Source organism: Gossypium arboreum, chromosome 6, assembly GCF_025698485.1.
Source record: "Gossypium arboreum isolate Shixiya-1 chromosome 6, ASM2569848v2, whole genome shotgun sequence".
In the NCBI taxonomy this organism is placed as follows: Eukaryota; Viridiplantae; Streptophyta; class Magnoliopsida; order Malvales; family Malvaceae; genus Gossypium; species Gossypium arboreum.
The window spans coordinates 109330745-109402833 of record NC_069075.1 but is presented as its reverse complement, the minus strand read 5'-3'; the positions used below and the strand labels follow the sequence as shown (position 1 = coordinate 109402833).

The following is a 72089-nucleotide window of genomic DNA, read 5'->3' as shown; positions in this document are numbered from 1 at the left end:
AGCTTGATGATGATGCATGCAATGATGGATTGTCTACTCTTGAGTAAGATTTTGAGTTTTCTTTTGTTTAACCATGATTGAAGTTGAAAAGGGCATGATTGTCATATTCGGCCATGATGCATTCATGAGCATGGTTCATGCTTCTTGCATGTTAGTTAAAATTTGTGTTTTGGATGGCTATGGACACCTTGAAATTCGCCATGCTCATATATGTATATATATGTTTGCACATGATGCTTTGGTTATGAAGTAAGTGATGAATATGTTTGTTTAAAGAAGAAGATGTTGAAGAATAATTGTGAAATTGTAAGCACATTCTACCTAGCACACATATGAGTGCTTGATGCTATATTGTAAGTTTTGAGCTACAATATGCAAAGCATTAACTAGTAAAATGCATGCTGTTTTGTGTGGTATTAAGTGCATAATTGGCCTCAACATGGACAAGTATATTCGGCCTTGGGTAGCCTATTGAAGGCCTTAGCTTTTCCTTGATGCTCGAATAAATTGTATTGAATTGCTTGATGTAGTATAAAATGTGCATGACCATTGTGTATTCAAGCTAAAGGGTGGCCATATGACCATTTAAATTCCTTGTCATATTCGCCATAAGCTAGCACAATGAGGTTTTGATAAATTGAATTTGTTTGAATTAGCTCAAGAGCTAAGAGGGCCACAATTGGACAAGGGAAGGAAAAAGTAATCGAATAGCCGTAAAAGCCGTTCGACAACATCCGAGGTAAGTCCTCAAGAAGTGACCTTACTTGAATTATGTGGAATGAAATATGGATGTATTGATTATTGATTTATGTGTGTATGAGTATTCGAATGATACCGGCTAAGTCCCGGCGATTATGCTAGTGATTATAATTGTGTTTGAGCCTTAGTAACGAAAATAAATATGTATGTCCAATGATTATTGATGTATGTGCATGAGAAATTGAATGATATCCGGGCTAAGCCCAAGACAATTATCTTGGAAATTATAACCGGTTAAGACCAAGGCAATTGTGCTAGTGGCTACATCCGGCTAAGACCAAGGCATTCGTATGAAGTCATTCTATCCGGCTAAGACCAAGGCATTTGTGCAAATCGTGATATCCGGGTTAAGTCCCGTGAGGCCTTGGTGCGGGTTACCAAAACGGGCTATGTCCCAAGGCGATTGAACGAGTAGCGACATCCGGTTAAACTCCGAAGGTATGTGATTTGAAAATTATAAGCTTGCTGGAAAATTTCAGCTAATGCACTTGTGAAATTTCCCAATGACAAGGTAAGTGCGGTGCGTGCTTTGCGCGCTAGGAGTAAGAGCGTATGAATATCCGCTCCTATGATGGAACGAGTTATCGGCCTTAATGAAGCCGTTATTTGTGTATGAACATAAGAGTTAGGATGGTGAAGTAAGTATGATTATGTGAATGTGCATTAATGAAATGATGCATTTGGTTATGTGAATGTATTGCTTTAATTAAAGCTGATTTTATTCCTTGAGACTTACTAAGCATAAAAATGCTTACCCCGTTGCTTTGGCTCTCTGTCTTATAGATTTTGCTCGATAGCAATCGGATTCGGGATCATTAAAGTCGAAGTCATCCACACTATCAACGCCTCTATTTTGGTATAAATTTTGGTTGAACTTTGAAATGGCATGTATAGGACTACTCCTTGTTGGTTTAAATATGTTATGATGTATATGTGTACGGCCATGCGAAAATGGCTCGTAAAAGTGAAGTATCAACTTCAACTATTTGCGGTTTGTATATATATATATGGTGTCATGATGTGACTATGAATTGGAAATGGGAATGTTGGTCACATGATCAGCCATTGGCATGGTTAAAATGATCATATGTGGACCTATGTATGGCAAGACTAGTTGGTTCATGGAGACTACAAAATAGGTAAGACCTACCTTAAAAACAGATGCTGCCAGCTGCAGTAACGTGAATGTGAAAAATCACCAAAATTTGTAGGAATGGTATTAAATAGTGAATCAGCTATGTAAATGAACATTGATGAGTCTATTTTCATATGGAAGAAACGAAATGGTCATAGGAGTTACATGTTAAGAGATATTAAAGCTATTGTGAGACAGGGCCAGAACGGTTTCTGGGTCCCCTGTCGTAACTTCAAAAATTTACTATAAATTATCCAGAAAGAATTAGGAGTCATGCTTTATATGTACAGATTCCATTTTGAGTTTAGTTTCATTAGAAACAAACGACACCAGTATTAAAGCCCTGTACAGAGAGATATTCAAGTTGTAACTCGCGAAGGTCAGAGTAGTCGATCCCTGTAACATGGGTGACTTTAACTAATAAACTGTACCAATTGGCCTGACCAAAAATTCTAGAAATAAATCCATGGATGGATATATGAGTCTAAATTCAGGGAAAATTTACGAAACCGGTTTCCGAGTTTTGAAACTCGAGATATGATTTTTAAGGCGACGGTGACGCAGTTTTCCAGCCTGACTGGAAATGCCAAATTGGTGGGCAAAAATATGTGGACTTGGCTTGTTAACCCCTCGTGTCCGACACCGGCGATGGTCTCGGGTTCGGGGTGTTACATAATAAATATTATAAATTATATTATCGATGCATTTTAAGGATATTTTTTTTTGTCGAACTTTGCAAAAGGTCTCTTTGCTATGCCTTTCTACTATAATATAATATTTTTAGTCCATCTAACAGTTTTTTATAAATGTGATGTTTGAAGCGGAAGTGATGTTGATAAAAGGCGAAAAGTTTGGTAGACTATTGAAGGAGAAATGGGAGTTTGATGCAAATTAGGAGGGAGTGTTGGAACTTAAACTCAACGTCTATCCTATGAACTTATAATGCGACTTGTTCTTGAGGAAGAAATCAAAGAATAAGAGGTGATAGATGCTCTATGTTCATGGTTTTTAGTTTATTTATATGTGGTGTAGGTCAAACTTCTTTTGTTTCTATTGCTTTATTTGAGATCCTACATCGTCAACTTTATTTTGTATTAGGTGTGTGGTGTTCTTTTAAAAGCTCTACGTCCAAGTCAACTTTAGGTCCTACCCAACTGTTTTCTTATGTTTTGCCTTTGGGAACCTAATCTTACTCTTCTTTCCAACTCTAATTTTGATTCACCTTCTTACTTTAAGCCCAACATTAAGCAAGAGGCAAGTTCACCATTAATTTATTCTTCAGCTTTTAACTTTGTAGTTTTGTTGGTTTAAGGAGAAGGAAACTGTATTCTAATCTTATGTTAGTGAAAACAAATTTAATACTATAATTGGTGGGGTAGAAGATTATTTGTTGAAATCATCATATTGTGGGGATGAGAATGGTATTGAACTATTATGTACCTTCTCTTTTGCGAAAGAAGTGATTGTATGCCTCCAAGGAGTACAAATGAAGTTGGATCTTGACTTCTAAAGGGTGATTTGGAAGGGGTAGTCTCACAGTGGTGAAGAAACTACAAAATAAAAAGGAAGATATATCAGAGATCAGCCCTATTATCAAATATGTGAAAAGAGCTCGTCGGGCCTTCGTGGAGTGTAGATTTAATTTTGTGGGGAGAAATGCAAATGAGACAGCACACCGGTAAGCAAAAGAATGATTATTCAATGGTGAAACTTACTTACCTGATGATGATTATTCAATGGTGAAACTTACTTACCTGATGGAGGGAACTCTTGAGGCAGTATAGAAAGCAACGGAGGAAGATAATTGCTGGGCTAAGTTAGGACATTTGCATCGTTCTAGTTTCCTTAAGAGGGATCCTTGATAGGACTGAAAGGAAATGAAAGGTTTCTGTGTGTGAAGTCTCTATCTACTTTTCTAGATTCAAGAGTATAGTAATTGTCATAACTGAGTTGATTCCTCATTTTAATTATGCCTTTAGTGCTGAGGCTCTTTTAAGTTTGGGCTTTAGGCTTGTCATTTTTTACTGTTGGTATTTGCTTGTTTTATTTCTTTTTCTAATAAATAAAAGTATGGCCCGACCTATTTATTTCAAAAAAGAAAAAGACTGAAAATATACATTTTAAAGAGTGGAGGAGTAGAAATTATCAAATTATAATAAAAAGGCTAAATATACTACTAAGAAATTTTATGAAATTGAACCTTTAATTCCAAAAATAAGAAAGTTGAGAAACTAAATGCTCTATCTAGTTTTTAAAATTATTTTTATTTTCTTTTTTTATTTTTGACACAATGGCTAAAATTAAGTATAGTTCCTCCTCAACCCATAAATAGGAAGATAAGGTGCTTTAACGTACTTGAATCCATGTCCTCTTGTATTAGCAATAATACCCATGACAATTGAGTTAATACTCAATCAACAATGATTTTCATTTTTTAATTGAAAAACATGTTTAATAAATATAAATAAAAATTTGTTTTCAACAGTGAAAGCATGAAATTGTGTTTGTTAACTTTTTTTTTTTTTTTACAATAAAAACCGTTAGGATTGATAATATTATATATATGATTCTATTGGATTTTTTACAACAGTAAATTACTGGTACCGCCAGATTAATCGACGACACATGTATTTAAAATTCAAAATATGAGTTTTTTTTTAATAGTGTATGCATAAAAAAAAATAATTGGTATCGCTAATATGTTAGGCAATACCCTATTATTTTTAATAAAATATTGGTCACGGTTCAGATTTCAATATCCGATAAATTTATTACATCAGCTTTTTTTAGCTTTAAGTTTAAAAAATATATAATATAAATATTATATTTATTATTATTATAAAAGAGGGTTGGTCTGGTCCCCAACCCCCACGTATCTAAGGGGAAAAAAAGAGTTTCAAGCTACCGCTAAAGTCCCTCCTCTCTCCACCGAAGGTAAGGTTTGTTTTAATTTTTAGTATAATTAGTATTTTAATAATAGTTCAGTATTATTAAAGCATATGATTTTATTAAAAGTTAGTACTTGCTTATTATCCTCCAAAAATCAAAACAAAAGTATGTTATAATTTTTTTAGTATAATTAATTATATTAGTAGATATTTAGTATTAAGGTATGATATTTGTGTTAAAAGGTTAGTACTAATTTTTTGTATCTTTGATTTTTTTTATATATTACAAACACTTGGATGGTCCTCTCTTCCTCGGCATAGATTAAGGTGTCTCCAAAAATAGGTATGTATTTTTTCTACTAGTATAATTATTATTAATAGTTTAGAATTGTGTTAAAAGTTTAATTTTTCTATAATAATATGTTAACTTTGAAAAATATTTATAGTTGTGTTAATTTAGATATTTGTAATAGTACTATATATTTTTATTTGTTAGTACTGTTAGTTTTGTATTGGTTGTAAAAGTGTATTATATTTCACATTTTATTAGTTGTAAAAGTGTACTATATATTGTTTACTTGTTAGTACTGTTAAAATTGTATTAGTTTAGATATTTGTAAAAGTGTACTATATTTCACATTTTCATTGGTTGATATTATTTTTTAAGGTAAAAGTAATTGTGTTAGTTTAGATATTTGTAATCGTGCCATTTATTGTGTTAAGTCGAATATTAAAGAAAATTTTAATTGTTTTTACAGATATTGATATGAGTTCTTTAATTACTGTAGAAGACCACACAGTTAAGATGATTCATTTACCAGTAAGAGAATGTTATAATATTGTACGTATTTTTTGGCATAGTTGCACGTAATTTTTTATTTAATTGTGAGACCTTAACCAATTTTGTAATATGACTAGGGTCCGTACCGCATGTTGAGGCCGCGTAGCCGTGGTCAAGCTACTGGCCGAACGCACAGATTATGCCCTACTTATATGCCGTAGGATTTGGATCAACGGCATTAATCTGTGTGTTTGAGCTGAGAGGTGACTTAATATCGACACTAGTTGAGCGGTGGCACCCCAAAGATACACATTTCATTTACTGTGTAGGGAATGCACCATCACACTGGATGATGTCGCACTGCAATCTCCGTGGACGGTGATGTGGTAACTAATTCAAGCGGCATAGCAGATCCTGCGACTCTCTACTATAACTTGCTTGGACACTCCCTTGGTGATGGTACCGATAAATTTACGAGTTTAAAACTTTCGTGGCTAAAAGAAAGTTTTGAAACATTATCAGATTATGTAACTGAGATAGAGAAGATACAGGCTACTCGGGCCTATATACTATAGCTTATAGGGGGTTCTTATGCTGGATTCCAATAATAATAGAGTCACTTGATGTACCTACCCTTAGTAATTTGCAAGGTGTCCGTTCATACAGTTGGGGTTCGGCAGTACTAGCTACGCTATATAGTGAGCTTTGTCAAGTGACAAAGCATAGAACTGTCGATATAGGTGGTTATCTGATACTGCTACAATCTTGGGCGTTATGCAGGATGTCATTTCTAGCATCAGTGGATCACCAAGTACATGTGTTCCCACTTGTGAATAGTTAAAAAAATTTAAACTTGGATTAAGATTTTTTTCATGAAAATATTTTCTAACGAGTTTGGTTTATATTTTTAGATGGTATATTTGTTTGAACATCGAAAAGTCAAAAACACTCATTGTATACAAACAGATGGTCGAGGCATATGCCGAGGATGGGGTAATTTAATTTCAAATCCTTATGTTACTTCCGTCATTCCTCCATCGGCTAGAGCACATGCAATCGTGTGGTGTGTTAAGTACCCATTATGATTTTTCAAATGGAGTGTTATGTTGGGGATCGGGTGCTTCATCAATTCGAGTGTCGTTTACATATCCCGGATGTTCCTATACAAAAGAGAAAGAAGTCTACAAAATTGATGTAACACCCCGAACCCGAGACCGTTGCCGGTGTCGGACACGAGGGGTTAACAAGCCAAAACCACTTATGGCACCAACCAATTTGACATTTCCAGGCAAGCTGGAAAACTGCGTCGCTGTCGCCTTAAAAAGCGTATCTCGAGTTTCACAACTCGGAAACTGATTCTGTAAATTTTCTCTAAATTTAGACTCATATATCCATCCATGAATTTATTTCTAGAATTTTTGGTCAGGCCAATTGGTACAGTTTATTAGTTAAAGTCACCCATGTTACAGGGGTCGACTACACTGACCTTCGCGCGTTACAACTTGAATATCTCTTTGTACAGGGTTTCAATACTGATGCCGTTTGTTTCTAATGAAACTAGACTCAAAAAGGAATCTGCACATATAAGGCATGACTTCTAATTCATTCTGGATAATTTATGGTAAATTTTCAAAGTCACGACAGGGGACCCAGAAACCGTTCTGGCCCTGTCTCACGAGAACTTTAATATCTATCGGTATACTGTTCATATGATCATTTCGTTACTTTCATATGAAAATAGACTCGTCAAGGTTCGATTTCATAATTTATTCACTAATTACACCATTCCTACAAATTTTGGTGATTTTCCACATCCACGTCACTGCAGCTGGCAGCATCTGTTTTTAAGGTAGGCTTTACCTATATTGTAGTTCCCAAGGACCAACTATAGTCTAGTCATACTTAGGTCCAACATATGATCATATTTAGCCATTCCAATGCCTGATCATGTGACCAACTCTCTCATTCCAAACCATAATCACATCATGAAACCAAATATAATTACAAACCACATATGGTCAAATTCCATACTCCACTTTTACGAACCATTTTCACATGGCACACATATACATCACAAGTACTTAAAACAACCGAGAGTAGTCCTATACATGCCATATCCAAAACTCAACTAAAGGAGTACCAAAAAGGGCTTTGATAGTGTGGTTGACTTCAACTTCTATGATCCCGAATTCGATCGCTAACGAGCAAAATCTATAAACAGAGAAACAAAGAAACGGAGTAAGCAATTTATGCTTAGTAAGTTTCGAGCCATAATATACACACAACTAAAGCATAGCATTCAAGTAGCTAAACAATAATTCATATGCACAATTTCTCAAAGACATGCTTACTTCACAATCCCAACTCTTATATTCATACACTAATAACGGCTTAGTCAAGGCCGATAACTCATTTATCATCGGAGCGAATACGCACATACACTTACTTATAGTGTGCAAAGCACACACGAAACGTACCTTGTTGTTGGGAATTTCACAAGCGTATTAACTGAAAATTTTTACAGCAAGTTCAAAGATCTCGAATCACATACCTTCGGAGTTTATCCGGATATAGCTACTCGTTCAAACGCCTTCGGGACATAGCCCGGTTATGGTAACCCGCACAAAGGCCTTCGGACTTAACCGGATATCACAATTTGCACAATTGCCTTGAACTTAGCCCGGATATCATAACTCGCACAATTGCCTTCGGTCTTAGCCGGATATCACAATTTGCACAATTGCCTTCGGCTTAGCCCGGATATCACTCGAACATTCATACACATCTTTGTTTCAATTTCATAACACAACTTTTATGCACAATTCACTTAGCAAAAATATCATTTCGGCTCAATGGCCACATACAAAGGCACAAATTCGATTGCTTATTACTTCATTCAATCGAATCAAAATCTAAGTTTCGATACTCGAAAACTTACCTCGGACGTGGTCGAACGATTTAACGGCTATTCGACGACTTTTTCCTTCCCTTATCGGATTTAGCTCCCTTTGCTCTTGAGCTTAATTTAACAAATAAATTGGTTTTATCATTTGAGCATCAAAAGAGAATTCAAGATACCTAGCCAATATATATGCTCATTAGGCATCAAAGTCACATATGTACGAAATCACGAATCGAACTCAACACATTAGTTAATATTCCTCTTAGCCAATTTTCTAAGCCAAGAATAGGCATCAATATGCTTGCCTCTAACCGAATGCATGCACACCAATTTCCCCTCATGTGGCGAATATGCATGTCCATGTTGAGGCCAATTATGCACTTAATACCACACAAAACAGCATGCATTTTACTAACTAACGATTACATATTGTAGCTCAATACACATCTCTCATGTACTTCATAACCAAACATCATCACAAGCAAATATATACCTTGAAATAGTATATATGTCATGCCAATACATCATGTGCAAACATGTATACACATATAGGTGCAAGGTCAATCTCAAGGGGTTCATACCCATCCAAACACAAATTTTACCAATCAAGTAACAAGCATAAATCATGCTCATGAATGCACCATGGTGAATACATCACAACCATACTCTTTCAACTTCGGTCATGGTTAAACAAAGAATTCAATGTCTTACTCAAGATTGCTACAAAGAAATTTCAAGAGTAGTCAATCCATCATTGCATGCATCATTAGCAAGCTTCACATTTAGCATGCAATGGCTTCAACACAATAACAACTTTGGCCAAATACCATTTCCATGGCATAACAAGGATTTGAACCATGGCTAACATGAACATCAAGTTAGCAACTAAAATATGCATGAATCTCATGACACAACCTCATACATACCTTAATCTTGATGCAAGTATAGCCAAAATCTCCTTCTAGATCTCTTCCAAACAAAAAAATGGAGCAAAAATCCTCCTTCTTCCTTAGTTTTGGCTCAAAGAAAGGATGAACAAAATTTTTCTTTCTTTCTCTACAACTCACGGCAATGGAGGGGAATACCACACTCACACACATTTTTTTTCATTCTTTTCTTACCCATACACCTTTGTTTATTATTTCTCCCTAATGCACCAACAAAACATGTTTCATGACATGTTTTGCCCATCCTCTCTGCCATGGCCGGCCACTTCATGTTGGGGGAAATTTGACATGCAAATCCTTATTTTTGCATGCATGAGCAACTAGTCATCACACATTTCCCCATCATACTTTCAAAGTTCACTACTAGGTCCTTTCTAGTGAAATTCACATTACTAAATCGAAACATCAAAAATGTCACACACAAATTAACACATATCATAGGCATCAAAATAAATTTTAAATTATTTTTATGCCTCGGTTTTGTGGTCCCAAAACCACATCCCGACTAGGGTCAATTTTGGGCTGTCACAATTGACAAGAATGGGAAACATGCAAATAATTGGGTATATATTGTGTTATGGAGCGCTCGGTTGGAAAGAAGGCCTTATTTGGAATCATTTTCCTGATTTCACTCCCTCGAGGGACTACCAGCAGTGGTATGTGCAGAATGAGTTGCCCTACTTATATGGTGATAGATTGATGTTAGTCCTTACACATATAGAACGACAAGGTCCCCTACAAAGCCGTCCCTATTAGCAATATATGTAAATAATTGAAGTTGATACAAGAATGAAAATTCAATACATAATACATTCAATTCGATCGAGACAACTCATCCGGGTGGTAGTTTCGATGCGGGTATTTCTTTTGATTATGACTCGTTAACTTGCACACGCCACAATGTTTAATGTCGACCGTTTCCCTTATGTCCATGTCATTTCTTATGCGAATGACATGCGAGTGACCTTTGGGCTTCCTATTGAGATTGCGGTCTAGGACCAACTCGAAAGTCGATGGGGAACTTCCCAAGTTGACACATCCCACATTGTTGGGAAATTTTTTCCCCAAATACGCAACATGCATTCCAGTGTGTATATATAATCGCTATATTATTCGACATTGATAGAGGCATCAGCGCATGCTGCAATGATGTCCGCACACGGGTAATGAAGTGTCTAGAATTTCCCATAGTCGCATCACATATTTAGGAGATCAACTCTGTATGACCTAGGCGGGATACCCGATCAACAATCGACAGCCTCTGTCACCTGAAACGTTTCATAGTGTTGAGAATATAATTGAACGTTCATGGTCCTCGCTTTTTGGCTATTGGTTGCCATTGCCTTCCTAACAACCTTGACGTGTACGAACCCTGCATTCATTTGATTTACTTGTCTGATACCCATTCTCGACATCAGTGTAGCCATCTAGTAGAAAATAGTTGAGAATACAAATGCAATTGGGAGATGTTGTGTATGCCTTAATACCATGTTAACGGCCTCTGCTAGATTTGTGGTCATATGATCATATTTCGAACCATTATTGAAACTTTGAGCCCATTACCAGGGCTCTATACTCCTGAACCGCTTTTGTAATGTAGTAGTCTTTTGACCATACATATCAGCTTTGAGGTTAGCCCATCTCCTTATGGACCGATGTGGCTCTACCTCATACCCTGAACTTTTACAACATGTTACGTGTCGTTTGGCAAACTCTAAACATATAGAAAAAAATGAAACAAATAATTACCCATCTTCACAACTTTCTTCGCTAATCTGCATTTTTAATTCATTGTGGAAGTTCATTACAATGTGCCTGATGTAGTAGAAGAATCTCCACGGAACACCTGAACGCCTAATTGCAACAACTAGCCTCTTTGATCTATCGAAAATGATGCAAACGTTGTCTTGAGTGACGACATATATCCGTAAATTCTCCACGAAGAATTCCTACGACTCTGAGTTTTTTCCTTCAATAATGGCAAAGGCTATCGGTAGAAGTTTTCGTTCTCGTTTTATACAACTGTAATGAGAAGGATCTATATATATTTCCTATATAGCTAGGTCTCATCTACTTGCATAAGCAGATTACAATGGGGAAAAGCCCGAATGCATGAATTGAATGTCCAAAACATACGGTGAAAATTTCTTTTCCTCGATATAGTTGGTTGCCCTGGTCATGATAAGGTAACGTCTCTAACTCAATGGCAGCCCCTGAAACGTACTCCTGCATTGCAGTAATCCACCATTGGAGTTCGTTATACGAGCATCCCAATTTCAGTACAATTGATCCATGGCCATCGATTTAGCCAACCATACCTTCCGGTATGAAACTCAATAGTGGAACCATTCTTACATTTTGGCAATCAACATCGATACAACAATGGTGGGGTCATCTTTAACCTTTGCTAATATACAGTTGCAGATGGTTTTTGAATCAAGCTTACGATGGCCCTGCATCATATGAGCAGAAATGCATGTATGAGGCCCAACATATTTCCGTATCTCCCACTGTTGGAACCTCTGGATAAATGTAACTCGTACCCACCATTTGTACCCCTCTATCAACTTCCAACACTCACCAGCATAGATCGTCGATTTAGAGTCAGCCACCCTGTAGTCAACAAACATCTTCAAACTATAGCGCTTGATGGTATCGACACACTCGTCTTTGCTCGCGAATATTTGACCAACGAACAACTCTTCCGATTCAGGATCTTCTAACATCAGGTAAGCAGGTATGATGTCCAAGTACTTGGGGAACTCAAAAGCATGCGTCGCATCGGGACCAACGATCAATATATGGGCCTCGGGATCATTACGTATGACAATGTCACAACTCGAGTTTCCAACCGAAAGGGCGTGATCATTTCCATTATCGGATCCATCTTCACTAAATGCATTGGTTTCAATAATGATTGGATGTATTTGTAATCCACCATCGTTCTGATTTGAACATCCAACGTTGAGATCGATGTCAAAACTGTGCACAGACGACCTGGGAACCTCTGTACGCAGGTCTTCAACTCCATATTATTGACTTAACTGTTTTACATTTTCAACGAGCTTTGCATCTGCTAACTCAGCAAATAACTGAATCGGTTCATTGTTCAACCTCCTTGGCAAGCAATACAATGCGACAATTGTCTCGGCGTCGTCATCGTCTAGATGTTTCATCTTGGTAAATTTGATAAGATTTGACGAAACTGAAAATTTGTAGAATAGTTTCGTCATCCTCTTTCCACAATGCCGGGAAATTTTTCACTGACCTTCTCTTTCATATCACCGACGGACACATCCCTATCGAATCTCATTCCGTTTTTTTGACGAGTTTCAAAAATATAACCAATAGTTGCTTCTAAAATAACACCATCGAAATGAATTGCTGCAAAAAATTAATTCTCCATTTTTTTGAAACTACAAAAATAGAACAAAAAAAATTTAATAAAATAACAATAAAAATAAACATAAACAATTATAATAAAATAACTAACTTAAAAAAAAAGGAACATATGACTATTCTTTAAACCATAGCAAACAAACAAATTGTAATATAAAAAAATTAAAATACCTAAACAATTAGTATTAACCTTCTAAAATATCAGTGAAAAACTTAACTGCAATTTTTGGATGGAGGAAGGAAGGAGCTTCAAAACTTTTTTTCTCATTTCAACTTAAGAACTGATGTGTTATGGTTGGGAGACCAAACCAACCCCCTTATATAATAAAAAATAATAAAATGCTTTTCTTAAAGCTAAAAAGAAAAAAATCACCGGTATTTTAATTTTTAGGTATTGAAACTTGGACTCGTGATCGACGGGTCACATCCACGGTAGATCATTAGGCTGATGCTGTCGGGTTGTCAGGCGGCACCAGCCTGACGGCTTGTCGCGGATTGTGACCCGTCGGTCATGATTCGAGTTCCAATACCCAATAAATTTTATTATATCAAATTTTTTTGTTTAAAAAATATTTTATTAAAATAATAGGGTGCCGTCTGACACATCGTTGATACCAATAAAAAATAAATGTTTTTCCACTTTTATGCGTATAATATTAAAAAAACTCGTATTTTAAATTTTAAATACGAGTGTCACCGATTGGTTAGAGCGTACCCAAAAAATTAATTTTTTTAAGAGGAAAGCAATGCCGCCGATTGGTCAGGCGGCATCAATTATTTACTATTTTCTTTGTTTAGTTTCATGAATATTAATCCCGTATCCTATTTTGATATTTATCTATTTATTTTATATTATTGATGTAAAAAAACTGATTCTATCAAATTATTTTATTTATTAAATTCATATAAAAATTAAATGATTGAAGATATTATTTTTTAGTTGATTTAATTTCTTTTCAAACGTTGGGGACGAGTGGTTGGCAAGTGTGGCTGAGAGTCAATTTCGTATATTGACAAGGCTGGAAAATCATTGCATCTTAAATTTTAATTTTTTTAAAATATGGGAATAAATTTCTCAAAATCCTTATTGAAAAAAAAATAAAAATTTGGTTTTTCTACGTGACGCATCTTGAAATAACGCTTCAACTTTAAAGCTTCCGTATTTATTGAAACTTCCTACTTTAGAATCAAAGCGAAAGCCTCCAAAGCCAACCAGACAGATTAAAGCTAAAACAGCACTACATTTGATTCATAACAGAAAACTTTAGCTTTTAAATACATAATTTAGGAAAAGGGTGAAGCAAAGACGGCGCACTGTTTCTAATGTGGTGTTGTTGGAAGCCATGGATTCAACCAACAGAAATGCGCGCTTTGTATATTCTTAAATACCCATCTTTTCTTCTTTGTGTAATTCATGAAAATAACATCTAAAAGTTGCCTCTTTTTTTGCTTTGTTCCGACTTTGAAAGTGTTCTTTATCTTGATCTTTTTCTTTTTTAATGTTTAGTGGGGTCTGAAGATTTCTAGTTATAGATGCGTATTTATTAGCATTGTGTTGAACAGGGATCGAGCTCCCTGACGTTGGGAGAGAGGATCTGTGCGGCGTTCATCCCATTAGTTGCAGTGGTCGATTTCTTTATCTTCGTGGTGGCTAATTGTTTCTACTGTCAGCCTCGTCGAGAGAAATGCCGCTATGGGCCCTCAGATTTTACCCGTCTTGCCAATGAATCCCGATGTACTTATGCCTCTCCTTTATATATACTTGTTTCTCTGTGTGTGTTCTTGCAATTTTGTCACTTTGGGGGCAAGGTTAAATTGTTTTCTTACTGGTTATGAGCTTATACTTCTTGTTTATGTATGTATTATTTTCCTTGCAATTTTGTTACTTTGGGGGCAGGGTTGAATGTTTTTCTTACTGGTTATGAACTCATGCCTCCGGCTCATATATGTTTGTGGGTGTATATACATATCTTTCCGATTTACAATTTTGTCACTTTCGAGGCTAGCTTGAATGGTTTTTCTTACTGGTTATGAGCTTATGCTTCTTGTTTATGTGTGCGTGTGTGTGTCTGTTTTCCTTTCAACTTTGTTACTCTGGGAGGCAGGCAGAGGCGTTTTTCTTACTGGTATTGAATTTATACCTCTCCTTTATGTGCGTGTGCGTGCGTGTGTGGGGTAAGGTTCAATGGTTTTTCTTTCTAGTTATGAACTTATACCTCTTGTTTATGTGCGTGTATGCATACATATATATGTTTTTTTTTCCTTGCAATTTTATGACTTTGGGGGCAAGGTTGAATGGTTTTATTATCGGCTATGCATTATGAATGCAGTTACTGTGAATGAAGTGGAGGCATTGTACCAACTGTTCAAGAAGTTGAGTAGCTCACTCATTGATGATGGGCTGATTCACAAGGTAAATTGAGATTTGGAGCCAAATTGGTATTTTTGCCGTGAATTTTCTTTTTCCACGTGCTATTTTATATGAATGCTTTTGCTTCAAATTGAAGTCTCGGAATTTGTTTATAAATTCATTAAATGTGTAGGTGTTTACCTTTTTGTTGATCAAAGTAGTCTTACTGATTATCTTAACTCTTTTTTTTTTTGTGTGTGTCTGTGTTGCAGGAAGAGCTTCAACTAGCATTGTTCCAAACTCCATACGGCGAGAATCTTTTTCTTGACAGGGTAAAGTAAACCATTTGCAACATATGCTCCCTTGATTGATCATAAATGGTAGTTGAGCACATCGGATGAATTATTCTAATGTATTTAACATAATAAGTTAGTAATTAGTTTAGCAGTTATGGAGGCTGCAGTGTAGACCTATTATATGGCACTTCTAAATAGTGACTGCATGAATCAAGGAGATGAAGTAATAGGGTTCAATTTAGCAGTTCCATGAATTTTTGTTATAATTTCTATATCTAATAACCTTTTTTCTATGTGTAGGTTTTTGATCTTTTTGATGAAAAGAAAAATGGTGTGATTGAATTCGAGGAATTCATCCATGCTCTTGACATATTTCATCCATCTGCCCCTATAGAAGATAAAATTGATTGTAAGGGTTGAAGAGAAAAAGACCATTTGCTTTTGGACCAAAAAGAGCATAGTTTATATTATAACCATGTCTTATGTGGGTTCTTGATACTGCTAATTTCTTGCAGTTGCATTTAGGTTGTATGATCTACGACAAACCGGCTTTATCGAGCGGGAAGAAGTGCGTCAACTCCAATTTTTTTAATTTAGTATTTTGTAAATGTTTTATGCACTTAGCTTCTGATTGAATGCAGGTTAAGCAAATGGTGGTTGCCATTTTGATGGAATCCGAGATGAAACTGTCAGATGACCTTATCGAGTCTATCATCGATCAAGTGAGCTTTTCCCAAGTTTATTTGTTTGCTAGTTACTGGTGTAGATGTCTAGAACATTTGCTGTTATCGTCCTTTGTCCAGACATTTGCCGATGCCGATGCCGACAAAGATGGAAGAATTGGCAAAGAAGAATGGAAAACATTTGTCCTTCGACATCCTAGCCTCTTAAAGACCATGACTCTTCCTCATTTAAAGTTGGTGAACTATCTCCTGTTCCCTTTTCTTTACTGGTTTCTTTTGCAATTACCTCATTCAGTCATCGTTGTTTGATATTGTTTTCTGGTTGTTCAGGGACATTACTACCTTGTTTCCCAGTTTTGTTTATTACACTGAAGTTGAAGAGTTGTAACACAGAATATTTTACACTGAAATGCGATATATGGAAGCACCAACAGCAAGGGCTTTCGATTATAGCTGTTGGTGTGGCATCTAATATATATATGTATGTATGTGTGTATATATAGGTGTGTATTTAGCAACTATGTTGTCCAGTAGAAAGATTTTCAAGTTGAGTGCATTTTGAAAGTAGCTTGTGAAGGATAATTCTCTTTTTTTCTTTGATAAAGAAAATGGCTACTCCATTCGTTGATTTGTTTTTGTTGAATATCTTCTCCTTTCAAAAGTATTTGCATATATCCAACCAACTCTTCATTTTTGTTGAAATACCATGTTTGGGTCAAATTATGGTTTTAAACCTTATACTATATTCGACTTGAGGATTTAATCCCTATGGTTTGGTTTAGCATAATTTGGCCTTCCTATTATTAATGTTCTGTCTTAGTTCAAATCATAAACACGGTTAAATAGCTTCATTAGTTGGCCAATGTGTATTTTTTTTGAAAACCCAAAACCCAAAATTTCCTATATCAAGTTCTGGTTAGGTTTTTTAAATTTCGCATCAGTTAACAGATTTTTTTTTTCTTAAAAAAGTCCAACCTAGAAGGGCCAGCAAGGTGGGACTAACCCTAAGAAAAAGCAGCACCGTGAAAGGGAGGAAAGATCTTATTAAAGACATGCTATCAATCCAATGCCCCTTAAAAACTATTAGAGCTGCCACAGTTGGCTAATGTGTATTTTTTTGAAAACCCAAAACCCAAAATTTCCTATATCAAGTTCTGGTTAGGTTTTTTAAATTTCGCATCGATTATGATTTTTTTTCTTAAAAAAGTCCAACCTAGAAGGGCCAGCAAGGTGGGACTAACCCTAAGAAAAAGCAGCACGGTGAAAGGGAGGAAAGATCTTATTAAAGACATGCTATCAACCCAATGCCCCTTAAAAATTATTAGAGCTGCCACAGTTATCATGTGATGTGATAAGCTGATGGCCCTTGTGCTCGACAGCAAGGCATCATCCCATGGTTCTCGGTGTGCCGATAACCATGCTTGCATGTGTGCTCGACGAGGTTTGGTGGAAAACATTGATTCCGTAATATAAATAGATAATGATAGGCAATGTGTGCGTGTTGAGACGTAAAAAGGTTTCAATTCCGAGCATCTTGCTCGATGAAATTCTAGGTGGTGTGAATCATCACCATTTCAAACAACATCCTCATATATAATAATTGACAATGCAATTTTCCCAAACCATAAAGATGATAGGCTCATTCTTTATTAAAATACATAAATAGTATTGTTTCACAAAAAGATACATATAATATTTCTTCTATGTTAGTTGAGAATTTAAACTTCATGCCCAAGTCAAATCAATAATTTAAAAATTCTAAACCCCATAAACACATAGTTGACACGATATCAAAATTCAATAACTAATACTTGATTACAATAAGATGAGAGAGCCAACAAAAAGGCTATAGGTTTACTTCTATAGAACTAAAGACACATGACTCAAGCAACCATGTGTTAGTCTCCACAGACTCTAAAGGGAAATGACCTCAAAAATAGCTAAGAACTCAAGCATAAGACCCAATTATATTTATCTACATAGGTATTTCACTACGACAACTACTATGACTCTACTAAACTTTGCTCTCATCACCTTCTCCTTCTTGACTTAAGCATTGGAAAATGCCCCCTAGCATAAGTAGTCATCTGTATAGTATTTCCTCTATCTTGCAAACCCTAAAATCTTCACGAGTCCAAAAATAACTTCGAAATCTTCTCCAAAACAGACATTAACAATATCAACCAACAAGTGGCATACAAAATAACATATGAATATGAGGACATGAACTTTGAAAATCTTATAAATACGCAAAAAAAAAAACCTTTAAAAAAAATTCTAATAATTTTTAGGGTAAATTACACCAACAGTCACCCAACTTTGGGGTAGCTGACAAAACAGTCACCTAGGTTTCATTTCAGTCACTCAACTTTCAAAAAGTTACAAAACAGTCACCAACGTTATAAAAAAGTGACAAAATAGTCACTGATTAACGATTACCGTTAGGGTGTTAACGGGATTGCTGACGTGGCAAGTTAACCAACTAACGTGGCAAGTTAACTTGCCACGTTGGTGACGGTTGATGGGTGCTTGGTTTGGGACGGGTTTAGGGAAAAAAATTGAAAGGTTATGAGTTAATGTTTTAGGGTTAGAAATAGATTAGGTTTAAGGGGGAAAAGAAAATCGAATTGGGAAATTTTAATCGTGATTTGGGGGGTTTTAGGGTTTAAACTGAATTGAGAATTGATTAAGAAGGGTTTAGGGTTAGAAATCGATTCAATAATCGATTAACAGGGTATAAGGTTTAGGGTACGATTGTCTATTTTGTTTGGGGAGAAAAAAAGACGAACCAGAAACCATTCAGTGTTTTTGATTGTTAGCGACAATGGGCAATAGAAGAAAAGCTACCAGTGTTGTTACATCCACTTTAACGGGTATATTGTTGCATTTAGTTTTAAATTTTTTGGATTTCAATGCTGTTATTTTGATTTAGAGTTAATTAGGGTTATTTCGGTTTCAATTTTAATTTCGATTTTGATTTTGATTTCGATTTCTATTTCGATTTTGATTACAATTTTGAAACACTCACTGATTCTGATTTAGATTTTGATTTCAATTTCGATCTCGATTTAGAATTAGAATTAGATTTTGATTTTAATTTAGGGTTACTTCGATTTTGATTGTATTTATTATTAATGTGCATGACAGATTAGGGTTTGGTTTTTAAAGTGTATGACATGTAATGTGTATTGTATGCCATGTGCGTGATGTTTATTGTTTGTATCTGCCATTGTACGAATGCCATTATCAAACTGATGTTTATTGTGTATATCTGCCATTGTATGAATGCCATTATCAAACTGATGTTTATTGTGTATATCTGCCATTGTATGAATGCCATTATCAAACTGATGTTTATTGTGTATATCTGTCATTGTTTGTATCCAAGCTCTTATTGTATGTGGCAAAATAAAAATTTGTTATTTACCTTCTTTATTGTATTGGTTATTGCCTATTATTATCTGCCATGTGCATGAGAAAAATAGTTGTGTTTGATTAAATTAGTTTTTTTATTAGTTGTTGTCTGCCATGTGCATGACAAAAGTGTTTGTATTAAATTATTGGGTATTTTGTATTTGTTATTGTCTGACAGAAATGGTTAAAGAGTTTGCCTATGTTGTCTGCCTTTATTGATGAGTACTTTGTTTGGCAGGTTTAATTGATGACAATTTTAACGAGAATGAAGAAAACATGTCTGGTAGTGATGTGTCTGGTAGTGATAATGATGCATCTAAAAGAGTTAGTTTAGATGGTTTAAACATGGATGGTATAGAAGTAGATGGACTGTGTGATAGTGATGATTCTGGGAGGTTAGATAGTGCACATGGGTCTGACTCAGATGGCCAAAATTGGCCTGAGTTCAACTTAGAGAATGACATGAGTAATCCTAGACTGAAGGTTTGAATGTTATTTAAGTCTAAAGACAATCTAAAAGAAGCTGCCAAGCAGTATGGTAGGTTGAATAGTTATTTTATTAAGTTTCCCAAAAATGATTTAAAAAGGTTAAAGGCAGTCTACAGTGAAAAATGTTCTTGGTTCATATGGCTTTCTAAGCTAAACCCTAATGACCCTACTAACTAGACTTGGAAAATTAGGAGTTCAAACCCTAACCATACTTGTTCTAAAGTCTATAAAAACAGGAATGTAACCTCAGCTTGGATAGGTGAACATTATAAAGAAAAATTCATTGCTAATCCTGATTATTCTCTGAAATCATTACAACAAGATGTGAAAAGAGATTTTTGTTGCTTAGTCTCACTAACCAAATGTAGGAGGGCTGAACTTAAGGGATTCGAATTAATTAAAGGAGCTCATAAGGCTCAATATGAGAAGATTTATGAGTATTTGTTGGAGGATAGGACCCAAAATGAGGGAATAACAACAATCTGTTATGTGGATAACAGGTTGTTTCAAAGGATCTATATCTGTCTGCAGGCATGCAAAGATGGCTATAAGGCTGGTTGTAGGAGGATAGTAGGTTTAGATGGATGTTTCTTGAAGGGATACTATGGTGGCTACTTGCTTGCAGCTGTTGGGATAGATACAAATAATGGCATCTATCCTCTTGCATATGCTGTTGTCGAAAGTGAAAACTAAGCATCATGGCTTTGGTTATTAGAGTTGCTTGCAATAGACTTGAAAATTGTGAGCTCATACCAGATATCTTCAATGTTTGACAAACAAAAGGTAAAACTCCATTTATTTATTCTTTTATGTTGTTTTTATTAGGGTTTTTCAAAGAATTAAACTATTTTTTTTCTAATTGCAGGGACTTGTAGAAGCAATATGTATATTGTTTCCTAATGCAGAAACAAGACACTGTGTTAGGCACCTACATGCCAATTTCAAGAAGGCTGGTTTTTGAAAAAAAGAATTGAAAGATTTGCTTTGGAAAGCTGCCAGAGCAAGCACTACAAGGGAGTTTGAGGATGTTATGGATGAACTGAGGAAAACCAATCAGCATGCTTATGATTGGTTAAAGGAAAAGAACCCTACTCACTGGTCAATGTCTCACTTCTCAATTAGGAGCAATTCTGAAATGTTGGTGAATAATCTTTCTAAATCTTTTAACAAGGTAAACCCCTATGTTTTATGTTTCTTACTAATAATTAGCAATTCACTAATCATTTATGTTATTTATTGACAGATGATACTGGAAGCAAGAGGGAAACCTATTCTGACCATGATAGAAACAATAAGGACCAAGATATGTTGCTTATTGTCAAGAAGAAAGAAGAAGTTGACAAATGGAAAGGAATGTTGTGTCCAAAGATCAAGAAAAAGGTGGATGTACATATAAAAGACTCATTAAGGTAAAGATTCTTTCTGATTCCTATATTCTAACTTCATGTTACTGATCACATGCTATTTTAGTGAATGTTTTTTAATATGTATGCATTGATTGTTGGTGTGTTGAATATTTTTTAATATGCATGCAGTGATTGTTGGTGTGTTGCCTATTTTTTAATATGCATGCAGTGAGTATTTTTTTTATAATATGCATGTTGGTGGGGCTATTTTTTTAGGGGTGTGTGTATCATTGTTGGTGGGGCTATTTTTTAGGGGGGTGTGTATCATTTTTTTAGTGATTATGTTTTAAACAAGCATGCTGACTTTTTTTAGGTATGTTTCATCACATGCTGGTGGGGACAAGTATCAGGTTGAATGTGGTCCAAGTAGCCAGCATGTGGTGGACTTAGTTGAAAATTCCTGCTTCTGCAGGAATTGGGATCTCACTTGCATCCCTTGTATGCATGCATTAGCTGTCATTCATTTAAAAGAAGAGTTCCCAGAGACCTATGTACAAACCAGGTATACCAAGCAAACCTAGCTTCAAATTTACTCCAACTTTGTAAGTCTAATAACGGGTCCTAAACAATGGGCCTCTTTGTCAAACATGCTACCGATATTGCCCCCTCCACTAAGAAAACCACTTGACAGACCTACTAAGGTGAGAAGGAAATAACTTGATGAACCACAAACAACAGAAAGGTTGAGCAAGAGAGAGGTGGATATAAGGTGCAGTAAATGCAAAAAAGTAGGCCACAATAAGAGGAGTTGCAAAGGGGAAATTGGCCAAAACATTCCAGTAAGTCATTTGCCTTAAGTTAGGTTACAGTATACTTCTATTTATGAATTTGTTTGTTTTTCAGATTTTTCTTGTTTTTGTAGGTTAAAAGACATAAAGTTGGTGTTCCAACTCAGCAACAGGCTACCCGAAATCAGCAAGAGGATACCCTAACTCAACAAGCTGCCCTAACTCAGTTACCTACTGCCCTAACTCATCAACAAGCTGCCCTAAGACAAAAGCTCCCATTCAAGAGAAAACCAACCACTGCTAGATGGATGCCTCTACTCAATAGTCATACATAACAGACCATTGATGATGATGTGAACAGACTGCATTTTGTTAACTTTTTGAGAATGTGTAAATTTGCCTGCTACTGATTTTTTAACTTGGCAGATAATTTTTTTTGTAAATTTTCCTATGAATGCTACTATTGATAAACTTAGGCATAGTCACTGAAATTTTTTTGTAAATTTCCCTACAATTCACATCTGTTCAATTGTGGTGAATTGTAGGAAAATTTGGCAATATTTTGGCCCTCATTCCTTTTGTAATCAGTTTGGTGCTTTCACCTTAATATATGAGCATTGATCCATGCTATTTGTTATCTCTTCTCTTCTAGCATATGTTTCTTTTTTCCATCTGTTATATTTTCTAACAACTGTGTGACAATTAAGAAATGTGTGAGAATTGAGAATTGAGAAATATATATGTTTTTTCCATCTGTTATCTCTTCTAACGTGTGAAAAATTGATAAATGCATAGGTTTTTTTTCCATCTATTATCTTTTTCTGATATATGAGTATTGAGAAATAAAAATGAAATGAGCTGGTTAGCCATGTATACTAGCAGCCATGTATAATACTTGTTCTAGCAATTTGTAAACAAGAACATGAGCTGGTTAGCCATGTATACCAGCAGTCATGTATAACATATGTTAAACAACAAAAATATTCCAAAACAATTTGTAATCAACAAAAATATCCCATTTCAATTCTTTCAAGTGTTTGTAAACAACAACATGAGCTGGTTAGCCATGTATACCAGCAGCCATGTATCACATATGTTAAGCAACAATATACCAGCAGTCATGTATACCAGCATAAGCAACAATTTACCAGCAACAAAATTACAAAACATAAGCTGGTTTTCAATGAACATAAGATGATTTTTAAGCTTTTAAAAACAACAAAATTGTTACAATTACAAGCACCAATAACCAGGTTCTTCTCTCCCTCTTCCTTGCATCCTCCAATGTCCTCACTTTTTTCAGAAGGCCCAACAACACAATTCTTGAATGGGGCGTCAATGGTGGATCAAACTAGCTGAAAAACTGACATGGTTTTCGAAATCGACTGCCAAATTTCTTACACCCAAAAAACCTCCTACTTGGGTTGTCATTGGACCAAGACGTGTTTAATTTGGCTGGGTTTCCACAATTGCACACCGGAATCACTTCAGGCATCTCCATTTTTCCTCTTCTCCTTCTTCTTCTTCTCCTCTTTCTCCTCCTCTTTTTCTTCTACTATTTTTTTCTAACCCTAAACTGGTGCTTCAATAGGCTGATAAAGTTAGACAAACCGGCCAGCTGGACTGCCATTGGACGCTGTTACTTGCCATGTCACTTTGCCGTGACGTCTGTGATGGAAAACAGTAAAATGGACTGTTTTGTAACTTTTTGAAAGTTGAGTGACTGAAATGAAACCTAGGTGACTGTTTTGTCAGCTACCTCAAAGTTGGGTGACTATTGGTGTAATTTACCCTAATTTTTATGTCCAATATATGGCAATAACTTGTATTCGCACTCAAATCCGAATAAATTAAGATACAATATTTTTTAATCGATAACCATATTTTGCTTTCACGATCAACAATCTAAACTCCAAAGTGAATGAATCATACCAAAACTATTTACCGCTTAAAGGTCATCAATATCCAAAATAATCAATCGAACAAATGAAGTTTCATTACGTTGATATCATAGCACATTTGTGGTAGGTTATCTTATTTTGACGGAATTGTTATAATGCTTGATTTTTGTCTAACGATAGTGATATTTTTAGGGGTTTTGAGATTACTTGATTTGTTTTGAGCGTTTTGCATATGTTATTTTAATATTAGTAGAAGCATGTCTATTGCCACAATAACAAAGGCTTGGATTAGGACTTTATGCATCATCATGGCATTTCTGCCAACATAACAGAAAATGTCTCATTGCTTCTTTTTATCCGAAATGACAGTTTGATTCAAGCGAATTGCTTGTTCTCTCGATTTTGGATTTTTATGCCACTTGAGTCGTTATCTTGATCCGATTATTTTTTCCTTGTACAAGACTTTAGTATTAGTTTAAAAAAATCAGTTGAATTGAATAAAAGAAAAAAAAAAACCAAACACATAACATCTACTTGATTCACCAATGACATAGAAACTCCATTCGAGTTGCTTTTCAATGTAAACACATGGCTCGGAAAGGTGTTCTCGTTTCCTTTCTACTTTTTGTGTTTTGGGAAGCCGTGGGAGTGGTTTTTTAATCATTGAAGCTGTGGGAGTTTTAGGAGAAAGATGCTTCATAATTTGATAGAGATGTTTAGATATCTTACATTTTGAAAGAATTATTTATTGAGAACTAAATTACATAAATTACCAAACCTCCCTTTTTTATTCAAAGCAAAAACTTAAGTTTCTAATTCAAATGATAATAATAATCTAATTTGTTTTATATGCATTACCAAAAGAAAAAGCAAAGCAAAAAACATACGCCAGTAATGAAAGTGTGTATACACGTGAAATTCTAATTGTGATTTAAATGTATACTTAAAATATTAATTTTAATTTAATCATATACATTTAAAAAATACTTTAATTTATTTTATATTGAATAAATTTAATTATTTATGCATGCAATATATAAACATAAAATAATGTTATATCAATAATTGTGTTAACAATTTACAAGAATTGGATTAAATAAAAATTTTATGTGTAAAATTACACAAAATCAAAGTTCATGTATACAACTACACATTAAACCATAATTCATGTATAGTTTTGATATTTATTCCTTAAAAATAAAAATTTTAAACTTAATGTGGAAGTTTTAAAATAATATTTTTAAAAAATTAATCCAATAATCGATAAATTTTGTATGAATGTATTAATAATAAATTACGATGAAAAATATTAAAATGACAACACTTAGAACTAATATTTTCAAATAAATAAAGTAAGATGATTTAATTTTCAAATTTTTAATATAAAAATAAGGATTTTTACATGAATAATATAAAATAAATCAATATATACAAAAATAGGATAACAGGAATAATATTTACAAGAATAGACAAAATACATAGTAAAATACGGGTGCCGCCTGACCAATAGGCCGCACCACTTTATTTCTAATAAAACAATCATTTTTTGGGGTGTAGCCTGATCAATCGGCGGCACCCGTATTTTGTATGGTAAATACGAGTTTTTTTAGTATATGGGAAAAAGAAAAAAAAATTATTTTTTATTTGGTATTGCCGATGTGTCAGGCGGCACCCAAAAACTTTAGCTGAAAAGAAACTCGTGTTTTAATTTTTTTTCCGATATTAAAAGCACAAACTTGTAACTGAATGATCATTTCCGTCAGTCTGGTGCCGCCTGATAGCTTAGCTGCACCAGTTTTAAAAAAAAAAATTAGCTGGAAAAAAACTCGTGTTTTAATTTTTTTCCCAGTATTAAAAGCACAAACTTGTGACCGAATGGTCACTTCCGTGTCAGTGGTCAGGTTGGTGCTGCTTACAGCTAAAAGTGCGCATGGGCCGAGTTGGGCCGAGCCCAGACAAAATTTTAGGCCCATTTTTAATACCAGCTGCCTTATAGCTTGGCTACACCAGCCTGACGGCTAACAAGGAAGTGACCATTCGATCACAAGTTTGTGTTTTTAATACCAGAAAAAAATTAAAACACGAGATTTTTTTCAAATTTAGCTAAAAAAATTAAAATAATAATTTTTTATTATTATAAAAGGGGGTTGGTTTGGTCCCCAACCCGCATACAATTGTAGTGAAGCTTTTAAGCTCTTCTTCTCCTATTCAATTGTAGTGAAGTTTTTAAGCTGTTCTACTCCCCATTAATTAAGTTTCTTCAAAAAAGTTCTTGGCATTTTAATTTTTTATATGAAAATTATTTTCTTTTCTATGGTTTAATTATTATTTTTTATTTTTAATTTATTAAGTTTTTATTGTTATATTTTTGCAGTTTAAAAATAAGATGGAGAATCAATTTTTTGCATCAATTCATTTCGATGGTATTATTTTAGAAACAATTGTTGGTTGTATTTTTAAAACTCGTCAAAAAATCGGAAGAAATTCAATATGAATGTGTCCGCCGGTGATATGAAAGAGAAGGTCAGTGAAAACATTTCCTGGCATTGTGGAAGGAGGATGACAAAACTGATCTACAAATTTCTAGTTTCATAAAATCCTATCAAATTTATAGAGATGAAACTTCTAGGCGATGACGATGTTGAGACAATAGTCGCATTATATTGCCCTCTAGGAAGATTGAACACTGAACCGATTCAGTTATTTGCTGAGTTAGAAGATGCAGAGCCTATTGAAATTGTAACACAGTTAAGTCAACAATATAGAGTTGAAGACTTGTAACAACCCTAACCCGTAACCGTCACTGGAATAGGTTAAGAGGCATTATCGGATTTGTAACTCAGTTCAGAACAATCATATATCTGAAAACATCTATTCTCAGTCAATATCATTCATTCACATTCACTATGTACTTAAAACAAGCATACAAAGTTTAAATCATGCATTCGGGACTAAATTGGTAACATATTAAAACTTTGGAAACTTAGAAAAATTTTGACATTTCAAGTATCACACGCCCGTGTGAGTAGGCTGTGTGTCTTACACAACTAATAGACACGCCCGTGTCTTAGACCGTGTGAAAATAGGGTATACATACTGACTTGTGTCACACAGCCGAGGACACGCCTGTGTGTCAGGCTGTGTGAAAACTGGAGAGGTTACTGACTTAGGTCACACGGCCAACCACACGCCCGTGTGTCTACCCCGTATGCCCTTCGAAATGGTCATACAAGCCCTTGTATCAGGCTATGCCAAAACTGTAAGGTATACTGACTTATGCAACACGGCCAAGTCACATGCCCGTGTGCTAGGCCGTGTGTCATTTAGGGGGTATACTGACTTGTACCACACTGCCAGTCACACTCCCGTGTGTGAGATCGTGTGGAGCATACTGACTTCAATTTCATTTCCAAACCAGAGGACACACAGCCGTGCAACATGACCGTGTGTCACACACGGTTGAGACACACGCCCGTGTGGACAAAAATAGGCTATTTGCAAAGCCATTTTGCCACCCTATAAATACAACCATTTACGAACATAATTGACCACATTTTTATAGCTTAATAAACAACCAAAATGATCATTTCAGTACACATTATAACCCATATCAAAACTTACCATTTACATCTCCAAATACCTATTTGACATCATGCATAATCCATTCATTGAACAACCACATATTGGGACTACACTTGTACAATTTCATTCCATTAAAACCTTGCCAAAACATACCATAATTAAACACTTAATTCAACCAAAACATAGTACAAAATAAGCCAAATCTCATGGCTTAACTTATACAAAAAAACATACCAACATCATGATATTAAACAACATAACTATCATCTCTTAAACTAGCCTATACATGCCATATTTACATATCCACAAGTTCAAAAGTACCAATCGGAAATTTGATAGTGTGATGTGCAACTCCGACTTGTCCGGAACGATTGAGCTAACGAACCTCTATAAAACATAGAAAAAGAAACAGAGTAAGCTTTATAGCTTAGTAAGCCCATATAATACAGTAAGCTCTAACGAGCTGAAACGGTAAGCTCTATCGAGCTGAACAGTAAGCTCATACGAGCTGAAACGGTAAGCTCCAATGAACTGAAAATAGTAAGCTCTTACGAGCTGATATATCGGTAAGCTCATACAAGCTGTGGTGAGTCCACAACAAATGCAGTAGCTCGACCAAAACGGTAATCCCAGTAACATGTCACTCGTATCTAATGACTCTATACAGTTCAAATGAGGCTCAATAACAAATACAATATATCAATAAAACATTTATACTTTAAATATTTCAATTATACACATTCATTTCAATAATTACAAGTATAGAAAAGTTCGTTTCTAATTATACGAACTTACCTTGAGTTGCTCAGATGAAAACTATTGTCTATTCGCCAACCATTCTTTTTTCCCTAATCTAGTTCCAGTATTTGTTTATCTTGATCTATATAATATCAAATTAACTCATTCAAACTTTCATTCAATTCAATTTAGCCTAAAACATTCATTTTAGCTAAATTATAAATTTACCCTAGACTTTTGACTACTTTGCAATTTAGTCCTTAACACATAAAAATACAAAATTACAAAATAAAGCCAATACCCATGGTAGCTGAATTTCAATGAGTCCTTATTAGTACATATTTTACATTTATTTTACACTTCATCTATGAATTTTACACATTTTTTAATTTAACCCCTTTTTGACATTTTTGTCAAAAATCATTTTACAAAAACTATTAATCTAACATCAAACCTTCCAAAACTAACATTAATCATCTAAACAACCAAGCATTAAACAATGGCATCATTTAGAATATATAATAGTTTCAAAAACGAAGGTACGGGCTAGCTAGATTAAGCTGCAACGAGCTCAAAAACGTAGAAATCATTAAAAACCGAGTCAAAATCGTACCTTAATCAAGAATTCAAGCTTGGCCGAATGTAAAACCTAACTATGGCTGTTTTCTCCTCTTTAATTTCATTCAAGATGATGAATAAAACCATAATTTTATTTTGTTTTACTTAATATAACATAATTTACTAAATTACAAAACTAACATTAAATAAAATATATAAAATCATTTAAACAATGTCTAAATATGTCCATCCATTCTAATAATGGTATAATTACCATGCAAGTATCATTCAATTCATTTCTATAGCTATTTGGTTCTTTTAAATTATAGAACTCATATTTTATGCTTTATGCGATTTAGTCCTTTTTACCAAATTAATCATTAAAACGGTAAAATTTCTTTATGAAACTTTCACATAATTAATCTATCATACTGTAGACCTTATTAAAATATCAAAATAAATATTTTGACTTCAGATTTGTGGTCCCGAAACCACTGTTCTGATTTGACCTAAAAACGGGCTGTTACAAGACTAACATACGAGGTTTCCAAGTCATCTGTGCACGGTTTTGACATCGATCTTAATGTTGGATGTTCAAATCAATATGGTGGTGGGTTATAGATACATCTAGTCGTTATTGAAATCAATGCGCTTGGTGAAGATGAATCTGATAATAATGATTGTTCTGATCACAAAGGTGAAGATTTTAGTGATCCCGATTTAGATGATATCCTAGAGAATATCGATGACAAAGGACCAGATAGTGAAAAAGATCACACCCTTTCGATTGGAAACTCGAGTCGTGGCATCATCATACGCTTGGTAGTCCCTCGAGAGAGTGAAATCAAGATAATATAAGACTAAATTAGGCATTCTTCAATCGGGAGTTCCACAACACAAAATACGGTTGATGCTCTAACGCTCAATTCTTTGCATGTTTCACCTTCTTGTCAATTTCGTGGACATCTTTTCCCAATTGTATAGGAGCGTCCAAAATATGTTGACTACACCTGAATTGACGAAGCACCCGATCCCTAGTATACCACTCCATTGTTTGAAAATTTATAATTGGTACGTTAACACACCATACGATTGCATCTGCTCTAGCCGAAGGACAAATGACGGAAGCAATGTCCGGTGCGATATACGACATCTACACGAACTGCAAAAATAAACACATGATTATAATACTAGCTGCAACATGATTTAATAATTAAACTAATTACATGACATTAATATAATTTAAAATTTTGAAAATAAATTAGCTCATCCTTGGCGTATCTCTCGATCATCTGTCGGTTTATAATGAGTGTTTCCGACTTCTCAATGTTTGAAAAACTATACCATCTAAAAATATAAACCAAACTCGTTAGAAAATCATTTCATGAAAAAAAGCTTAACCCAAGTTTTTTTTTAACCTATTTACAAGTGGGAACACATGTATTTAGTGACCTACTGATGCCAGAAATAACATTTTGTATAGCGCCCAAGATTGTAGCAATATTAGGTAGCCACCTAAATTGACAGTTCTGTGCTTTGTTGCCCGACAAAGCTCACGATATAGCATAGCTAGTACTACTGAACTCCAACTGTATGAACAGGCACCTTGCAATGAACCTATTTACAAGTGGGAACACATGTATTTAGTGACCTACTGATGCCAGAAATAACATTTTGTATAGTGCCCAAGATTGTAGCAATATTAGGTAGCCACATAAATCGACAGTTCTGTGCTTTGTTGCCCGAAAAAGCTCACGATATAGCATGGCTAGTACTACCGAACTCCAACTGTATGAACAGGCACCTTGCAATGAACTAAGTAAGGGTAGATACATCAAGTAGACTTTATTATTATTAGAATCCGGCATAAGTTGCCCTTATAAGCTATAGTATATAAGCCTGAACAGCTTGGGTCATCTCCATCTCGATCGCATAATCTGATAATGTCTCAAAATTTGCCCTCAGCCACGAAAATTTTAAACTCGTGAATTTTTCGGTACCTTCACCTAGAGAGCGTCCAAGCAAATGATAATAGAGAGTAGCAGGATCTACTATGTCGCTTGTACAGGTTACCACGTCACCGTCCGTGGGGAGTCCTAATTGGATTGCCACATCCTCCAATGTGATGGTACGTTCTCCACACGGTAAACGAAATGTGTACGTCTTTGGGCATTGCCGCTCAACTAATGCTGATATTAAGTCGGCCCTCAGCTCAAACACACAGATTACTGCCGCTAATCCAAATCCAGCAGCATCTAAGTAGGGTATAATCCGTACGTCAGCCGGTAGTTAGGACCATTGTCATACGGCCTCAACATGCGGTACGGACCCTAATCATATACAAAATTAGTTAAGAATGTGTAATTAAGTAAAAAATCACTTGCAATTATGCTAAAACATACCTACAACATTGGAACATTCTCTTACCGGTAAATGGATCGTTCTGACTGTGTGATCTTCTGCAGTAATTAGAAAACTCATATCGATATCTACAAAAACTATGAAAATTTAAAATTTTAACTAAATTTTAAATGTTTGTAATATAAAAAAAATATACAAATTAATTTGTACAAAAACCTATTAATATAATTAATTATACTAAAAAAATTAACTATTTTTATTTAATTTTCAGGGATAATAAATTAAATAATAACTTTTAATAGAAAATATAACATACTTTAATAATATTATATTACTATTAACAAATAATAATTAAATAGAAAAACAAAGGTGAAGAAGGAAAGAAAGAAAACTTACCTGTGTTTAAGGAGGAAGAGAGATTGAATATTTTGAAACTGATGTGTAGGGGTTGGGGGACCAAACCAACCCATTTATAATAAAAAAATTATTATTTTAAGTTGTTTTAGCTGGAGTAGAAAAAAAAACTCGCTTTTTATTTTTTTTTGGTATTAAAAATACGAATTTGTGACCAAATGATCACTACAAGCTCATGTTTTTAATATTATAAAAAAATAAAAAAAACATGAGTTTTTTTTTCAGCTAATTTTTTAAAAAAGAAAATTGGTGTAGTCAAGCTGTTAGGCGGCACCAGCTTGACGGAAGTGACCATTTGGTTACGAGTTAGTATTTTTAATACTGGAAAAAAATTAAATAAGAGTTTTTTTCATTTAAAAAAGAATTTTTTTTTAAGTTTTTGGGTATCATTTGACACATCGGCGGCACCAAATAAAAAATATATAATTTACTTTTTTTCCTGTATACTAAAAAAAACTCGTATTTACCATACAAAATACGGGTGCCATCGATTGATCCAACTGCACCCAAAAAAATGAATTTTTTTATTAGAAATAAAGTAGTGCCACCGATTAATTAGGCGGCACCCGTATTTTACTGTGTATTTTGACTATTCTCGTAAATATTATTCATATTATCCTATTTTCATATATATTGATTTATTTTATATTATTAATGTAAAAAAACCCAAAAAAATTAAGGTAGTGTTTGGAAAGCCAGCTAATAATTAGATTTGGGTGTAATTATTTGTAATTACACAAGAATGTCATGTTTGGATAATCATTATAATTGATAGATCCCATCGAATTGGGTGTAATTAAAGCACTCAATTATACTTTCCATTCTTAGGTGAGAATTGGAATATTTACAAGGTAATTACACTCAAAGTTAATTTTAAAAATTATATTATTTAAATCTTAAAAAGTTTCTAAAATTATGGCTAAAAGTTTTATTATAAAAATTAATTTACATATTATAAAAGTATTATAATATATTTATTTATAAAACTTGTGGTCAATAAGTATAAACATAACTTAGTTATGTGTCCATACTATACAATATAAAAGTAATATAATTATTTATAAAAAATGTTGTAGTTTTTTAATCACAACTTATTTATAAAAGATAAACTTCTAAAATTATGATAAAACATTATATTATTTATGAGAAGTGTTATTAATGTTATTAGATAATTTATAAAACTTAATATATTATAAAATTTATATTCTTTTTTATTTAGTATAACCTAAGTCTTCTCTAAATTAAATTTATATAAGTTTTATAATTAAAGTTGCATGTTAATTGAATTGCAAGGCCAAATATTATAAAGTCGATGCTAATTATGCAAGTACAAAAGATATTCTTGCTCCATATCTTGAGGTATGATACCATTTAAGAGAATGGTACAAACACAAATACCATAGACAGCTCATGAATTTTTTTTTTTATTTGGGACATTTAAGATTTTGAAATGTCATTGGAGAAGACATTTTCTATTCTATTTTTTTTTCCATATTAACACTACCTTAGTATAACATAAAAAGGTTAAATTGTACAAACATATTACATATTTCATAAATTGAATCATAGTTGAAATTAAAATGATCCATACTTGAATAGTATATGAAAATAGAGAATATTGATAATGAGCCCTATTAAAGACCGACAAATAATGATAAAAACCCATGTTAAATATTAAAGAAGAAAAACCCAATAAATATACACTAAACAATCAAATAAAATTTCATATGATGTTTATTTTTCTTTTACTTTTATTAAGAATCGTATTATCAATAACTTTTACAGACCAACATAAATACATTTGATTTGATTTTAATTTTTGTTAGTTAAAATTATTTCCATCATACCAGTTATTTTTTGTTTTAATTAATATTTTGAAAAATTATAAATTATATAACTGTATAATTATTATTTATACTATCAAAAACATGACATAAAAGATTACAATATATTACATTTTGCTAACCAAACATATCTAGAGAAATATAATTCAATTATCATGTGATATCCAAACATACCCTATAAAATGAAATTTCATGATAAAATGAAATTTCATGTGGAGTAATTTTTCAGGGTGAAAAGAAAATAGTTTTCTATGTAATTTCCAGACTCAACAAATTGTCATGTCCCAATTGAAGAAAAATAAATAAATAACATTTATTATATTTGAAGCAAATGAGGGTTAATATAGAATGGAAAATTTGCATACAATACCCACCTATAGATTCCTTATATAATTCCTTTTTTTTTTTTTTCCTTTTTCTTTTTTTTTTTCACAATGAGCTATAGAGATCACAATGTTTACAACAATTCCATGGATTGGGATTTTCTTCACCCAAAACAAAGACCTCAAAAGGTCAAACAATAAGACTTTTTTCTCCTCTTTTTTGCTTGCTCTTTCTTTGTTTTTTCTTTTCTTTTTGGGAACTTTCTTACACTTTGATAAATGCCATCTATTGCATTATACTAAACACAAATTTCAAGTGGTATATCCTCAACTGCTTTTACTTGAAAGAGGATTCCACTCTATTTCAGGATTGGGGAAACTGCTGATCTCCCACTTCGAATGAGCCAACACTTACCCCCCCCCCCCTCTCTAATTTCTTTTGCACATTTAAAACAAACCTTTCTGGGCTGTCAGGGTCTTTGACCCGGGAAACAGCTAACCAAGTATTTATTACATCAATTACTGTACCTTATCATCCTATAATTTGATTTGTCGAGTTTAGTCTTTCAACATACAGACGCTGAAGTCGTCGCAGTTGGTACATGAGCTGTGCAAATGATGGTCGTAGATGTGGCTCCCTGCAAACAGAAATGAAAAGGAATAAAGCAATTTTTTCAATGTACAAGACCGTTATTCAAGCTCATCAGAATTGCCATTGTTGGCAACTATTACGATAATGACGAACAATGACTAAACTTATGCAAAAGACAACTTTTTCAGATGCTTGTATGATTGCCCAAGAAATAATTTTATTATTGTTCTCGTCATATAGAAAAATGCAACTTAAATAAGCATCTAGAACTCACGTTTGCCAACATTCTCGAATAATCTGTGCAACCATCGGATCAATGTCTTCAGGAATTTCTAAGCGTCGATTTTGGAATCCAACAGCTCCAACAACTTGCATTGGATTCAAACCTTTCCAGGGAATGCGTAAAGTAACCAATTCCCATAATACCACACCGAAACTGTACACATCACATCTGCAACCAAGCCAGTTTATTTGTCTGAGAAACAGAATAGAAATGTAGTAAAACATGCTATTTCAATGTAAAAGCGACTTACTTCTCATTGGCCGGCTCATTCCTTAAAATTTCTGGTGCCATCCATTCAGGCTGCAGTTGAACAGAAAACTTTTACTTCATGAAAGTAAGACAAAAAACAAAGTCAACTTCGAGGGTAATCTTTTAGTAAAGTACCGTTCCAGCAGTGGACTTTGAGGATAGGAAAGTATGATGCTTCATGCGTGACAACCCAAAATCACAAACCTGAATAGAGAAGCAAATTTGGAAAAAGAGAATCAGAAAGGCATCTTTAAGCAAAAACTAAACAAATACGAGCAAAAACAAGATGTTCGGACAGAAATTTGTTTTACGATAAACACCTTTACGACCCAGTTCTTGTCAACAAGGAGGTTTGGTGTTTTCAAATCTCGATGCACTATAGTAGGATTGCTTGTGTGCAAATAATTCATTCCTTTTGCCTGCAAACAATAAGAAAGCTTAACTATATTAAAAACAATTAATCGGGCTGGGAGAAGATAGAGAGGAAAAGGGAGAGTGGAGAAAGGTTAGTGCAAGATCTTAAGCAAATCAATAATAACAATTTATTCACTTGTGGTTCCTACCACATCAAGAGCCATTCGCATTCTTCTTTTCTCATCAAGTTGAGGATTGGATCGATGCAGTAGCTTATACAAACTTCCTCTACATAACAATGAGGGTGGAGCAAGAAGAAAGTAAGACAAGATGGCCAACCTTGTCGTTTTAAATTAATCAATTTCTTGACAGAAACCAGACCAACAATAGTTTTCAAAAAGGACAAAACATACACAACATGCAGATCAGAACAGAGTTCAAGAATTAAAGTTTATTTTCAGGATTCATCCTTTAAAACAAGAGGGAAACCAATATGAAGTTTAAAATGTCCACTAAATACCCCATAACAAAAAAAAGAGAATATGCAAGCAAGGTTCATTTAATAAATTATCGAAAGCTGAAGACTAAAGAGAGTACTATTTGCATTGAATTAACCTGGGGAGAAACTCTGTTAGTATAGAGAAATGAGGAGAGCGAGTTACAGCTCCCATGAAAAGAACAACATTTGGATGTCTCAGCCTTAACATGATTTCAACCTGCACAGGGTAATCAAACACAAATGATCTATATATACAGGAAGGTTGAGCTCAAAAACATGAGAAGAAATAGACATATATGGGTAGTTTCCGGGGGCTCACTTCACATTTAAATTGAACCAATGCATCGCCAGAGAAGTCTTGATCTAAAAATTTCTTCACAGCAACCTCCTGAAGAGTAAAATATAATTAGACAAAATGACATAAATACCATTAGAAGACATTAAAGGGAGGGTTGGAACAAACCATGTACTGTTATCAATCAATAGAAGAACTATTTAATAGAAACTAATGCTGATCTCTTCGTAGACATGCTACAGCAGATGTTTGAGATTTTAAAAAGTTAGCACCATACATTACCACAACTACTCAATCACAGTGACCTAATCTTTTTTCCTACTATAAAATTTGCATAAGCAATGTCAATGTCATTGCTCAGTGAAAGATTAATAACCTAGGCAAACTTTGGCATGTAGCAATAGCACTATTACTGTGGTAACCATATCATCTAGTAGTATGCTACTCCTAAAAGTTAGATGAAATGAAATTTAGTAAATGTAACTCACAGTGCCATTCCAATCTGCTCGGTAGACCTCACCGTATGATCCTGCAAGATGAGAGTTCACTTATTAAGAAAGTTTGCACTGGTAGAGAACAATCAACTCATCATCAAGCCAGTACCACATTCTAAGACTGTAGATCAAATTAAACACGAATATCAAAAAGAATTCAACCAAGTAAGCTATCTAAAGAGGATTGTGCCAGTCTTTGAGACTGGATTGACTTCTAAAAGTGTACTGAACTGAATGCCATTCTAGGCAGAGATACAATAAAATGATAGGTTAAGTGGAGACAATAGAGAAGGATGAACTGTCAAATGATTCATTGATCTTTTGCAGGTTAGATTCAGCTTTTCATACTATATGTCCAGCCAATAAAAACGATAACACCAGGACTTCCTAGCCAGAATTCGTTTAATTGCGTTCCTAGCTGTAACATTAACAGTTGAAATAAGCTACCCATGACTGAAGAATAATGGAAAGCAGAACCACAGAAGTATAAAAATGAACAAGACTTTTTTTTTAGGCAAAAATGAAAGACTTAATTGGGCTGTTGTGAAACCTTACCAATGCCAATGCGTTCACCAATTTGAAGATTCTCCCATTGAATTTCCCATTCTGAAACCTCTTTTAGCATAGGGTAGATCTTCTCACTTCGACCACTGCTAGCCAGATGCAAGTCATTATCTGTGGTTTTGATCAATTCCAATGCAGATTCTTTATTTAAACCAGCCCCAGAAGTCCAATTAACTAATTTCTCATCCATGGCCAAGACATTTTCTGGCTGTCTTTGGCAAAACTCATTAGCAGAGAAGGAAGAATCACGAACTCTTATCCAATCATTAGCTGAATTACCAAGAAGAAATCCCTCAACTGAAGCAGCAGATGCAACATTAGTTTTTATGACATTAGTTTCTAACTCCCTTTGGTGCTTAGCCATTTGCTTTTGTCTCATATTGGAATTAGTATTTTCCAAAGCCTCCATTCCATTGGATACAAGATATTGCTCATTGCTTGACAACAAATTTGAATTGCAGCTAGCAGCAGCATTTACAATTGTCCCTTTCACTACTTGTTCAGGTATACTTTGTTCACCAGGATCCTGTGAATTAATATCCATGAACAAATCTGGAGGAGGTGATGCACCACTCTCCGATAAAACAGCATGTAATTTCTGAGCAAACTCTGGGTCCTTTGCTGCACTAATAACATACTTCGAAACATTTTTAACCTTTCTTTTTTGCACTGAAGAAGGTTTTTCATAAATGTCACAAAAGCTATCACTAGAGTTAGGTGCTGAGGGAAGAAGCTTTCCAAACTCCTGTTCAAATCTCTCAGGAACAGCTCTTCCGGCAAGGTTCTTCCCATCTTCATTTGTCTGACTGCTGGCAAATTCTGCTGCCCTCTTGGCACCAATTTTAATGCCCATTTCTAGAGCAGCTGAAACTGCCAAATTTCCAATTTCTTTGTCAAGTACCAAACATGAACCTTGAGAGGCATCAGTAAGACCAGCAAAGCCCCTTACATCCAGTGCAGACTTTAAGAGCTGACAGCTTGGTACTTCAGCAGGAATTAATGTGCCAGGAGCACCCATCAGATCTATGATATATTCACTGCATTTTTCAGATAATTAAACTCATCAAAACTAGTACTAATACAAAATTGAAGTTTTCACATTGACTAGATGGAAAAACTGCATAAAGAAGAAGACATTATGGAACTGGAAAAGGAAAATAAAATCAAACCTTACGTGCATTTAGCACAAAAGGGGAAATATCAACTAAAGAACCGGGGCAAATATTTTAACTAGTATGACACCATGTTGAGGAAATGGTTAAAGAAAAAGAACCACAAGAAATGCAATGGATAGCAAAATCAAAGAAGTTCTTCACATCTACCTTCCATTGTTGATTCTAACCAAGTTCACAGCTCCATCATCTGTACCAGTGTAATAGCTCCCCTTGACCAGCATGCATGGGAGATTAATTCTATCAGCTAGAACCTAGAAGGAGAAGAACGAAACATTTTTCCTTAAAGAAAGGTCCTGACATATTTATCCTTAATATAATGTAAGGTAAAAAGTGGCTGGATATTCTTACTAGCTAAAAGGAAAACACACTTCTGTCATAAGCTAGTTTTAACTTTATGGAAATAGGATGATATAAAACCTTAAACAGCAGTGCTCTGTGGCGCGAAAGTCCAACATCAAGTCTTCCCAATGGAAGAATGATAGCGTTAAGAGACCTCCGTAACTCATAACTTCTCAAGGTCCACATTCTCAACATTTCATCAGCATCAGCTACCAGACCACCCATTCTGTTAACAACTATTTCTGCGATTTTCTGAATTAAATCACTCAAAACCAGGCCATGGCCTAAAGCTTGGGACTGCACATGTATGTTGTACACTCTTTTCTCAAGCTCTTGCAATTCAGGATCAAGCAACCGGTTAACCAAAATTACTTCATAATCAACATTTTCTAACACTGATACTGCTTGAAGATCAACCAAAGATGGCATCTTCCCTTCCAGACCAAGCGTTGAGGCAATGCCATACACGTCATAAAATCCATCCACAATTTTTTCATCATAGTTTACAACATTATAGTTCTGTGAATAACACATAACATATGAATTAGTTTTCCATTTAAAAAAAAAAAAAAAAAAAGAAATCAACTAATGGGTCCTGGCACTTGTTTCACAGAAGACATGAACAGGATCCTTTCATCCAGTACAGCTAATCAAACAGAGGAAAATTAATTAATTCAGTAAAAAAATCAATGGTAAAAGCTAACATCAAGTAGTATTCATACAAGTATTCATATCCATATCCGCAGTTACTAAAAAACATTCTACCTTAATAATTGAACGAAAAAAAAAATAATTGTATTAACAGGAAAGGTAAAATTAATGCTCCCTGCTAATAGAACAAGAAACATACATGTAAAGTTACTTTATAGCAATAAACCATAAGGAAAAAGGCTTACCAATTAGCTATATTTAAAAAGGACTCTGGCATTATATAGCAGAGATTAAAAAACCCAAACCGCCATGCCTATAAGATAAAGGAAATTTTCATATAATAGAGACACAACCCGTAGCAGGCTAGTGAGCGGCAAAACTTCAAGTAGTAGAACGATGAGCAATTATCAGAGAAAAATCAATAAAAAACCAGAAAGGATGTACCATGCTACATTTAGCAAAACTTCAATTAATAGAAGTAGAAAGATTAATTGAGCTTCGACATGCAAACCAAAAGCATCTGTCAAAAGAAACAATAAAAAAGAAAGCTTTAACAAGTTTTTTTTTTATCAGAATCAATCAATGACTAATGAAAATGACGTGGAAAGCTAAGGATATCCAAAATTACTACCGGAAAGAGGAATTCTGGAAAAGTGATCCGCAGTTGAGGACTCCTCGTGTTTAAAATGCAAATGAAAATGAAAATGGAATCAAATAAATAAATAAATAAACATAGTAGCAATTTGTATAAGAAGGAAACATGAAATGCAATCAGAATTTATGAATAAAAGAAAACAAATGTCATAAGAAAAAAAAATCATAAATTATATAACACGTTTAGATATCATAACCAATTCAAACAAGAAATGCAATTTCGATAACCTAAAACTGAAAGATATAATAAAGTTTTTAAATATATAAAGTAAGAAAGAATATATTACCCAATAACGAAGCGAGAGTAACTCCACGAAAGTGCCGGCTCCGCTAAATCTTTTAGCAGCGTCGATATGAGCCGTCTCGGGATCCGAGGCACTGATCGCCAAAGCCAACTGCATCTGAAACTCTTCTTCCAATAAATTAAAATCCACCTCGTCACCAGCCGTCCGATCTCCCCCGGCCGATTCAACGGCCCCGATTCTCCCCAATGTACCTGAACCAACAGAAGACGCCGAAGAAGAAGAAAAGGAAGACGCCGTTTCTTGTCCCGTTGAATTCGTACTCGGACTTGAGCTGACCACGGGCTGCATCTCCGTCAACCGTTGGTGCTCATTTAAACCGCCGCCGATATGGAGTTTCCTTAATAAATGCTTCATTTTCGGCATCGATCATCAACGGCGACTTTTTTCCCGTTCTCCGTTTCTTTTATAAATTTCTTTTTCTTTTTCCTTTTTTGAAAATTTGTTATTGTTTCTTTTTTTTTTTAAATTTCTTATTCTATTTCTATTATTCCATCTGCAGACTTAACCTACGCCCACTGGTTTAAAAGCATATTCGCTTAAACTGCGTACTCTTCTCCGCTAAGCTACCCGTAATTGAAAAGACTTTTAAATTAACCGCTCACCCATTCCCTCCAACACACACACTCTCAAATTTAATAATTAATTAATCAATTAATTCTACTTCTTCTTCCCTTGATAGTACTATTTATACATAACCTTTTCCCTCCATTTTTATGTCTTGCTCTTTCAATTCTAAATGTAAAGCTTGAAATCCTCACCCATAAAATAATTATTTTTATATAATTTATTGTTGATTAAAATATATTGAAGAAAGAAATTGAAATTATCTGGGATTAAATCTAAATTCGTATATTTATAACATAATATTCTTGGGACTACCAAATCAAGAGATTGTTGACTAAATTTTAAATATTATTATTTACAATTAAAATATAACATATCCATATTTAAACTAAAATATAAGATTAGTACTAATAAAATAACAATGATACCACATGTACAATAAATGAAATACCTATATTTAATTGAGAAGTGAAAAGCATATATATATATATATATATATATACTTACGAAACAATCCGTTCGTGCAACCTATCAATTACATACATGATCTATTTATTTATTTGTGAAAGGAAAGTTGAAGAATTATTACGATAAACAACCCTTTGACCTATGAACGGTTGATGGCTTAGCCAACCCAAAATAACAAATATATATTTTAAAAACCCAAGTTGAAGTTATGGTTTGAGAGTTTGAGAAGTTTCTAAGAAGGAATCTGTTCTTTGTAAATATTGCGACTTCACTTGAAGAACAAGTTTGGAAACAAAATGGCATGTGTCTCCACGCTTGGTCCCATATTTTTGTTTTAGGTTACGTTTAGGGGCGGCGCTATAAATTATTATTATTATTACAACAGTATATAAATTTTAATGTTTTTAAATAATACAAATTTTATTTTCAAAGTTACTAAATTAATTAAGTCAAATATGAGAACAAAAACTTTAGAGACCAATCAATTGCATTTTTTCAATTTAACCCGTTTGCTTCTATCACAAACTTAATGAAAATAGACTAAAATAAGTAAATTTAATTAGTTGAATGATTATTTTGAAAGTTTTAAAAGTTAAGTGACTACAAAAGAAACTTAAGCATAATTGTGTGTCCTGTAATGAAGTTTATCCTAATATCTAATACAAATAAATTTAGATATTCTAATTACTATTCGCAATGATACAATGTAAATAACAAATTCACTCTTTAGAATATTTAATGGATTGGAATATATAAATTATTTAATTAATTGAATTCAAACACACATGTATCCAACTATGATATTTGATTTAAGGGTAAATTATAAAATAGTCACTTTTGTTTATCTCATATTATATTTTAATCACTTATGTTTGAAATGTTATGTTTTAATCACTTATGTTATCGTTTTATTATAAAGTGGTCACTTTACCGTTAAACTTTATTACCTCTTTAACGATAGTTCCTTATGATAGTCTAAATGAGTTTTAAATATCAACTTGGATATTCAGTTGCTAAGATGAAAATAGATTTTTAATTAAATAATTTTAATTTGGACTACCACGTAGGACTGCTGTTAGGGAGCTAACGAAGCTTAATGGTAGAGTGACCACTTCGTAAAAAACGATAACATAAATAAATAAAACGTAACATTTCAAAAATGAGTGACTAAAATATAATTTGAGGTGTAACTTAATTTAATATAGTTAATTTTCTTAATTTGGCTTATTGTTTTGGATAGGAAAAACCTTTGAAATAGCTTTGCTTTTGCTATCAAAAGTAATTAAAAGCAATGTATTGTTGACACACTCTTAAATTGATTCAAATGTTTTGTTTAAATTTGAATATTTTATAAAGAAATTTTTATCTATAAAATATTATTTACTTCATTGTAGTTATTTTGGTTTCTTTCGCTTTGAAATTTATTTAACATAATTCTTATAGATATAAAGCATTGATTAAATGAATTTATATGAGATAATTGTAAGATTTAATCTTAATATATATCTAAATATTTTTGGATATTTTTCTGATGGTCACGAAACTAACTATAAATACGACAAAGGTAAACACACCTATCGAACAATAGTATAACTATGGTGAGTAGGGAAGATCGTATCTACGAGAACTAAAAGTACTAGTAATTACTGTTTTTCTATTATTTAGCCGACAAATTAGGGTGATGTGTTTTAATCTAAAATTACTAAACTAATTTATCTAAGAACGCAAATAATCAAAGATTACCAATGAGATAGACAATACCAGGAAAGAATTCACCTAGACTTTACCTTTTATTATGTATCTGAATTAAACGATTTATTCACTTATGTCTTGACCCGTAGAAATCCTTAAATTATGTTAATATATCTTTCGAGAGTAAGAACATCTGACTTTAGATTGATTAATTGAAATCTCCTTCTAATTAAAACCCCTATCGTCGCATTAACTAGATATATGCATTCCCCTATTACATTTGACTCTAATCCAATAGATTTATGTCGTCCTTTTTTTAGGATTACATGCAACTCCACTCAATTATGCTAGATCTACTTTTAAATAGGGACTTTTCCTCCACTGAAATAAGCACATTAAACATGAATTAATATCCCGAAAATATTAAAATAAAAGAAATAAGCATACATAATTGAGAACAAGAATCAACTATTTATCGCATAAAGACAGAAATGAAATAAAAGGACTCATCATAGATTTCATCTTCCTTTCCCTAGGTATCTAGGGAATAGAAACATCTCAAAGTCAGAATAACCATAAGACATAAAAAAAAAAAACTCAATAAAACTTCAAAAGAAATTAAATGGAGATCTTCAATCTTGATAGAGATTCGCTTTCGAGTTGATTCCGATGGTGCTCTTCGAATAATTTCTTTGATTTTCTCTGATTGCCCCCTTATATATTCTTTTAATGGGTATTTATAGACGTTAGAATGCCCAAAAACCCTAAAGTATGTTTTTTCGCGTATTTGGGAAGTAGGATATGAAATCAACACAGGTTGACACATTGGCGTGTGGCCAGCTCGTGTGGAAATGCCCAGCTTGTGTGGATCCTAAAAACAACTCTTTTTGTCTGATTTTGGCTCGTTTTTTGCTCCTTTCGCTCCCAAATGCTCTCCTAAGTATATAAACATGAATTTAAAGGATTAGGAGCATCAAATTCACTAATTTGCATAATTAATCATCTAAAAACGCATTAAGAATGAAATTAAAATATGTTACTTTTATAGCTTATCATTTCCACATAACAATAAGATTAAGATAAATTACATGAACTTATATTTGATAATTTCTAAATTCATATTATCTTATAATTATGTAAATGTAAGATGTTATATACATATTAAAATTTTCTCTCAAAATTTATTTTATCCAATTTTCCTTTTTCACAATTGATAAAAAAGGAAATATAATAATAGCCCCAAAAAATATAAATATAAAAATTAAAATGATAAAGAACTATGATTTGGATAATTAATTATATGATACACCGCCAATAAAATATTTTAGATTCCACAAGTAAATTGAGGATGTGACAAGTGACACATTTATTTATATAATTTTTTTCTTTTTTTTACTATATCCCACAATAAACTTGTCAAACCTTTAACCCGATTGTGGAATCTAAAAACCTCCGTTGACGATGTATCAAGTAATTTTTCTTATGATTTATGATCAGTTTTCTCTAAAAAGGAAAACAACATAACATTGTAGAATAAATGAAGAAGGGTGAGTATTTGGTGCATTGTAATGTATTTTTTTATTCTAAAATATTTTCAAAAAATTTGAAATGTCTTATTTTTTTTAAATATTTAATTTTTAAATAAAGTTATACTCTTATAAGACCCTTATCAACCTCCTAATTCTGCTTGTAGAGTCTAAAAATTCTACTAATAATATATCAAATAATTTCCTTACAGAGAATAAACAATTGAATTCAAACACCTTTAGTTTTGACAAATAATCCAATTTTAGAATCCCACCCTGGATCTTGGTTTTAATGGGCCAAATTTTACTTGGAATAGAGGGGGAGTTTTTGAGAGATTGGACAGAGTAATTTGTAATGATGCATGGAGTCTGAAGTTTCCTGGGTCCAAAGTTCTTCATCTCTGAAAGCTCAAATCAGATTATAGACCACTAAAATTATCTCTTATGCCTGATGTTCAGTCTTTTTCTAGAAGACCTTTTCGGTTTTTAGTTGGTTGGGTTAAGCATCCGGGGTTTTTTGAGTTTGTTAAGGAGAATTGGAAGTTTATGGGAGATATGTCTTCAACTCATGCGTCTTTCACAGGTCAAGTGAAACTATGGGATAAGGAGGTTTATGGACACATTATGCATTGGAAGAATCTTTTGAAGAAAAGACTGGACAGTGTTCAAAAGGCGATTAATAGAAGAAACTCGAGTCTTTTGAATCAGGTCGAGTTGGAAACCCATGAAGAACTTGAGTCAGTGTTACATCATGAGGAACTTCTATGGCTGCAGAAGGCTAAGTGTGATTGGTTAGTTTTTGGTGATCGAAATACAAAGTTATTTCATAGGAGAACTTTGCAGAGGAGAAAACATAATTGTGTAGTGGCTCTGAAGAATCAAGTAAGAGAGTGGATTATGGATAAAGATGAATTGAAACATGAAGCGGTCAATTTTTATAGTAATCTTTATGGGGAGCAACCTAGGAGTGCGGATAGAATTGAGTGTGGTATTTTTCCACCTCTTGAGTAGGATGAAATCCAGTTCCTAAGTAGGCCTATTTCTGATGAGGAGATTAAAAAGGCTCTTTTTGATATGGTGCCTTTAAAAGCTCCAGGTAGCGATGGCGTGCATGCTATTTTTTATCAGAGTCAGTGGGAGTTGGTGGGTCCTTCAGTTTGTCAATGGGTCAAAAGGATTTTCTCTGGTGACAAGATTGATCCAGACCTCAATAATTCTCTTATTGTCATTATTCCTAAAGTGCAGCATTCAGAATGTTTCTTGCAGTTTCGCCCTATCAGCCTTTGTTCGGTTCTCTACAAGCTTGTAACGAAGGTCATTGCTAACAGATTTAAAATGGGTTTTTTAAAGATCATAGGACCTAAACAAGCAGGATTTGTCATCAGAAAGAACATAAATGATAATATCATCATTGCTCAAGAAGTCATTCACTTTATGAAGAGTAAGCAAAAGAGTAAAAGATGGATGGCCATTGAAATTGATCTTGAAAAGGCTTATGATCGTATTTGTTGGGATTTCATTGAAGCTTCTCTACAGCCTGAAGGTATTCCTAACTTTCTCAGTAATGTTATTATGTCAACTATTTTTGGTTCAACTATGCAGGTAATCTGAAATTAAGTGCCTTCCTAGAAGTTTAAACCAGCTAGAAGAGTTCATCAAGGATGCCCATTGTCACCCTATCTTTTCTTCCTGTGTATGGAGTGGTTAGGGCATGGTATTCATGCGGCCATGGCTGATGGTAGATGGTCACCCATTCGGTTCACTAGATCAAGTCCGTCTCTATCTCATCTCTTTTTTGTAGATGATTTGATTATTTTTGGCCAGGCAAAGGAGTAAGCACAAATTATTAAGGAAGTTTTAGACACCTTTTGTGGTCTTTCGGGACATAAAGTTAATCTTCAGAAGTCCAACATGATGTTTTCAAAAGGGGTTGATGAGAATGTTCAAATACGCATTAGAGGGCTCCTTAGGTTTTAAGTGGTGCAGAATCTTGGTTCGTATTTAGGGGTTCCTCTCTTTCATGAAAAGGTTACTAATAATACTTTGCGCTTTTTTATTGATAAAGTGCGGAGTAAACGTTGCAGTTGGGATGCCCGACAATTTTCTCTTGCTGGCAAAATTACTTTAGCTCAAGCGGTTTTGCTTTCTATCCCGAGCTACTTTATGCAATCAATATTGATTCCTAAAGGTTTGTGTGATGAGATTGAAGCTATGGTTAGACAATTCATCTAGGGTTCCACTAGTACTAGTAAAAAGATTGCCTTAGTAAACTGGGATTCGATATGTCAACCCAAACCGCGTGGTGGGCTTGGTATAAGGGCTTTTCGTGATCATAATACCTCTTTCATAATGAACTGGGATTCAAATTAGTGACTGATCACTCCTCTTTATGGTTCAAAGTGCTTCGGTCTAAACATGGGGTCCAAAGTGGTTTACCAGAGTCTTTATCGAGGGGACAGTGTTCTTTCTTATAGAGATCTTTGTCAAAGATTTGGCCGCTTATACGAGAAAATTTACGTTGGTTAGTTGGGGATAGGCACAATATTAACTGCTAGAAGGATTCATGGGTGCCTAAGGTGGGACTGTTATCCAAAAAATTGTCTCCACTTCTAGCTTGGATATGGATCATTCCTTTAGAGATATGGTCACGGATAAGGGGGATTGGAATCTGGACTTCTTTCGCCTTTGGTTATCTGAAGACATCATTCAACATATTGTAGGGATTCCGCCACCCCAATCAAATTCCGATATAGATAGAATTATTTGGGGGGAACTACGTCGAGTGATTTTTCAATTAAAAGTGTGTATAATATACTTCACGAAGATTCTTGGCTGGAAAGGAGGATGTTTGGAAGCTACCATGGAATTATATTGGGCCACAAAGAGTTCGAGTGTTTATTTGTCTTGTTATTAAACATCATTTGCTCACCAATGTTGAAAGAATAGAAGGGGATTGGGTTCTGACTCTGTTTGTAGCGTTTGTGGCCATAATTACGAAAATAGCCTTCATGTGCTTCGGGACTGCACAACGGCAAGGGAGATATGGATGCAGATAGTCCCTACAGGTAAACAATCTATTTTTTTTTGTACGATCTCTTCAGGCTTAGATGGAGCTGAACTTACGAATCAGTAGGCAGTGAAGCTAGAAAATGGAGTCGTTTGGCCCTATCTATTTGGGATTATCATTGGCGCCAGTGGAAAAATCGAAACCTACATATATTTCAAGGCCTTTCTTGGAGTACTGATGAGGTTATCAAAGCCTCTTTATGTTGGGTGAAACAATATATTTCGGTATCCAGGTCAAAGGACACTAAGCTCTCACGGACGGAGTTGGTTCTCGACTCTTTGGATGGTTGGGTCTATCTGAACACTGATGGATCAGTCAAATATAAAGATAGGCATGCTGCAGCTGGAGGGCTCCTACTGGATCAAAAGGGAATTATGACCGTTGGATATACGAGGTATTTGGGAATTTGTGACGTTATTGATTTAGAATTATGGGGCATTCTAGATAGGTTGCAAATTGACCTTGATCGTGGCTATCGGAAAGTTCTTATTCGGACAGATAATCTTGAAGCAGTTAAACTCATTCATGAAGGAGTTCAAAAAGGCTTTAATTCTGCCTTAATTATGAGAATTCTTTTGTTGTTAAAGCTGCTAAGTCACTGGGATCTTCAGCATATCCCAAGAGAAGAGAATGAAATTGTAGATAGGATAGTTAAGCTCAGGAGAGATAGGAAACAATGATTACGGTTAATAGACCAGGATCTTCATGAGTTCAGAAAGGCTCTAAGTCTGCCTTAATTATGAGAATTCTTTTGCTGTTAAAGATGCTAAGTCACTAGGATCTTCAACATATCCCAAGAGAAGAGAATGAAATTGTAGATAGGATAGTTAAGCCCAGGAGAGATAGGAAACAATGATTACGGTTAATAGACTAGGAAAATGTACTGAGTTTTTTTTAATGTTTGATTTCTGAGTTGTAATTTTTTCTACCAAAAAAAAAAGTAATCAAACCAAACTGAATAAATTGGATCCATCAATTTATATAAATTTTAAGAAATTATTTTTATATAATTTTTAAGCTATTTTCATTAATTATATATATGATATTTAAGGTAATATTATAAAAATACAAAACATTAGAAGTTAATTATAAGTTTTTTTAATACAAGCTAATTATAAGTTATGTAAAAAGTAAGTTTGATTTGGTTTGATTCAAATAATAATGATTTTTATCTTGTGAAATGAAAATGGAACCAAAACTAAATTGAATTAAAATTATGGTTTAAGTCATTTAACACTACATCATTAGCTTAGTTGATGTTTAAATTCATTTATTTGTGTATATGTGATTTTTTTCTATAAATTATAGTTTTGATTTCTCTATTATGCTTAAATTTAAAATTTATTCTCAATATTTTAATTTAGCATAACTCGGTTTTCTACTTTTATAACGCCTTCAATTAGTCTAAATTGTTACACCATTAATTATTTCGTTAAAATATTAATCAGTATTTATCTTAAAATGTTCATTTCAATTCATCATGTTTGCATTATTATTATCCTTATTTTGCATGTTGGAAGATATGATTTTAAGAAAAAAATAGGTCAACATTTTAACTGAAATAATTAATGGTGTTAACTATTTAGACTAACTAATAACATTACAAAATAGAGAATTAGCTAAAGTAGTTCTAGGGGAAGTAATAAAAGGTTGTTTTCTACATGAGAATTCTCTCTCCACTATGAGTCTAGGTTTTTATGCTTGTTAAAAGTTTTTAGGTTCATATAGTTTTTGTTCCTTCAATTTTTAAGTGAAAAAAAAGAAGAAAGTGTTTTGATCTATCTTTTTTTTTATCTTTTGCAATGGATATTTTGTTTCATATCTAGGTAGTCAAATGGGATAAATTGTTGCACTAGATATCTATTTTTTTTTCGTTTCCACTTAGTATGTTAGTTTTGTTTAATTCTTTGATTACTTTGGGTTTTGATTGAGTCAATTTTTTTAGAACCCGTGTTTAGATCTATCTTGTTAAAAGAGTTATAAACATGTTAGACCCTTTATAATCTGACAAACTTGTTTGAATTCAAAAAGCCCTAGGTTTCTGGAAGTTACAATAGGAAAGGAAGTAGTAATTGAATTCGAAGAATAGGAAGGGTGTTGAGGAGATCTCAAAGTTTGTGTTAATTGAGAAGATCATGACTCAAAAAATTTTGGATAAGAAAGGCGTATTCATTGTATGGTGAAGGATTTGGAAAAAATAAAAGAATTGGGGGAAGTCTTACATGTTTTATTACACTAATAAAGCTAGTATGGAAAGGTTGTTGGAAAAAGGGTCAAAGATTGTGATGAAGCATTGCTTTTGCCTTCAACAATAGAAGGTAGATCAAGCTATTACATAGGTATGTTTCAATAAGCTAATTTTTTGGATTCAAATTTATAATTTGCCTTTAGATATGCAATTTTGTTTAAATGCTAGGAAGATTGGGAACACTATTGATGAGGTAATTTGTAGTAAAGATCCATCAAAGGATAGTGGAATAATGAGGTGGTTTTTGAGGGTTTGAGTGAATATTAATGTGAATAAACCATTGGTGAATGGTATTTAGGTCCCAAGGTAGATAGAGACAAGATACAAATTGAAGTTACATAAAAAACGTGTGTTGAATTTTGTTTTTACTGTGATAAATTGAGGCATGTGAATAAAGATTCTAATATGAGCAATGACAAATAAAAGAGGTTTAGACCTTGGATAAGGCTAGTTTTATTTGAGAAGCATCTTTTGAGCCTAGTATAAAAAGAGAGGGTATAGGTAAGAAGAGCCAAAAGAAATAACTAAATAAAATGAAAATTGATATGAGATTGTGAAAGGGATAAAAAGGGGAACATGAATAAAAATAGGGATATTAGATGGGTATATCAAGGAAGGAATAGGTGTAACACCTTACACTCAACTTGAACAGCGTTGGATATAATAAGCCACATTGATCACCGGAGTGACTCGACTAAAATCAAAAGAAATCGGTGTTGGAAAAATCTAGTTTAGAAAAACGATTTTTAGTTACAACAAAAAAATAAAATTTTGAAAATTGAGTTGGTTTGTAATATTTATAGTAATAAACTTTTCTTGAAAAGTACTAATGCTTTGAGCAAGACGGATCCTAGACGTTCCCGACTTTCAACTAAAGAACCTTATCCACTATTCTTGTATCACGAATTGTTTCAAGTGTGGTCTCGAACTATAACACCATCACCTGACCCGTTCACTGGATTCGAATGCGGCATTACAACTGTTTAACACCATCACCTGACCCGTTCACTGGATCCGAATGCGGCATTACAACTGTATCGGGTTATCATTCCTTTTGAATCTCACTGTAACATCCTGATTTTGGGCCTAGTCAGAACAGTGGTTTCGGGACCACAAATCCGATGAGAAAAATTTCATTTTTATTAAATTTTTATGGTCTATGATTTCACGGAATGATTTCATGAAAATTTTGTTCAAAAATTCCGACGTTTGGGCACTCAATTTGGTCAAAAGGACTAAATTGTAAAAAATGAAAAAGTTGAGTTCTACATGTTAAAGGTGTCTAATTGTTATGAAATTTTAAATGGGAGGTCCTTAAATGATAATTAGACCATTGTATAACTTGTTGGAAAAAAATGGCCTTGGTTGGGTAAAATTTGAAAGAATAGTAAAAAAGGCATTTTGGTCATTTAGGGGTAAAATGAATTAAAAGACAAATTTTAAAACCCAAATGTGTCCCTTTCTTCTTGCTTCAGCTAAATGTACCAAGAGCAGCCATGGTTAGGGTTTGGCCAAGCTTCCAAGCTCAATAGTAAGTGATTCCGAGCTCCGTTTTTAACGTTCTATGCATTTTTGAAATCTCGGTAACGTGATCTACTCATTTCTACCATTATTTTGAGCTAGGGTTTATGTTTAAAAATGTACCCATGAGTGAAATGCTTGTATTTTTATGTATAATGGTAGAAAATGAGTGTTGAGTGTTAAATAAACGACTTTTACTAAGCGGTTTTTGATGAAAACGTTCGAAAGGACCGTTTTGTAAAAGTTGTAGAATTGGTCATAAAAGGATGATTTAGTGGAAATTTGGGGCTTCCATAGTTATGAAAATGATTCAAATAGGCTTAAATGTAAGGAAATTGAATAAAAATCATTTTACAAGCATTGGGGCAAAAGTGCAAATATGTGAAAGTTTAGGGATCAAAATGAAAATTTGTAAAAATATTATTTTTAGACCCATATGAATAATGTGACAATTATTAGGCTAAATGTGATATTATAGATCAAGGAAATCGAGATTCGGGCTTAAATCAGGAAAATACAAGGTTATAGACTACAATGGTAAATTGCCGTTTCTGGATCGATGTAAGTTCGTGTGTTAATAATAATGCAATACCACGCATGAATTTTAATTCTCTATTGATATGGCATAAATTGTATGATTTAATATGTTTAAAAGAAGTTGATGGATGGTGTGTATGATATGGAAAATGTTATGCTTGTTGTGTCATGTGAAATTGAATGAAAAATTATTGTTACATGAATTGAATGTTAAATTACTATTACGTGGGTTGTATGAATTGCTACATGGTTGTACCTGACGAGATTTCGAAAAATAAGTTTGAATAACTTAAAGTAAACTATGAATATGCCTAATTACATGTGTTATGAATGCATGATATTTAGTTATAATGATGCCATGAAAATCCATGAAATATGTCAATAATAATGATATGATAATAAATGTCCCGGTTGAAGTAAAAAGAGAAATTCGATGGATAAACAATGGTTTACATAACTTGACATCCTACATGTGTTGCAGAAAAAGATTTAGCCTGGACAGGTAATCCGTTGATCTCAAATATAGAAAGGATCTAGACCGGACGGGTGTTCCTTGAATGATTAAGCCTCCCGAAGAATATGTGTGCATTGTGGATTTAGCCAGGACGTGTAATCTGATTAGGGTCTGAATTTAGCCTGGACTGGTAATTCAGATCTGAGCTCATTAAGAGTGTTTGTCGTTATAAGGGATTTAGCCTAGACTGGTAATCCCAACATCACTCTATGAGTTTATATTTCGGGGGATTTAGCTTGGACTAGTAATCCCGCCGTAAGATGTGAGGTTCGCGGGAGTGCGTGCTTGAAAATGATCACTTGTATGATTTGATGGTAAATGGGCTATCCATCGAGATTCTCGAGAAATTCAACAAGATCAAAGTGAGAAATGAGAATGGAAATTCTTGAATCATTGAGCTCAATTAAGATTAATGTTATGATGTTTTGTCATGAGACTAATTTGATGATTGAGTGCATATGATAGGGAATTATCCTATACTTGGAATGCATGAGTAAGTATGCCCATGAGAAATAATGACTTTTATATTGAGCTTTATTGTGAAAAATGAGTAAGGGATCAATGATATGATAAGTTTATAATTAGTTGGGAATGATCTTATGATAGTGATCATTATATTCTACCAAAACCGATTTAGACAGCAGCATTAGTCCTACTTTAAAAATCCACCAAAAATATTGGAAATTGAGTTAGAGACTGAATAGAATATTAAATTAAAGCTTATTGGGTCTAGTTTTATAAAAGAAATGGTTCTAGTAAAGGAATCTCATACAATGAGATATTTGAATTCTTGTGAGATAGAATCAGAATGAGTTTGGAATCCCCTATTTCGATTTTGGAAAATCACTAAAAATTGTACAAAAATAATTATGAGTTAAAATTTATATGAATGAAATCCTTAATGAGTCTATTTTTAAGAGAAAGAGACGGGAACATTATCTAAGTCTTGTACTATGAGATATTTTATTTTTAGTAGATAGAGGTTGAAGCTGTTGGACAGCGAAATAGGGGAGACTTTAAATAATAAAATGCACTTATTGGCTAGACCAAAAATTCTAAAAATTTTATAGTAGGAAGGGATATGATTATAGTTTCTGGGAAAATTAAAGGATCTTGATTTGGAGTCTCGTAAGTCTAGATATAAATAATTTAATGACTATAACTCGAGAAAACAACTTAGCTGGAGTTTGAATAAATAGAAAGAATTTGAAAATAGCATGTTATCACATTGCTTATTATTTTCATGCGAGCTTACTAAGTGTAAAGCTTACTCCATCCTTTCCATTTCTTTTAGTTTTGTCAGGTTAGCTTGGGGTTGGAGATCGTCGGAGGCAGCATCACACTATCGAGCCATTACCCTTGGGGTATTGACATGCGTAAGTTAAATGTTTTCAAGTGAGTGGCATGTATAGGGACTTAGTTTTTCTATGATGACTATTGTTGTGATTAGCCAAAGGTATTGGCTTATATTGATTTGTTGTTTATAGCCATGAGAAGTGGCTTATAATGATTTTGGCTTGTAAGCCTATTTATCCATGATATGTGTTAATGTCTTGTGATGTGGTTATGTGATTGTGCTTGTTTACTATGTATGAGAAGTATATGGCATATGTATACGATGACTAATAAGATGTATATATTAATAACCATAACAAAATGGTATAAGTGATTAATAAGATGGCAAGGTCAAATGTATGTGTGTGCATGTGAAAATGACAAAAAGGCTTGGAAATTAGCCTAAGTTTTGACCACACGGGTAGACACACGGCCGTGTGTCTCAACCGTGTGGAGGACATAGTCTAGCACACAAGCGTGTGGCTTGACCGTGTGAATCAATTTGTTTAGCTAATGTCTTAAATAGAGAGTTACACGGGCAAAAGACACGGGTGTGTCCCAAGCCACACGGACATGTGTGACCACACGGCCCAACCCACACAGGCGTGTGACTCTCCAAAGCTAGAAAATTTTTAAGTTGCCCAAAGATTTTCGAAAGTTCTCGGTTTAGTCCCGAACCATTTCAATGTATGTTACAGGCTTCGAAGGCCTGTATAAGGGACGATATGCATGTGTTTGAAAAGTTTTAATTTTGGGCGAAAATTAGTGACCTAGTTTTTTATGTTTATGAACGTTTAAGTTCGGTAACACCTCGAACCCTATCCCAGAGTTGGATACGGGTAAGGGGTGTTACACTCACTAAGTTAAATAATTCGTTTAACCTATTCACAATTTAAACTTACATCAGAAACATGCATTTCCAAATAAAGTTTATTGTCCGAACTATGGACTCTGAGGAATCTAAAGAAACACATCATAATCACCCATTTGGTGAAGTTCCTAAAGGTGACCATTAACCGATGTGCTTGACACTTCTTATTGAAGCCACCTGACTCGACACAATCTGGCTTATCCCTTCCTCAAGTTCCTTATTTCGAGAATCCTACATCCATAGGTCAAACCTTATGTAAGTTCAAATGAATATAATGAGTTTTTTCAATACACAAAACATATTTCATCTTGCCGGTGTTTTTAGTAATTAATCATAATAAATAAAATAAACTCCCTGCTCACTAAGAACGTTTCTCTTAAGTTGTTCTAGTAGATCTCTTTCTCCACTGTCGAGTCATTTTGATCACTTTTCTGAATTTCTCACCGCTCCCGCGGATTCCAACCTTTCTTTACCTATTTTCTTATTTCCACTTATCCCCATCATGGGTTTATTCTTCCCACTATTTTGTCTTATTATGGTGGCCTTCTAACTTACCCTCTTAAAGGCTCTTAGGGAGTACTCTCAATCTGTTTAGCTCGTGACAGACTCTTACCTTATCTTAATTCCGTATGTCCTACTTTCATTCATCCTTTAGTATGGCTAACAAGATCTCACACCATTCTAACGAATCCAATTCCGCTTGGTCTAAATAGTGGTCGAATTATTTCTTGATAATCCACCTAAATCGCTTTTCCTTAACCTTAAGTGTAACATAACCTTTTGCTATAGACCAATATGGCATACCACACTCAATAACTGACGCTGAGTGATCATTTAGTCCCACAAGTTCTCTTACCTACCGTATTTTTACCTGACTAACCTTTTTGGTTGACACTACCTTACTGATTTCCTCTTTAAGAGGAATAGTCTTGACAGACACTTCTATCATCCCATGTATCCTCCTTTGTTAATGAGTTCTAACTACCCCTCATTCCTTAAGTACTAACTATTGTATATGTCATAAACCACTAGTCTATATGGTTTCCTTGAGTGCCCTCAGTGTTATTTAATGGCAGATCTTCATCCACGATTTTTGGTTAAACCATTTCTCGTTCGTCTGAATATTAGGCACCACGGTATGTTAACTTCCTTGACTACTTCCAGATTAACATCTTTATACCTTACTAGTTTACACAACTACTATTCTTGTAGTCCTTTCTCATTTTCATTACGTTCCCATTCATGGGAGGATTCCTTCAACCCACCGCTCTTCAGTTGCTGGTTCATACTTCCATTTCCTTTCAACACTTTTTCCTATTGACGAGTTGTCTTATGATCATGTTTTGAATTCCTTCCCAAGTTTATTGTCCCAATGAACTTTCTCTCCCTTTTTTTCCATGTTGTTATAGCTGAGTATGGTCTTCACAAGTACCCATGTTTAATGTCTTGGTAGACTCCATTAGTTGTCAATGTCTGACTATGACTCTTCAATTATACATTCTTGTGTTTAGAGTCTGATTGAACTATCTCGTGTTTAACATCCTATCGAACTATCCTGTGTTTAACGACCCGTTGGTCAATCTCATGTTTAACGTCCCTTTGGACTATCTACGATTCCATAGTGTCTTTCAACTATGGTCTTACTCATTATATTGTCAAATCATTTTTTGATGTCATAGCATTTTTGAGCTATGGTCTTACACAGTATCACCCACGTTTATCGTCCCGATGGACTGTCTGGGTTGCCATAGTCCAACTATGGTCTTACACCTTATATTCTCTGTGTTTACTGTCTCGATGGACTACTAGGATGCCATAACATATTTTAGCCATGATATTAGTCCTATTCCCCAAGGTGCCATAGTGTTTTTTAGTTATGGTCTTACTTATTTATATCATTAAGCCATAACATCTTTCAGCTATGGTCTTACTCTTCTTTAGGCGTATAACCTCCGATCGGTCCCATGGCTTAGTGGAAACATGAAAATTCACGTATTTTTACATGCCCTTTTTAGCTTAAAATCATATCGTTTCGATTAAATTCTTGTCGAAAAATAATTAATTTTTATAAAATAATTAAATTATACTTAAAATATGAACATGATGAATTTTAGTTAATTTTATAATTAATTTTGAGTAATTTTGGTTATTTTTGACAGAATTGCGCAAAGGGCCAAAAATGGCTTGGCAGACACTGCTTGAAGCATAAAGCCAAGAAGCAATTTAAAGTATCAAGTCAAATTAATTTCCAGCCTAATACGGTCCAATTATGTGTATTAATTCATAATATAATTAATTTTAATTTATACACAATTTAATTTGGGCTAAATAAATTAATATTAATTATGAAAAAAATGGTCTAGTTAAATCGAACCGATTGAAGTGAACCGGCCAAAGATTGGGCAGCCCAAAACCGACCATATGCTGACCCAAATCAACTTATTAGCTGATTAATTAAGCTTGCAAACAAGCCCTTGAAGTCTTGTCAAAGTTGCATTCAAACCCCTCCACAATTGGTGGATTTTTGGATTTGCCCCAAGCCATTTTAGCAAAGTTGAAAGCATCAACTTTGCCACATAGGTGGCCGGCCAAGGGGTGGCTCTTTGGCTGCTATTTTTAGCAAATTTCAGCTGCAACAATCAGCTATAAAAGCCTCCATTGGCTGATCATTCAAGGCATCTCATTCATTCCTCATTCATTTCACAACACTTCTCTCCTCTCTCATTCTTTTTCTCTCATTTTTCTATTTCAATTCCCTTGCTCTTGTGCCGATTTCTTCCCTTGGAAAAGGGGTGTTGTTCAAAAATTTTGGAGCAGCAATGGAGTGTTCATTGAAGCCTTGATCGGCAAGGGCAACAAGAAGGAAGAACGGAGCAACCAAGTCAAGCCTCGGAAAACCACCGGATTTGATTCTTGTTCCCTATATCTTTATTTTTTGTTGTTGTTATGATGAAGATATCTATGAGTATTCATGTTGTTGGAATGGTTAATTTAATCAGCTTAGCTTGAATTTAATTCGTGTTGGGTTGATTGTATTTCGTCTTCTTAAGTTGTTAAAATTGTGTTTATGTTGTTATTGGCCTCGGTAAAATGCTTGATTAAGTAAAATCATGCCTAAGTTATTCTTACATTACGAATGTGAGGTAACTAATGAATTAATTATTTAAATGGATTGAAATTGTAATTAATTGACACAATACTTGGTCAGTTCATGTTTATTCTTTTAAGGTAGCTGAAGGTTAAATTAGCAATGTATCTGGCAATATTATTGCCTTGCATAACTTGCAAGATTATTGTAATTAAACTGTTTCAAGGTAGGGATAACTTGTTACCTCACATAGCCTTCTATATGCTTGTTAGATTTAATTAATCGCTTGAAATGACATAGGCATATGCAAGAGATTAGTTTAGTTTAATGAGTATGTATGTGCAATAACATGTTTACTTACTAGAATCTGTTTAGTCGGTTGAATTGACATAGGGATATGTCAAGAGATGAATGGATTTTGGTATGTAAGTATGTTCATAAGTTAGCAAATTACCAGGTTGCCGTGATTTTATTCGTAACAATATAAACATAATTTTAATAATTCTAAGATGAGAAGTGTAATTAATCCAACACAATTATATCATATTGATTAAATCTTATTTTGAAATCTTGTATTAGAACTTTCTTTTACTTCATTTATTTATTTATTTTAATTATCTTAATTTTTTAATCACCCTCTTTAAACAAAATATTTTTCTTCACCAAAGTGTTTTAAATTGCATTCATAAATAATCCTTTTGACAGTCCCTGTGGGTAAGATAACTTGACATTTACTTGTCACTTTATTACTTGTTGCGATTGTGTACACTTGCACATTTCCGTCGTTCCAAGTTTTTGGCGTCGTTGCCAGGGACTATTTTAAAAAGTCATTATTTTTGAATTTGTTAGTTTACATTTCGGTTTATTTTTTTGGTTTAATTTTTAACTTAATTAATTTTTCTGTGATTATTTCAGGTGTTTACGAGTATTGACTGAATTATTGACCTACTCCCTGTAGACCCTGAGATAGAAAGAACTTTTCGACAGCGAAGAAGTCAAGCAAATCAGAGGAGGACCGAAGAGATGAACTTTGAAATTCCAATCCAAGGAAACGGAGCAAACCCTGCTTAAAATCCTATCCTTATTGCTGATGATAAGGATATAGCTTTACGACAGTATGCCGTGCCAGTATTTAATGATCTTAATCTGGGTATTAGGAGACCCGAAATTGAGGCACAACAGTTTGAGGTAAAGCCAGTCATGTTCCAATTGCTTTAGACAGTGGGCCAATTCAGTGGAATGCCTACTGAAGATCCTCACCTACACTTAAGACTATTTATGGAGGAGAACGATTCTTTCAAGTTAGCCGGAGTACTCGAAGATGCATTACGATTGAAGTTGTTCCCATATTTGCTGAGGGACAGAGCTCGAGCCTAGTTGAACTTATTGCCACCGAACTCAATTTCCACATGGAAAGAGTTAGTAGAAAGATTACTTATGAAATATTTCCCACCTAGCAAGAATGCTAAGTTGAGGAACGAGATCACTGCTTTCCAAGAAATGGATGATGAGTCCTTGTATGAGCCATGGTAAAGGTACAAAGAGTTATTACAAAAGTGCCCTCATCATGGAATCCCACATTGTATCCAACTTGAGACATTTTATAATGGTCTCAATGCTAACATGAGGATGGTAGTGGACGCTTCTGCTAATGGTGCTCTCCTTTCTAAGTCTTATAATGAGGCTTATGAAATTATCGAGAGGATTGCCAGCAACAATTACCAATGGCCAACCAACCGAGCAGCGTTAGGAAGACAAGTTGCTGGAATACATGAAGTAGACGCTCTTACTTCACTCGCATCTCAAGTATCATCAATATCCTCAATGCTTAAAAATCTTACTACTAATGGGTCTAACAGTTTTACAGCACAGTTACCAAATCAATTTGAAAATATAGCCTGTGTTTATTGTGGGGAAGGACATTTGTTCGAAGAATGTCCATCAAACCCAGAATCCATGTACTACATAGGTTAACCAGAACCAAAACGGAGGAAGGCAAGGACCGCAATCCAATTTTTATAACCCATCATGGCGAAACCACCCAAATTTTTCCTGGAGTAACCAAGTTGCTGGAACCAGTAATACTTACGCCCAACCTAGATTGACCCAGCCACCAAGTTTTCCCCAACAAGTTCAGAAACTAACCCAAGCTGAACCATCCAATGGCTTAGAAAATCTGTTGAAGGCATACATGGCTAAGAATGATGCCTTAATCCAAAGCCAAGTAGTTACATTGAAAAACCTAGAAAACCAAATGGGCCAGCTTGCAGCTGAACTCAGGAGCCGACCACAAGGTGTTTTACCTAGTGATATGGAAAATCTGAGAATCCAGGGAAGGAGCATTACAAAGAATTAACATTGAGGAGTGGAAAGACAGTAAAACCCAACACCATTGAAGCTGAAAAGGAGCAAGCTGATGCTCAAGAATCAGAGGAAGCTTAACTGAGCATTGAAATTCCAGTTTCACAAGAAACAGAATCTGCAAAGCCCGAAAAGGCAATTTCAGAACCAGCTAATTCTGATCAACTAACAACCTCGTCAGATGCGGAATTGCCACAGAAGACGAATCAACCAATTCTAGTAAAGAAAACCCTACCCTCAAAGATTTCAAAAGCAGAAGCAGGAGATTCAATTCAAGAAGTTCTTAGACGTACTCAAACAACTTCATATCAACATCCCGTTGGTTGAAGCACTTGAGCAAATGCCGAACTACGTCAAATTCATGAAGGATATCCTGTCCAAAAAATGAAGACTCAGAGAATTTGAGACAGTAGCTCTGACGAAGGAATGCAGTGCATATCTTCAAGACAAACTACCCCCAAAATTGAAGGATCCTGGATGTTTTACCATACCTTGCAACATTGGAGCAACATATTGTGGTAATACATGTGACTTGGGTGCAAGTATCAACTTGATGCCTATGTCAATATTTAGAATTTGGGGATAGGTGAAGTTAGACCTACTACGGTTACACTTCAATTAGCAGATCGATCCTTAGCACATCCAGAAGGAAAAATTGAGGACGTATTGATATGTGTAGATAAATTTATCTTCCCTACTGATTTTCTTATCCTAGACTTTGAAGCAGACAAAGAAGTGTCAATTATCTTAGGAAGACCGTTCTTAGCAACTGGAAGGACCCTTATTGATGTGCAAAAGGGTGAGCTTACTATGCGTGTTCAGGATGATCAAGTAACATTTAACGTTTTTAAGTCTATGTGATTTCCTGACACAATTGATGATTGTTCTGCAATATCCGATTTAGAAGATTTAATTGTGGAGAAGGAGCTCAACTATGTGGAAGATCCATTGGAACAAATTTTGACACCAGATCCTCCAAATTATGAAGAGGAGGATGAGTACTTAACTTTGTTAGAAGCTAATCAAAGGGGATTTATTCCACAATCATGCTTTGAATATTTGGAGTTAGAGGAAAGAGATTATGCCCAACCAAAAGCGTCAATTGAAGAGCCACCTAAATTAGAACTCAATATACTACCGCCACATCTAAAATATGTTTCTTTAGGTAACTCTTCTACTCTACCTATGATTGTTCAGCAAAATTAACTACTGAGCAAGAAAAGAAACTCATCTTGGTGTTGAAACAATTCAAGAGGGTTATCGAATAGACCATAGCCGATATCCATGGTATTAGCCCATCTGTATGCATGCACAAGATCATACTAGAAGATGGTGAGAAAAGAACGATCGATGGACAACTAATACTAAACCCCATCATGAAGGACGTAGTAAAGAAAGAAAACATTAAATGGTTAGATACGGGTATAATTTACCCCATCTCAAATAGTTCATGGGTAAGTCCGGTCCAATACATTCCAAAGAAAGGAGGTATCACAGTCATTGAAAATGAAAATAACTAGTAGATACCAACTAGAACGGTTACGGGATGGAGAATTTACATCGATTATCGGAAGCTAAACAAGGCGACTAGGAAAGATCACTTTCCTTTGCCGTTTTTGGACCAGATGCTAGTTAGACTCGCGGGGCGAGACTACTACTATTTTCTCGATAGATACTAGGGGTATAATCAAATTACAGTAGCACCAAAATATCAACACAAGGCAACATTCACCTGCTCGTACGGTACATTTGCATTTAGACACATGCCATTTGGTTTATGTAATGCACCTTCTACATTTCAAAGATGTATGATGTCTATTTTTACTGACATGGTTGAGAAGTATTTGGAAGTTTTTATGGAGATTTTTCAGTATTTGGAGATACGTTTGACGATTTCCTAGCCAATCTAGCCAAGGTACTAAGGCGATGCAAAGAAACAAACCTGGTACTCAACTAGGAAAAGTGCCATTTCATGGTACGAGAAGGGATTGTTCTAGGGCATCGGATAACGAGACATGGAATCGAAGTAGATAAAGCAAAGGTAGATGTTATTGAGAAACTCCCACCTCCAACATCTGTAAAAGGTGTTAGGAGTTTTTTGGGCCACGCCGGTTTCTATCGAAGATTCATCAAGGACTTCTCCAAAATTGCTAAACCCTTATGCAAATTATTGGAGAAGGACTCGACGTTTAAGTTTGATGAGGAATGCTTAAAGGCTTTCAAAGATTTGAAGAGTCGATTAGTTACGGCACCCATAATAGTCACACCAGACTAGGATCTGCCATTCGAATTGATGTGTGTCGCGAGTCACTTCATGATAGGAGCCGTTATGGGCCAGCGAAGGAACAAAGCTTTTCATCCCATTTACTACGCCAGTCAAACTCTGGCAGGAGCTCAATTGAATTATATGGTAACAGAAAAAGAGTTACTTGCTATTGTGTTTGCTTTTGACAAGTTTTGATCTTATCTTGTAGGTACCAAAGTGACTGTCTATACGAACCACTTGGTAATTAAGTACTTACTCTCTAAGAAAGATGCTAAGCCGAGGTTGATCCGATGGATACTTCTACTTCAAGAGTTCGATCTAGAAATTCAAGATTAAAAGGGAGTGAAAAATCAAGTAGCAAATCACTTGTCCAGATTGGAGCCGCAAGAAGGGAACTCTCCTCTTATACCAATTCAAGAAACATTTCCAGATGAACACATACTAAAGGTAAATCATGTCCATAATACCCCTTGTTTTGCTGATATTGCTAACTATTTAGCTTGTGGTTTGATGCCGATTGATAAGATGTATCATCAAAGGAAAAAGTTTCTTCACGATGTGAAGTATTATTTTTGGGAAGAACCATACTTGTTCAAGAAGTGTGCAGATCAAATGATCAGGAGATTTGTGGCAGAAGATGAAGTACAAAAGATTCTATACCATTGTCACTCAGCTCCAAGTGGGGGACACTTCGGAGGTACTCATACTACGGCCAAAGTATTGCAAGCCGGATTCTTTTGGCCAACATTATTCAAGGGCGCATACGCTTACGTAAAGAGTTGTGATCGATCTCAAAGGGTCAGAAATGTCACCAATAGAAATGAGATGCCTCGAACAAACTTATTGAGGTAGAATTATAGGATGTTTGGGGCATTAACTTCCTCGGTACTTTCCCTTCGTATTTTAGTCACAAGTACATCTTAGTAGCTGTAGACTACGTGTCTAAGTGGGTCGAGGCTGAAGCTTATCCAACAAAGATGCTAGGGTTGTAATAAAATTTTTGCAGAAACATGTGTTCATAAGGTTTAGAGCCCTAAGAGCTATTATCAGCGATGAAGGGTCCCACTTTGTGAACAAGTGGTTGAAATGGTTGTTAGATAAATATGGAGTGAAACACAAGGTCGCTACAGCTTACATCCGCAAACGAATGGGCTAGCTAAACTGGAAAAATAAGGAGATCAAAGGCATACTTGAGAAGGTATTTTGCCTGAACTGACGAGATTGGTCCAAAAGACTGGTTGATGCTTTATGGGCTTACATGACAACATACAAGACACCTTTAAGGATGTCACCCTACAGGTTTGTCTTTGGGAAAGCTTGTCATCTGCCCTTGGAGTTAGAACACAAAGCTTACTGGGCCTTTCGACAACTCAACTTGGCTCTTAAGCTTACTAAAGAGAAATGGATGCTCCAACTCAATGAGCTAGAGGATTCCAAACATTCTCGTACGAAAATGCCAAACTACTCAAGGAAAGACTTAAGAAATGGCATGACAAACACATTCGAGTTCGAGAGTTTGAAGCAGGTCAGCAAGTCTTGTTATTTAATTGTAAATTAAAGTTCTTTCCAAGTAAACTAAAATCACATTGGTCCGGTCCATTTACGATTCATCGCATCTATCCATACGGAGTTGTTGAACTCCAAGGTAAGGGAGGTAATTTTCAAGTTAATGCTCAACATCTGAAACATTATTAGGGAGACAAGACTGAACAAAATCAAATTTCATTCATTCTATCAGATGTTTAAATTTTCTTATTTTCCTTTTTAATAAATGATTTAGGGTATATTTTCGAGATTAGTATGTTTAAATCAATTCTACAGGAGATTGGAACTTAAGTGGGACCGCTTGTGACCCCTCCAATTTTTCCTAGGAATTGATTTTAACATAATTTTTCGAGAAATTATTCCCTAAATAGGAAAATAAATTTTTAGTTTTTCAAATAAAGAGGTCAATTTTGACCTAAGTTTTAAATTGCAACTCAATTTCAAATTTTCATTAAATATAGGGACTTAATTGAATTATTTTCAAAATTTGGTTGCTCTTTTGTAAATAATAAAAACTAGATGCCTCTTTTTGTAAGTATGTTCAAAAGGCTTCTAGAATAAATGTTTTAACTCAAAAACAAAAGATGATAATTATTAATATATAATTATATCCATTATGATATATATTAATTATTATCAACTTTATCTAACTCAAAAAACAAAAGATGATAATTATTAATATATAATTATATCCATTATAATATATATTAATTATTATCAACTTTATCTAGAGTTAGGATTAGTTTTAATTTAATCATATTCTATTTGATAAGTTTTTTTAATAATAAGATGATAATATTTAATATATAATTATATCTATTATAATTTATATATTAATTTTTATCAATTTAGCATAGAATTAGGATTAGTTTATTTCATTTTAAATAATTAATAGCATTAATAATTTAATATGTATATATTTAATTATTAATTGTTGTTAACTTGGATTAGAATTAGAACTTAGAGTTTTTAGCTATTAAATTGCTCTAAGAATTCTATTTTAAGTCCTATTCCCTTCATTATAAATACCACATTCTCCATTCATTTATCACTAAAAATCCCAAAAACCAAAACTCTTAAAGTGCCGCAAGCCCCTAGCCTAGCAGCCATTCGGCCAGCAAGCACCCAGCAGCCCGGCTCCATTGCACACACCGAGCACACCTGCCCCCATCATGCACTGCATTGCTCGCCTGTCTGCTCCAAAGACTCCACGCACTTCCAGCTCCAAAGACTTACCAGTTCAAGACTTTGGCGCCAGATCTGCTCCAGCCTCCAAATGCTGCGCGCCTAAGTCAAGCCCACTTAGCTTTATGCCTATTGCCCGTGTAGCTCATCATGCCAAGTTGTGTTGCTTCTTGCTCCTGTTCGACCAGTCTGCTTGCTATCCGGTACTTGTGCGGCACACACCTACACCAAGGCCCTTAGCCGAAATCTTTCAACCCACCTTAAATTGACCTCTTTTGTTTATTAATTATTTTTAGGAGTTTAGAGTTTTATAAAAAAAAGGTGGTAAGACAATTTGTTTTCTCATAAATTTTAATTTTATTCAATTATTTAATTTTTCAGTTTACTGAATTATTAATAAATTTTGTGAATTAAATTTTTGAGAAAATAATTTTTCCCATCTTTTGCTCAGGTTAATCATGCCTCGCAAGAGAACTCGTGCTTGTGCCCAAATTGATGAAACACAAAACAAATTTCATTGTGAAGAAGCCAAAGCAAGATACGAGAGTATCTTCAAAAATCAACAGATGCATCCAGAGAAAGGCTTCACTTTGAAAGAGAGCAACTACAAAGACTTTATGGTACATATTCGTCAAGTTGCTGAAGCCCTCAATTGGGAATTGTTTTGTGAAAAGAGGACTAGTGTGGATGAGGAACTAGCTCGTGAATTCTACGTGAATTTAACCTTAAGCGATTTGACAGAAGTTCCAGTTCGCGGAATCAAGGTACCAATAAGTTCAAATGCTATTAATGAGTTCTTTGAATTACCTAATTTCGAAAACGATGAATATTCTTCTTTGATGAGCAACATTGACCCTGAAAATTTGCAAGAAATTCTTGAGGAACTTACAGTTCCAGGTTCTAAGTGGATTGTGTCAAAGAAAGGAATCCACACTTGTCGAAGAGAATCTTTGACACCACTTGCAAAGGTATGGTTCTATTTCATCCGTTTCAGCCTTACGTCTAGTTCGCATGGGACTACAATCTTGTCAGAGCAAATGGTCTTATTATATTCGATTTTAACTGGAAAGACCATTGATGTGGGAAAAATCATCCTACGAGAGATGAGAAATTGTGCCACTAGACGTTCTGGACCCGCTTACTTCCCCTTTACGATAACAATTTTGTGCTTAAAAGCTGAGATTCTTGCAAATGTAAAGAAGACAGGGTATAGCCAGGGCACAATCATAGATTGGGACTTCTACCGAGTAGCTGGAGATTCTGCTCTATAGCAACGAGTTAAAGAAAGTGAGGATCCCAATGAAGAGAAAGAAGATCCCACAGAGATTGAGCCAATACAATCGGCTGAAGTCCCTAATAAGGTGGAACCAATAGAACCAGAAATTGAGCCCGATAACGAAACTTCAATATTTAGAGCTCAACCACCTAGCCCAGATATTCGAGATAAACTGTTAAAGTTGATGGACATAATGCAGCATATGCAATGGCAGCAACAAGCTTACTGGAGATAATAAAAAATAAGGGATGACTCAATGAGAAGTGCTCTTAAGAAAATTTACAATGACCCATTTATTTTTGTGCTTGAATTTCCAAATTTTATATTTGAACCATGGAGTCCATTATCGAAGAAGGAGTGAAGTAATTCATGCAAAGGTGATAGTGATGGAGAAAAAGATGAGTCAAATTCGGAAGGGTCTACAAATAAATAAAGGGGGAATCTTGACTTTATTTTATTTCTGTTCTTTGGTCATTTTAGGATTAAGTTAATTAGAATTTTTTTTATTTTAAATTAAGAGAGGAAAATCACTAATAAAATTTGAGCAAGTCACGAAGTATAAAGTGTAGCAATGGGTATATACATGTCTAGGATTGGATTTAGAAAAGAGCTTGGTACTTAAGTAGTCAAATTGACTCACCACCTCTTTTCTAAAATCCTACCTGGTGTATAGTATCTATTTACTTTAAACAATGAGGACATTGTTCATTTTAAGTTGGGGGGACCGAAATTTGAATTTTTTCCACTCAGAATAAATTTTTCTGTTAATTATGATTAGGATATATTTTGTTCAATAATTTAAAATTTTGTTAAGTATGCTAAACTTTAGTATGAATAAAGTTCTATTATTTCAATGAATTGTTATGTTAGCTTAATAATGATATAAATGTATTTTTAATAAAGCATGTAAAACACATCATAAAATTTTAGTTCCTTATGAAAGTTAGGCATGCATGAAAGTTTAAGTTTTTAGAATTGACTTAGTAGTTTCTTGAGGCAAAATCCTAGGAAACATGGAATGTTGGAAATGATTTGGCAACTTTTTGGACCGTTTGAGCCTTTCAAGGCAACCATGATGAAATTTTTATCCTTTGAAATCAAACTTTGAGACTATATGGCCTAATTTTATTTAAACCCTTGCAAATTTAGCCATCACTTCTCTCTTAACTATCTCAAAATTGTCCCAAACACTAGACTCAGTACTATTTCAAGTATTCATTGAAAATAAGTTCGGGGGAGTTGAAAAGAAGTATAAAATGCTCTTAAATTTGTGGTACATTCAGGAAAATGCTCGTGCATTTTGTCTTAAAAAAAAAAGCATATGTATCTAAAAGAGAATGTACAAAAGAGCATATGAAAGCAAAGAAAGTTGGTGTATTGAAGTTGATTATTTCGAAGGTCTGATACAAGCTGAGTCTAACATTTAAAAGCCTAAAATTATTTATCTTTTACCTACCCCTAAGCCCAGCCATGTTACAACCTTGTTAAATACCTATTGATTCAAAAGTTCCAATACTACCTACATTAATGAAGAGAAATTGCTACGTACAACATATGAAGACATAAGTTAAACTTAATGATTGCGGCTTAGTCTTGAATAAAGGGAATAAAATCACATTGGTAAGGTTTAACATGACTTTATTAGGAAGCATTTAGTCTAATTTCTGTTACCATAATAGTTGTTGAGATTAATTTGAACAATATGTATACTTAAGTATCATAACTATCAAATTTCTTGTCTTTGAGCATAAGTATATTAAATTCATAATTTTGGGAGAAATTATTTTCAAAATTTGTGCATTATCGGGACGAGCAATGAATTAAGTTTGGGGGTGTGGAAACACGAAAATTCACGCATTTTTACATACCCCTTTTAGCTTAAAATCATATCGTTTCGATTAAATTCTTGTCGAAAAATAATTAATTTTTATAAAATAATTAAATTATACTTAAAATATGAACATGATGAATTTTATTTAATTTTATAATTAATTTTGAGTAATTTTGGTTATTTTCAACAGAATTGCACAAAGGGCGAAAAATAGCTCAGCATACACTACTTCAAGCACAAAACCGAGAAGCAATTTGAAGTATCAAGGTGAATTAATTTTCAGCATAAGATGGTCCAATTATGTGTATTAATTCATAAAATAATTAATTGTAATTTATACCCAATTTAATTTGGGCTAAATAAATTAATATTAATTATGGAAAAAGTGGTCCAGTTGAGCCGAACCGATTGAAGTGAACTGGCCAAAGATTGGGAAGCCCAAAATCGGCCATATGCTGACCCAAATTAGCTTATTAGCTGATTAATTAATCTTGCAAAGTAGCCCTTGAAGTGTTGTCAAGGTTGCATTCAAACCCCTCCACAATTGGTGGATTTTTGGATTTGCCCTAAGCCATTTTTAGCAAAGTTGAAAGCATCAACTTTGCCACATAGGTGGCCAGCCAAGGGGTGACTCTTTGGCTGCTATTTTTAGCAAATTTCAGCTATCACACTCAGCTATAAAATCCCCCCTTGGGTGATCATTCGAAGCATCTCATTCATTCCTCATTCATTTCACAACACTTCTCTCCTCTCTCATTCTTTTTCTCTCATTTTTCCATTTCAATTCCCTTGCTCTTGTGCCGATTTCTTCCCTTGGAAAACGGGTGTTCTTCAACCATTTTGGAGCAGAAAGGGAGTGTTCATTGAAGCCTTGATTGGTGAGGACAACAAGAAGGAAGAACGGAGCAACCACGTCAAGCCTCGGAAAACCACCGGATTTGATTCTTGTTCCCTATCTCTTTAATTTTTGTTGTTGTTATGATGAACATATCTATGAGTATTAATTTTTTTAGAATGGTTAATTTAATCAGCTTAACTTGAATTTAATTCATGTTGGGTTGATTGCATTTCGTCTTCTTAAATTGTTAAAATTGTGTTTATGTTGTTATAGGCCTCGGTAAAATGCTTGATTAAGTAAAATCATGCCTAAGTTATTCTTGCATTACGACTGTGAGGTAAATAATGAATTAATTATGTAAACGGATCGAAATTGTAATTAATTAACACAGTACTTGATCAATGCATGTTTATTCTTATAAGGTACCTAAAGGTTAAATTAGCAATGTATCTAGCGATATTATTGCCTTGCATAACTTGCAAGATTATTGTGATTAAACTGTTTCAAGGTAGGGATACCTTGTTACCTCACATAGTCTTTTATATGCTTGTTAGATTTAATTAATCATTTGAAATGACATAAGGATATGCAAGAGATTAGTTCAGTTTAATGAGTATGTATGTGCAATAACATGTTTGCTTACTAGAATCTGTTTAGTCGGTTGAATTGACATAGGAATATGTCAAGAGATGAATGGATTTTGGTATGTAAGTATGTTCATAAGTTAGAAAATTACTGGGTTTCCATGATTTTATTTGTAACAATATTAACATAATTTTAATAATTCTAAGATGAGAAGTGTAATTAATCCAACATAATTATATAATCTTGATTAAATTTTATTTTGAAATCGTGCATTAGAACTTTCTTTTACTTCATTTATTTATTTATTTTAATTTTCTTAAGTTTTTAATCACCCTCTTTAAACAAAATATTTTTCTTCACCAAAGTGTTTTAAATTGCATTCATAAATAATCCTTTTCACAGTTCCTATGGGTACGATAACTCGACATTTACTTGTCACTTTATTACTTGTTGCGATTGTGTACACTTGCACATTTCCGTCGTTCCACTTAGCCATGATCTTTACTATTCCCATTCTGTTCGATCCATTCCTTCATCTCACCATCCTATACCTTGATGCTCGAACATCGTAGTGTCCCCTCCGTAAGGCCTAGAGCTTCGCTTATCACGTGTGTATAGCAACACTTTATAATCACCACTTTCCCATTTTTTTTCTTACTAACTTCACTTAAACCAACAATGTTTCCCTCACATGCATTACATGCCTTTTATAACTAAATACTGTAGAATCATGCATGTTAAACTAGAATGACGGATACTTATAACCCATGCAACCTTACAGTATACTTAGCATTTCAAGAATTGAGTGCAAAAAACTCACCTAATGCTTCCTTGCCTCATCAACTTAGCCTTTCCTAGCGACAAAGCTTCCATTCTCCTGGCAGCTAAGAAAGATAATTGGTTCAGGGGTTAAGCTTAGTAATCCCAGTTTAAAACTCAGTTTTCTTGAAACATGCAAAATCCTTAAAATGGTTTTCTAAAGCCCTTAACTTTGGTTCATAAATCTTACGTGTACTGAAAGATTCAGAGCCTTACCAGCTTACTGAACTCCTCATTTTCCATCTTAAACCTCATGATCACTGCTCCATGCAGAGCCTCTCGTAATCATTCTGTCTTCGGAGCAATGAAAAAAATGAATAAAGGAAAGAAATTGAAACGGAATTGAGATGAATCCCCTCCTAGAAGTCACATTTTGACTATTTATATCCCTCTTCTCAAGTTCTTCAATTGTTTAAAAGCCATTCATTGACAATCATTTTATCCCCTACTAAGGAACCAGATGGTTCAAATCTAACCGAACTAGATTTGGGTCTCAATCATATCCCATTTCATTCCTAGTTTTTCTTGATTTTCCAGTAGAGACCACCAGTTTGCAATCTTTTCCAATTTAACCTTTAAATATTCTAAATTTCTAGATTTAAAGAAATTTGAGTGTGACAACTTTCCCACCCTAAAAAAAAAATCATTTGTGAAATTTCCCCTACCGTTCAGTCTTAGAAGCGGACTTAGAGAAACTCTCCCTTATCCTAGCCTACTTATGGCTTACAAAACATCTAGCTTGGTTCCTTGTTTGTACATTTGCACTAACTTACTCTGCCTAATCTTGTGGATCCCCTCAAGCACTTAACAAATGTGAATACACATTTATTGTCGGTTATCAATCCCTTTCATTGTTATACTTATTCTAGTCCTTATCTTCATTTATGTCCAAATTTTAGTGAATGTACTGTAGTAAACACCACTTGCCCAGCATTTCCTTATTTTGGTGGGAAATTCCACGATCCCTAGATTCACTTATATAATACTCCTACCCATCTAATGGGTCAATTCCCTTTCTTGTCACAAGACAAGTAAGCTCGCCTACAGAACACTTCCATTTCTACCTTAAAGGAATAGTAAAGCGATTACTTTTATTCAAATTTTCTATTTTAACAGTAACAATGACTCATTAGCCCTGTTCGAAGAGACTTGTCATTGAACAGGCTTATGACTAGTTCTATTGGGCAATGACTAGTCAATATTCTCGCATTGGGAATTCTAAAAGATTTATTTTCTTCCAATGCCAATAGGTGTTCTCCATATATTGGTAGTTTTAAATGATTACTTACTATTTGTTAAATTTTTTTGTAACTTCCCTCACACACTCTTGGGTTATAAATAGACCAAAACATCAGAAGGAAGTTTGTAAGCCTATGGTCCATTGCTTTAATCAATCTTCTTATTATCTTTCACCTCTTTTCTTCCTATCTTCCTTTTTGTGTTCATATATATATATATATATATATATATATTCTGGGGGGGTAGTTTACCTCTCATCATTCCAACATTAGGGTCTTAAAAGAAACTCCTCCATTTTTCCAGCTTCTTTGCTAAACCACTGGCTAAATCATTCATAGAGGATACTGACAAGGCAATAATT

The 72089-nt window shown here is 34.2% G+C and overlaps 2 protein-coding genes, 1 long non-coding RNA gene and 1 other non-coding gene across 5 annotated transcripts in view; 1 reads left to right on the top strand and 3 right to left on the bottom strand.

The window, feature by feature from the left end:
• The window catches only part of LOC128294175 (uncharacterized), an 11916-nt gene extending 8081 nt beyond the window's left edge, over positions 1 to 3835 (bottom strand). The window contains exons 1-2 of the long non-coding RNA XR_008284452.1: positions 3649 to 3835; positions 3335 to 3444 (exon numbers count right to left, since the gene is read on the bottom strand). This is a non-coding gene — a long non-coding RNA (uncharacterized LOC128294175). The remainder of the gene's footprint in view (positions 1 to 3334; positions 3445 to 3648) is intronic.
• Positions 3836 to 13891: 10056 nt separating this feature from the next.
• LOC108484485 (calcineurin B-like protein 10) lies at positions 13892 to 16768 on the top strand. Of its 2 annotated transcripts, XM_017788291.2 has the most exons (9): positions 13894 to 14184; positions 14375 to 14546; positions 15142 to 15224; positions 15434 to 15493; positions 15758 to 15866; positions 15973 to 16025; positions 16099 to 16179; positions 16261 to 16373; positions 16471 to 16768. In XM_017788291.2, exons 1-9 carry the CDS (start codon positions 14155 to 14157, stop codon positions 16526 to 16528), a joined length of 759 nt encoding a protein of 252 aa, XP_017643780.1. In that variant the 5' UTR covers positions 13894 to 14154; the 3' UTR covers positions 16529 to 16768. The 2 variants fall into 2 exon arrangements, with proteins under 2 accessions (XP_017643779.1, XP_017643780.1); XM_017788290.2 differs by having other exon boundaries at positions 13892 to 14184; positions 16099 to 16373.
• A 17095-nt stretch (positions 16769 to 33863) lies between these two features.
• LOC108484125 (serine/threonine-protein kinase EDR1-like) lies at positions 33864 to 41334 on the bottom strand. Its single transcript, XM_017787795.2, has 13 exons — positions 40335 to 41334; positions 38821 to 39261; positions 38551 to 38654; positions 37220 to 38265; positions 36659 to 36699; positions 36195 to 36263; positions 35992 to 36092; positions 35586 to 35664; positions 35343 to 35441; positions 35158 to 35226; positions 35024 to 35073; positions 34765 to 34941; positions 33864 to 34536 (listed from the first exon to the last, which is right to left on the bottom strand). The coding sequence occupies exons 1-13, from the start codon at positions 40713 to 40715 to the stop codon at positions 34431 to 34433; spliced, it is 2763 nt and encodes a 920-aa protein (XP_017643284.1). The 5' UTR covers positions 40716 to 41334; the 3' UTR covers positions 33864 to 34430.
• Positions 41335 to 59250: 17916 nt separating this feature from the next.
• LOC128294940 (small nucleolar RNA R71) lies at positions 59251 to 59357 on the bottom strand. Its single transcript, XR_008285247.1, has one exon. It is a non-coding gene; the product is annotated as a small nucleolar RNA R71 (small nucleolar RNA).
• Between the last annotated feature and the right edge of the window lie 12732 nt (positions 59358 to 72089).

Coding starts and splice junctions, on each gene's coding strand:
- LOC108484125 (XM_017787795.2), bottom strand. CDS start 40,715: ATGCCGAAAATGAAGCATTTATTAAGGAAACTCCATATCGGCGGCGGT. Junction 35,227..35,342: donor ACAAGAACTGGGTCGTAAAG/GTGTTTATCGTA, acceptor TTCTCTATTCAG/GTTTGTGATTTTGGGTTGTC. Junction 35,074..35,157: donor CAAAGTCCACTGCTGGAACG/GTACTTTACTAA, acceptor GTTCAACTGCAG/CCTGAATGGATGGCACCAGA.
- LOC108484485 (XM_017788290.2), top strand. CDS start 14,155: ATGGATTCAACCAACAGAAATGCGCGCTTT. Junction 15,225..15,433: donor ATGATGGGCTGATTCACAAG/GTAAATTGAGAT, acceptor TCTGTGTTGCAG/GAAGAGCTTCAACTAGCATT. Junction 15,494..15,757: donor AGAATCTTTTTCTTGACAGG/GTAAAGTAAACC, acceptor TTCTATGTGTAG/GTTTTTGATCTTTTTGATGA.